This window comes from Diadema antillarum, unplaced genomic scaffold (genome assembly GCF_040938485.1).
Source record: "Diadema antillarum isolate AM-2024a unplaced genomic scaffold, OU_Dant_1.0 seq00000172_RagTag, whole genome shotgun sequence".
In the NCBI taxonomy this organism is placed as follows: Eukaryota; Metazoa; Echinodermata; class Echinoidea; order Diadematoida; family Diadematidae; genus Diadema; species Diadema antillarum.
This window is the reverse complement of record NW_027271241.1, coordinates 619,579-679,779: the sequence shown is the minus strand read 5'-3', so window position 1 is coordinate 679,779 and position 60,201 is coordinate 619,579. Positions and strand designations below refer to the sequence as shown.

Genomic DNA, 60,201 nt, shown 5'->3' with positions numbered 1-60,201 from the left:
TGCTTTCGTTTCAACTTCTTTTCCTTCTTCATATCCTCCTGTTTCTTCTCCTTCTCCTCCTCCTTCTTCAAGGTCTTTTCCTTCTTTATCTGCTGTTCCTCCGTCTTCACCTGGTATTCAAGCATCGCGACATTTGATTAATACTATCAGAAACGATGTTTAGTCTTCGCAAGACATAGTTATTATGCCAAAGGACATTGCAACATATTCACATGATTCAAATACGGATCTTGACGGGCAGGTTTCTATGTAAAGACGTCGCTGCCTGACAAAAGATCTCAAACTGATTTAGGTCAATATTACCGTTGTGTTAATTAGGATTGCATTATTATTAACTCGTTGTTATTGTTGTTTGTACTGTATTTTGCTGTGATTTTTTTTTTCTAATCCGGCGTATTAGACTATGCAAAACAGGTGTGTTTTGATTGGATTTCTGTTTATTTTATTTTTTTCCAAATCGCATTGAACTTTTGACTTAAGTGGCGTTTCGCAATCTCCAAATTGGGGTAAAATCTCCTTAACTTTTTGTAAGCTCATGAATGGCAATACACATACGTCCTATCGCCTTCACATAAGAACGTACATTCACATTATTAAAGCGATGCATTGCGTTGATGCGTGTTTTAGTCTATAGTCTTGGGAGCAGCGTGTATTCCAAAGAATTTCTGAACGATTTTTTTTTTTTTTTTTTTTTTTTAACACGCAAAAACAGGAAGCCTGGTCGAAATAATAATTTTGCGTTGATGCGTGTTTTAGTCTATAGTCTTGGGAGCAGCGTGTATTCCAAAGAATTTCTGAACGATTTTTTTTTTTTTTTTTTTTTTTTTTTTTAACACGCAAAAACAGGAAGCCTGATCGAAATAATATCGCAAGCCAAATGTATGTAGGTTTAGGGTATTTTGGTGTTACAGTTGTTGCTGGTAACACGTAAAAAAAACACTGCCTTTAGATAGCAACGCCTGCTGTTCCATTCTAGGAGTACATCAAAACAGTGAATGTAGGGCGGTGAAACAGAAGTCGGCAATTGCTAACGATGAAATACTGCAGTAGACAAAAACAATTAATGCACAGATAAACCAAAACATCGTAGTTTCGGCAGTTGATTTGCACTTGGCAATGAGATTAATGATAAATAAGTTAGTAATATGTCAGACTGTGTGTAGCTAGCCAATTCTTGATTTGGCTGTGGAAACTGAACGGCTTTAATGATAATGAGGCCCGTTCAACCACGCCTACCCAAGCCTTATCCTTCGCGTTGGCAGTCATTAAGACATGTATGTCATTTCAACATATGTTTCGCAAGGGTATTGTATTTTGCAACACATTGCCAAACCCATTTGCACGTTGCGCAACTAATCCGGCCTATATAGTTTTGTACAGTCAGTCATTTCGTTTGAGCAACTACGTGACAGAGTTGTCGTTGTTGTTGGTAGGATTACACAGTACACTAGTCCTTATAGTAGTCTGTTTGATCTAAACGATGGGCATTCGAAGCGTCGAGTTTTGTTGCCTTTTTTTTGTGGTACAATTAGTGTGTATGTTGCTATGTTTATACTTTTTCTTTTCTTTTCGCGTGTCTTATTAGCGTAGAGCAAAATCAGAACAGTTGTATATACATTGAAATATTCTTCTTGGTATTCATTGCATACCAAAAAAGAAAAAGAACGAAAGAAAAAGGGCATTACTTTTGTATACATGTATTAAAAAAGTAGAAAATGTAAAAGCCGAGAGTCGGCAGCTTTTTGCTCTAAGCACGATGTCTTGGTGTAAATTGCACAATAATTACATGAACTTCAGAATGTTATGAAATGTTTTAAAGTTATCGCACGTAGTACTACAGTCGGAAGACGCGTTGATAACTTACACATTCTTCCTTTATAAGGACCTCGAATTGTAAGAAAAAATCAGTGTACACTGTACATATGGAATTTTGATTCGCAAATAAATTTAAAGGTTAAACGGACACATGTATTTGACATTTGTGTTGCATGTTTAGTCCCGTAGCCACTGACGTGTGTGCGTGTGTGTGTGTGTGTGTGTCAATTTATTGCGTTGTTGAAACGTGTATTATTCAATGTATAGATTCTCCCACCTGTCGGTAGTTACAGAGAGGGAGATTGATGGACGTGGCCCAGAATGAGAGCGATGAGAGGAAAACAAACTAACAAAAGAAAGGTAATACAATATTTGTAGTATAGCTACGATATCATAATAAAGACGTGGGGGAGTTAAACGTAACACTGTGAAATGGTGTAAGTTTTGATTCATCCAGGTAACGTTCAATAAAGGTACAAAATTAAATCAATTTATCTGGACTTACTGTTTTAATTCCGAGAACGGTTTCACGTCCGATCCTGGACGCTTCATCAGCTCTGTGTTATCGGACGTGAAGCCGTTCTCGGAATTAAAACAGTAAGTCCAGATGAATTGATTTAATTTTGTACCTTTATATAACACTGTGAGCATTTCGGCGGAATACGAGTAACACATGTCCATGGACATATAGGCTACTACTAATAAAGTGAGTACCAATCGTATGCATGTGCACTTGAAGTTGGAGTAACAGCAGCGTGTTCGCCCAGCCCTTTACTGATGGGAGTTTACTACGTCTTCAGTGGCGGATCCAGAGGGGGCGCAAGAGGCGCACGCCCCCCTTTATTTATCATTAACAACAAAAGAAATAAAAAGAAAAAAAATGAAATGAAACCTGGAAGTGGCACCAAAATAATAGTTACGCCCCCCCCCCCCCCTCCCCCTTTACAGAATTCCTGGATCCGCTCCTGGTCTTAAGTGTTTCATTGGTGGCAATGTAATAAATAGAATTAAATCAAAACCAACCCACGCCAACGCAGAAGTGATGATGCAATATGTACAAGCATCATCGCGGTGGCGATGGTATATAAGCCACATAATTTGTATGTGTTATCTCTCTATCCTTCTACAGGTATAATTGTTACTGTATAATCCTTAGCTTTCTCCTTTCTCTATCCCCCCCCCCCCCCCACCCCTCTCTGTTCACTTCACGTACTGAGTAAACTACCGTGTACAGAGAAAGAGAGCGAGGCTGCGACTTATGTATTCGTGCACACGCAGGAGTCTTTTTGATGATTCCCACAAGCCATAGACTATAGTATACAGTGTGGGAGCATCAGCTAAACTACGTGTACATGTATTAACCATTACGGCGTACACTTCAGGCATAGTCATGGTAAAGATATCACTTTATTTCATATTTCAAGGCAAAGACACTTCCTAGAAGTTTTTATGTTGAATATAACAAGGACGTGTAGTCATACACATGGATGTGACATTTCTCCTTCTTCTTCTTCTTCTTCTTTTCTTCGACTGAACCTAAATCACCCCTACAGATAAATTAAACGATTCTTTAAATTTCTGGGTCATACAAGATAAACAGTGTAGAAAGTCTGCTCAACCTTCCGCTCATATCCAAGAACTGAATACTAGTAGTGTGGAATGTTACAGTTTCGGTTGAGATAGGGTTTGATGTTTTCAATGTTTTTTCATGATTATTTTTTGAGATATTAAGGAGTAACCTCTTATGAAATATGAAAGAGCATACCACATTAATTCAAAGAGAAATTCAAAGTTCATGAAAATTGGGTTTGAAATGATTGAGATATCCAACACAAAGCAACCCTAATAGAAGGTGGGACCCACCTTAATACAAGGATCGCTTTGTTTTTGGATATCGCAACCATTTCAAAACCGATTTCCATCGAATAAACTTTGAATTCTGCTTAGAATTGTAGACTTATTATCAAAGTACAGTATCTTGCAAAATGTTAAAGGCTAAATTCTCACCTCAACCATAGCTTTCACTTTGTGGGTGTTTTGCCTAGGTGTGATGGGACACGTTAATCTGAACAAATAAGTTTGTCCTAATACAGCTGTAGTGAGATATATCATTAAGACACCCAACTCAAGGCGCATTACAGTATTCACGGCAACATTAGTATCCTACATGTACCAAATGATGTATGAATTTAATTGTAAGTGAAGTTGGTTCTTACTGGCTCGGTTGAATGTGTGGTAGAAAGATAATCAGAAAGTCATTCACAGTACACCGTACACGTACGATACTGTATGTACACATACTGCCATCTCAAGGTAGGGTACCAGCCACACCACCATAATATATTATGTATATCTGTGATTGAGTTAGCACACCGTGTGGTAAATAGACTCCTATACATGTACTCCTACTTTAGTCCATCTGCTGCAGGTGGAGAAATATTGATGACTGGAGCTAATACCAAACCAAACCCAGTCACATTATTAGCAGACGGCATATGGAGCACTGTTGGCAGGAGTAGAACTTGACTGCAGCTCTCAAATGACAAATTCAACGGTGACAAGCAAAATGCCATTCTAGCCTCAAGTTCACTTTGATAGATCAAATTACATTTTATGTTCTTAGGTGTCATTGTCTGGGAAAACACATGGAGCACTAAACTAACGTACATGGACATGTAAGTTTCCTACGCTAAATCCAATATGTATGGGATCTCTGCTATTCTGCTCTAGGAATTACAGGTACAGTTTGAACACTGAGTCATATCTAATCTTTAAACCCTATCTCTTGTAACTCTGTCAAATAAAATCAACTCAATTTCTGTTCATGCAGAGAAAGCTTCTGGCATAGACATACATGTATAATATCACAATTCTGTGTTCCTACAAATTTGCAGGAATCACAGCTGAGGCTAAGAGACTCCACTTCTGCAAAACATGGAGATTAGATGTACATTGTACAGTATAACCAATATTTGCCTGTTACCACAATGTTCAGAATGAACAGGTGGATTTCTCATTCACATGTCCTCAAAACGTACCACATGTAGTGTACACAATTGTATAGCATTCCAGATTGGGTGAAATCTGAGCAGGGGAGAACTATTATGATACCCACTTCTTCTCCTCTTACAGTGACAGCACTATACCCCCTCCCACACACACACACACACACACACACAAACACACACACACGTCATTACTCTATCCTTCCTTCAAAAGTTAGCTCAATTAACCTCATATACGTCCTAAATCATCTAAACACAACGCATTAAAAAGGACTAATATTTCTGCAGGAAAACAACAAACACAGTGTATATTAAAGCAGAAATAACATACAACGGTGTACATACAATTCATTTCAATGTATTTAACATGACACTGGCAATTATCTTACAATCATATACTGTATAGCACAGAAGACCAAAGGGAAAATAAAACAGAACAAAAAATCATAAGGCATATTTCCTGTCATTTTTTTTTTCACATGTATTTGATTTAAACAAAAATGAACTCTACAACACATGTACAATCAAACAGAAATTCCATAGACAGGTACTGAATTCTGAAGAAAGTTGTAAAGTTACAATCAAGGCATGAAATATCAATGTAAAAGTGGATCACATGAAATGTACATCGTAACTATAAAATTCCTGCTCATGTCTGGAGGCTAGTGTCAGATCCTGGCTGTGATGTCACAAGACTCATTTGAGCCAGGATCGTCATTAGGGTAGGGCGAAAGAAGAGATTTGGGCCAAAAATCAAGGAATGTGAAAACTATGCACTTGTACAGTAGGATGGAAGAGGCTGCGGAATGTGTACACCCCTGCCTGTCATACAAATACATGTAATGCATGCACTATTTGAGCAAAGCAGGGTGATGAAATGAATCGGAGATGATCATACCCGCCAAGCTTCATAATGGCCATCATGTCTTGATATATAACTGGCTCATTTGTAATCTAGATAAAAATGGGCAATTTACACATAGACAGTTTATTGTAGATTGTCGATTTCAGATATCACTTGAAAAAGTCTCATCAAAGCCCAAATCTCTCCTTTGTAATCCTACCACCAACTGACATGGCAGCTGTCTATTTTTGCAGTGGGTGTTTCACAGGTCATCCTCATACATTAATTTCCTTGGATTTCATTGATGTATCCTCTATCGCTAAATCTTCTCTACGAAAAATGTTACTGCAAAGATTCAAAACAATGTTTTGCAGTGTGCACTATCACCTCTCAAAAAGACAACCTTACTGGTACTGCGTGAGCATGGTTGGGGTCCTGATTACATAAGAAGACTTCATATGACAACTTTCATAATGTATTGTACCAGAGCACACACATTGCCTGCATGTGAAATATTGTAGTCCATCTTCACCCAAGCTGTGCTGGGAAAACATGCATCTAATATCATATAAACTGAGATGCACAGAGACTTTTCCAAACTTGTAAACGTATGGTACCAGGTTACAACAAAATATTTTTCTGTCTTAGAATAAAAATATATTATTTCAGGGCAGCATGTCAGGATTTATTAATTCTATTTTTTTTCCTCTCTAAATCACTTACAAGTATCCAAAATGAGATTTTCTACTTTGCGACAGACCCTTTGGCTAATTAATTACGAGTGCTGCATACAATTTTGCAATGTAAATACTTATATGCACACAAATAATCATAATCATGCTGTTCTTGCTTTTACTGACTTTTTAAAAGCATCGGCATGTGCACAAAATACTCCTTTTGAGGTCAATGAAAGGTGAAAAGTTCAGTTAAAAAGCGTTCAATGATCATGCGTGCTAAACAACGTATGTAGACACCCACTGCAAAAATAGAACACATAAAAAGTTACGTACACAAGCAAGATGTCACGAGATGTCCATTCAAACTACAACAATAATGTACACAGTGCAACTCCACTGTGTATGTCGTAAGGATCAGTTTCCTCAACTCAGGTGATCAGTCCATTGTGCCACATTTTTGCGATGTTACCCATAATCAATGAGCTACCTGCCAGGGAAAGAAACTACCAATTACTGTAGTAATATTTCAAACCACAAGTTTTTGTGTGCATGAAACTTTTGCAAATTTCTCAAGGGGCCAAGTTTTGCGAAAGTAAAATGCACACAAAAGTTTTTGTCTACACAATGTACTGAATGCCAGTCACCAGTTAACGAAACTTTTATACCACCAAAAAGACCGTCCTTTTGAATTTGTAAAAGCTTAATGCTGTGAATGTTTCTGGTTTAACAGTATTAGTGCATAGAGTAGTTATCACTTTTTATAAATTCTTTCTTCAATATGCCAAATTTACAAATTTAATGAGACGATTTCCATGAGGATTGATTGATTGTTTGCATGGGACACCTATTCAAGGGATATCAGCATGGGAACGACTTTATACCTTATATAAAACATTCTTTTTACAGGGAAGTTTTCTAAAATCTCGCTGGCAGACAGTAAATGGAATAATTGAGTTTGTCAGATCACAGGCACCATGTGTTGTTAAGCAATGGCACTGATTGCACAGGACTGATCTACAATAAATAACAATAACAAAAACAAGAAACAGATATAAGGACATCACGTGACAGTCTGGCGGCTTGTGTACGACCTTTAACCTCATCCACCTCCACTGAAGCCACGGCGGGCTGGACGAAATCCTGACCCCTGACCTCCCCAGAGAGGATTGTAATCTGTGTAACAGAGAGAGAGAGAGAGAGAGAGAATGGGGATAAGGTCATTGGAGAGTGAGTACGACATGATAAATCATGTAATGCACTTAACCCGTTGAGGACGGGCTGAATTTGCTACATCACACATTTCCCATAGACACCTGCCCGAGCATACTCAGGACTCATCCTCAACAGGTTAAGAAGGCTTTGAAACTGTCCTGTTTGGGGAAGGCTTTGGCTGAGAAGTTGTGAATCTATCCACTCACATGTTATGTCATGTGTTTATTCTTCAGGGCATACAGTCTGAAGTAATATGCATTGCATTTCGGTTGTATCAACGCGTATCATCACTATCACTGCTTTTTATTATTATGATGGAGAACTGTTGTGATTATGAGACATGCAGAAAGTCATGCACTGTCAAATGTTATGGAACGTAGCCATTGCCACGACAGAGACGCGACTTCATTGATTAGGAGTTCCTAATGACTAAAGCAATTAAGCAACAGTGAAATGTTAAAAGCTAGAATACAACTTGACATTAATTCTTAAGTACATGAAAGACATTGTCATTTTAATTGTTTTAACCAAGTCCTCTAGCAGGGTGCACAATGGCCATGAAAAGAAGGACTATGATGATTATCTGTATAAATAGAATTGCCAAGCTAAATGACGATTTTTTTTTTTTAATACTAACACTGCACTATCAAGAGGAATGTTCAAGATATCATAAAATTACTTTCAGAGCAAGTTGCTTGTGTAAACATATTAGGGCTGATCTGTGTAACAGGAATAGTTTACTTCATATCAAAATTTTTCATTCCTGTGAGTCATAAAGACAACGCGAAATATTAACAGATGGCCAAATATCCAATCTTACGCAGTAATTCCAAAGCATTTTGAATGCTGGTAAACGAACAGAACAAACTTTCATATAAGTTACAAATCATGAGTCTTCGATGAGAATTTGTTGTCTTTTTCAGGACATTCCTATCATCTCAGAAAATACTGCATGTACACAGTATGTTCCTGACAGTAACTTTCTGCCTCAATGGGCCTAACAGCCTTGGCAAGTATGATAATTGTGAGTCATAATTACCTCTGCCAAGGAGGTTACATGTATGATTTTGCCCACGTTGGTTTGATTGTTTGTCTGTTTGTCTGTGTGAAAAAAAAAAAAAAAAATCTGTGAAGAGATTTGGATGGAACTTGCAGGAAAAGTTGATGATGACACCAGAAATAGATCATTTTGGTAGTGGCCCCTAAAACAAAAGGCTTCTATATTGGGAAATTGGGCAATTTTCTGCATGCCTGTATGGACAGAAGTGGGTTGCTTGGCGGAGGTCTGCGCTCTCTGAGTGCTTTTCTAGTTTTGGTTGCCATGGTAATGCAGATGATTCAGAATGACTTTTCTCACCATCTCTTATCCTCTTTTTGGGTTTGTCTTGTTTCACTCTCTGTGCAGCAGCTCCTTCATCCTGTCACAAAGAAATCAGAGTGAATAGTGCATACAGTGTAAACATCAATGCTTTCATTACAGTACAGAGTCATACAATATACAAAAATGAAACTACAATTGTATGAATTGGTGAGTAGGCTCAGTCGGTAGCGCGTCTGCCTCCGACCCAAGCGACCCGGGTTCGAACCCGAGTCTGGACTGAGCAATGTTGTGTGTTATCACACCATTCCCTTTAGCAAGAGGCAAAACACTCTGTCCCTCCGATAGGACATAAAATGGAGAGTCACAACTCATGCACGTAAAAGATTCCGCTTCATTTATTCATCGCAGAGAGCAGGGTGTTTAACCCGGTGAAGTTGTCCCGCCTCACATCCAACTGGATCCCATGGAAGACCAGCTTATCGTAGCTCAATATGGGCTATCCATCAATGTTACAAATATTCTCTCATTGCCTGTCATTGTGGGGTTCAAATGACACTTGCTTTACATGTCTATTCAAACATGCTTGGTACAAATAAAGACAGTTTTCAGTATCTTCTTAAATCCACAAGTTCTTTCATGCAACATACATAAACTATTCACACTCCCAATACACATGTGAACCCTCTTGATATGAAACTACACATTGTGACATAGAACGAATATATGCATGGATGTAATGCCATGCACATAATCTGGTACAGTACATTATAACATCATACCTGTAACAAGGGGGGGGGGGGAGAGAAAGAGAAAGAAAAAAGAAAATGTAATGGCTGAAGAAAGTATCGATTCACAGGTTGGAAGATGGGTTTAAAGATGCGTACACCCAGACTGGAAATGGGTCTAAGCGTAAGTGCAAAAGAGGAGTCGATAGCATACGTGTAGGTGTCTGTAGGAAATTTGCGCCGTCCGCCCCCGTCCGCATTCTACTAAACCACCGGGTCTACAATGTATCAATGTGCCTTTAACTGAGTTACCTCTGTAACTTTTTTCTTGGACTTGTAGCCTAATCCTTTCTGATGCCTCTCCCAGTCTTCAATCTCCTCCTTGGATTTCTGCTCAGCTTTCTGTGTCAAAAGATTCCAGAAGATATGTCACATTGCATCAATTGCATATCTCACCATACAGCAAATAAAATATGTGACCCACTACAACAAAAGGATCCTAAAGTCGCTGACGGCTGAGCCGAAAAAAATCGAGTTTGAAGTCGCATCATCAAAATTGGTCAAAACAATCAGATTTCTGTTGTTGGCATAATTTTGTAGTGTAATGTCTTGTCTATCGTTTGCCGGCATTTCGAAGCTACTGTAAATGATCAAAGGAAAGACATAAAATCGGCGTTTTTCTGGGCCATGATTTTCCGACTTTCAACGTAAGAGAAATGTGTCCGAAGATTTGGATTTAGCGCCGCAGCTAGACTCCGCCCTAGCAACGAGGGAGTGATCTCATTGGTCAGTGTGTGGCATCCTGATTACTGATTGGTCGTGCGTAGACCGCTGGCGCTAAGCTTGAATGAACATCGCAGAGGTTGCTAGGAGCATGCCTTCTATTGTCAAGCGGTGAAAACTCTCTTGCCTCCCCTTGATCATGATAGCGTCGGAAGGAAAACTTTGAAGGCGTTTTTCTCGAAACTATGATTTCCTCAACCACTTGATATGCGCTAATAAAATCATCGGTATCTCCGCAACCGAGTACTTTTATGAGTTGTGCTATATATGAAATTAAAGTAGAATAGTAAGGGAATAATGTCATGCCATTATCAGAAAATTGTCCTCCTCCGACTTTCGGACCCTTTTGTTGTAGCGGGTCACATATGTTTGTACAGCATCATTTCCACAGAAAGTAATATGTCATGGCAGAAATATATGACAAAACTAGGTCTGACAAATTATACAACTAGGTTTGACAAATCATAAGATGTGCAAAACAATAGGCATGAGTGGATGGCTCCTAAACCAAAAATTGAATACATTTACTATCTATCAATTAATGTCACCTTTTAGGAAAAGCAATATCACTTGTGTCTCATGGCAAATTACAGAACTCCAGCGAAAAAGGAAATAAAGATGTAGAAGGACAAATGGCATTCATTGATGTACATACATTCAATTAATATCTGTGATTTACAGTATACAAAACATTCTTCTTTCTCTCTCTCTCATGACACTAAAAATGAGCACTTCTTACAAAATCTATTATCTGAAATATTTCTGAAAACACAAGGCCCTATTATGCCTACAATTTATACATGCTAATTTTTTTTTTTATTATTATCATTTTTCGTTTGTTACATCAATGTAAAAGATATCAGTTTTGAGTAGACACGTTGTATGTGCATTGCAGACATGCAAAAACTAGAGCATACATCTTTGCACAGGCATAGTGCTATAGCTGTATTTCAGTGATAATCTACTTCACCAACTTTACCTCTTTTTGTTTCTTTGCATACTCTTCAGCCTGTGCATCATACTGTGCTTGCAATCTTTCTCTCGCCCTCTCCATAGCCTCCTGCCGCCTCAGCACTTCATCTGCATCTGGAGGGAAATCATTACAAAAATACATCATATGATTTCTATCATTATCATCATCCATATTTACCACTTCATAAGGAGGTTTGATGTTTTATTTGTCCTTTTCTTTTATCAAAAAAGCTTTTTCTGGGTTCTAGGTTTGTGACACTCGCTTGGGTTAGTTGTGAGATTGCAATTACAATGTACAGTTGTATGTGAAGTGTTTCACTCTTGATTTCAGAAGGTGTTGATCCACACTGACAAAGCATTTAGTCTTTTGTAGCCAAATGGTGGTTTTCACAGGTCCTGCCCCATGCATGACCACACCATCTCAGGCTCTTGTATCAGCCCCTATCTCTTCCATTTTGAAATAATAAGCTGTAGGGGCTCGAGTGTGAAAGGTCTTCAGGTCCATCACCATCCTAAAATGAAGACTCTGTAACCCAGGAAGATTGGGAAAGAGGTTTGCTTTCATTTGCTTTAAAGAATTTCACAGAAAGTGAGACTTACCGTATCTTGAGTATTCATCCTCCTGTTTCCGTTGCTTTCTCCATCCTTGCAGTCTGGTATCCAGCCAGCTGTTGAGGTACACCAGACCGATTACTCCAAACAGAATGTACCAACCATAGCTGGCTACAAAATCTGAGGCTGCGGGAAGAGATATACATTTTTAAACAGTCACACATTGTGTATGATTCACTAGAGTATAGCCATAAAACCATACTCAGCCCTGTACACATTTATTCATTTATTTATTTATTTTTTATTTATTTATTTATTTATTTATCGTTATTATTATTATTATTTTTTTTTTGGGGGGGGGGTCACTCCACTTAACCCGTTCCTTCCGCAATTCTCTAAAATTTTAATACCTTTTAATGTTCCCAAACGAGATTCTTTTTACCCGCTGACAGAGAATGGACAGGTTGGCAATCCACCTGTGCGAAAGCAGTCAAGTGGTACAGTATGCATTCCCTCCCCACGGTCAACTACATGTACATGTGCCCTTGAGCAATAGAAATATCGATCGGGTGTGATGTATGAATAGAGCGTGCGCTTATGGACTCACAGAGTCTTTTGTTCTACACAAATCAGGCACCAGAATGCGATAACTGGGGTCAGCGAACCCAGATATCTACATTTAAAGGTGATCAGCTTTGATCGCTAATGTGTATGTTCATACTAGTTTTGTAGCTGAGCAAGGGCAAACTAAATCAGAACAAAGGTTAAAATACTACGAATTCATCAAACAGAAAGAGAACAAGTGTTGATAGGATAAACTCTAACCTTTTTATCAAACCCATTTTGGGGGACTTTATATTCAAGACAAAGAAGCATGAATTTAGGCCACGAAAGCAGGATCTCTTGTCTTCACTTTGGGAACCTGGTATACCAGGTTCCCGGTAATTCCCGCATATCAGTTGCTCCCACGGGAACCTGGTATACCAGGTTCCCGTAAGGAATGGGTTAAGGTATACAATGGTCACCACAATTAAGTCAATACAATTCTAGGCATGAGAGCTGATAATATTACAGCTTTTCTAGCCACTATCATCAGGCCATTCAGTTGAAAATATCAACAAATTTTCAATTAACATTTTTGCTGACCACTGTTTGTACACAGATGACAGTCCAGTGTTACGTACGGTGATGTTCGCCCCAAAATTTTCATGTTGGCACTCCTGCACAGACTCTAGATTTTTCAAATTCATAAAGTTCTTCCGTCAAGATGTTTTCATTGCAACTGATTGCAACTAATGTACATAATGTTACCATTTTACCAATGTCTGAGCATCTACACTCGACATCTACTATAGAGCTATTTTGTTACAATGTTCTACTGTACTAATCTAGTAAATTACAAGTGCATGCAGTGGCACACATGTTTGTAACTGCGACCAGCCCGTTCGGGATCCCACAGACAGACACAGTACACCTGTATCATGTGTGATACGGAGTGCCCCGGCCGGGTTAGCAGTGCCAGTGCAGTGCCCCAGTGGCAGTTCAGTGATGATCGATACAGCATACCTATACACTCTACATGTATGGAGGTGTATCCTATTACCGAACGATTTTTGTTTTATTGCTCCAAACGGGCAACGTTATGCAATAATTCAGCCAAAAATATCCTTAAATAGATAATCGAAATGCTGATGACTTTAGCTGTAACGAAAATACTTGAAAAATAAGCCAACTTCTAGAAAAAATCCGTATTTCAAATAACCCTTCCACAAAAGTTGTCTCTTTTTACCGACGCAAATCGTATTGTAATTACCGAACGTGCGCCCTCTCTCTGTATGGGGAAATTTGTACATTGTATTTTCGGTCAATGTTTATTAACGCAGGACAACGAACATCGAAATTTTAGCAATTATTACGTAAATTTGAGGTAAATTGCGTTTTTGTTTTTGTTTTTTTTGCTGCAGTTTAGCAATTTTCGGCACTGGCTTCCCCCGTGAGATAACAGCGCGTAGAGCGCGTAGTGCAATGAATGCGTATTCGAGTTGTTGTACGCGCTCCATTGACAAATTACACGTTCGGTAATAGGATACCTGACTATACAGCTTACTTTTATCAGAAAGTAAACCCTGTAGCTCCATTGTACACAGTTGTTAGCCAACGCAAGCAAGTTATCAATTATTCCAGGGCCCCATGCCTTTCATAAACAAATGATAAAAGTGTGTTAGAGTTGTATAGATCTGCATTTATTTAGTACTAGTGTGATTGGGGTGGCTGTCTCAAAAGGAAGTCTTTCCTTTTATGAAATGGGGCCCAGATACTGTATTACATGAGACGACTCACTAATTTTGGCCTAGTCTACTCAGTCAGCTCAGCTGCTAACGTTAAACCGTTACCTGCTGCAAAGCCGTAGGACACACTCTCTGGAGTTGTGTTTCCTTCCTCCTCATTCAGCTCTCGATGCTCAAAGATTCCCGACATATTTGCGAAGAAAGTTCAGATTTGACTCGCTAGAACTGCATCTTAATCTTTAGACTGTAAATCTGTCACATGGGACCATCGGGATCGGATAAGTGTGACCTCTAAATTGCTTTACGGATGAGTTGTTGTCACAAGTCGCATGCACTTTATTACGTAGACAGCTGTACTGCAATACGTGTAGAATGTTCCTTGTTTACAAACGGTTCGTTGCACGCTCATTCGCTCCGCGAGAAAAGCTTGCTGACCCCATTCGTTTCTGTTCAAAGTCCCAAGCATGACGTGTTGTTGTTCAGTATAGTGGCAACCTCATTTCCAAAAACAATATCGGTCCTCATTGGGGATTACAGTCATGTACTGTACACTGTACCACCATTATTCCCCAGGTAAATTCCAATAGTCTACCCAGGCCTCCTCCTCCTCCTTCTCCTCCTCCTCCTCCTCCTCCTCCTCCTCCTCCTCCTCCTCCTCCTCCTCCTCCTCCTCCTCCTCCTCCTCCTCCTCCTCCTCCTCCTCCTCCTCCTCCTCCTCCTCCTCCTCCTCCTCCTCCTCCTCCTCCTCCTCCTCCTCCTCCTCCTCCTCTTCTTCTTCATCTTCTTCTTCTTCTTCTTCTATTTCTTCCTTCTTCCTCCTCCTTCTTCTTCTTCCGCTTCGTCTTCTCCTCTTCAACACAGTATTATTATGCAAGTTTACTGCAAGTGAGAGTCAATATAAGTAATACTTATTTTTTGTTTATTTTACTTTTTTAGATTCCAGACAGCAGGGCCTTGTTGGTTGATTTGCACTTGAATAGCTAGATCATATTTACCCGGTACGCTTAAATGTATTGTAAATTCTAAGCTCTTCCTATTTTCAAAGTCAAATCTGTATTTAGTTGATCAAGAAGGTCCATTGGTTGCCTTTGTACAATTTAATGTATTAAAGGACGACTCCACTTTCCCGTGTTGATTGAGAAAATGCAGCATTATTATTCGAACAAATCCGAAGTTTTAGGAATTTTCGTTCAAAGGTTATGAATTTCTAAAATAGTCATCCCTGCGCAGTCCCTGCTGGGTGTGAGAAGACTATGTCCCATGCGTATAGAACGACAAAAGGAAATTAGAGAGAATTTCACAAAATGTTACTTTTTGAAAAAAAAAAGTGCACATTTCCTCGACTTTTCACAGGCGTGTGAGATTAATATTATTCCTCCTTCTTTCTGAAAGAGACAAGCTTAGTATAAATTTTTATTCCATTATGGGAGAAAAGTAAAAATATATTGAATCTTCTTTATATTTCTTTTAAAAAATGTATGGTTCTTCAGATGTGTCATTGACCTATTTCGGCGAGACGACTGTGTCGTTCTAGGCCTACACATGTGATATTACAAGCTGTATACTCTCTAAAAAAAAATCGAGTAAAATATTCACTCTTTCAAGAGTGAATACAAAAAAGAGTGAATTTCGAGTGAAATTGGAGTGAATTTTGAGTGAAAATGTTCATTTTCACTCATTTTGGAGTGACGTCAGGGATCACTCCAAAATCTTCGAGTGATCCCTGACGTCACTCCAAAATGAGTGAAAATGAGCATTTTCACTCAAAATTCACTCCAATTTCACTCGAAATTCACTCTTTTTTGTATTCACTCTTTTTAGAGTGAAAATTTTCACTCGATTTTTTTAAGAGAGAGGTATAGTATTATCTTCTCATCCAGCTGTAACTGAGCAGAAAGACCAATAATAATATTCATAACTTTTGACGGCGGATTGTGCGATTTTCCTGGAAACTTTCACTGATGCATTCTAGGCCTACTATTATTGCTGCACTCACTCATTCCACAACTCTATGAAGGTGAACTTCTTCTTATAAATGTATATTCAGCTTCAACAGTCATGTTTTGTATAATTGTTATTCTTAACTTGCATGTGTACATAATTATAGAATTATTAGATATTCCCATATGTACACATTCAAGTAAAGAATAATAATTATACAAAACATGACTGTTGAAGCTGAATATATACTTGGTTGTATGGTGCATTTTTTCTTCTTGACTTTAGAAATATTTTCCTGCCAGCTTGTAGGGCCGTTCAAGTGTTATATCGTTATTGCATTCGCTATTATCCCAGGATAGTGACTGGGTATCATGAGGAGGTATAAGAAATGCATAAATTTCTGAGTTCGGGAATTGGTCAGTGAATGACTTCGCGGCTTTGGCGCAAAACGAACTCTATTCTTGTTACGCATGATATTTGCGATTGATTGTGATATGCCAAGCAAACAAACAAACAAGCAAAACAAATAGAAGAAAATGCAGGATTTATGTTATCATAATTTCAGGAATATTCCTTATGTTCCAAGTGATGATCACTGTCAGGTTTTATTCCAGTTTCTTAATAAAATAGGCCCTTTGATACTCTAACTTGTAATGGAGTCACTTTAAAAATAGGTTCCAAAATGGCACTATAGATGGCGCTAGCCCATCTAATTGCGATGAATCTCTGTTCATAAATTATTAACTCTAATCAAGAGTTCCCAGCAAGCACATCTATTTTAGACAAAGCGACACCCTCTGACTGCGTCAGTATAGTTGTTCCACTGTTTACGGTGTATTGATGATACAGGAAAAAATGATGAAAGTATAATGAAAAGATAGTAGATAGAAAAATGGGTAAAGATTTTTTAGTTTCTATCCCTATTCGCTGATAAATAAGCAAATGGATATATGGAATATCACTTTACTTTGAGATAAATTATTCTGCGAATTTAGAAATTTCGGAACATTCTTTATACAAATCTAATATTTTGAGATTAAATCTGCTAACAAAATATAAAAGAAATTTTGGGATATTTCTTTATCACAGCTTTTAGAATAGTCCCTGTTAGACCTCTGTATCAAATTCCTGAGGTATCACTAAAAAGGATTTATTTTCCTTTGTTATTGTGATGATGGACTGGATAAAAAAAAAAAAATGTTTAAAGATGACGCTTAACCCGTGTATAGAGTCGACATCCAACTTCATATTTACATACCATTCTCATAACTTGAATTGTGTAATTGACTGACTGCGTCAGTACAATGTTCCACTGTTTACAGTGTATTGATACAGGAAAAAAATAATGAAAGTAATGAAAAAAAAAAGAGTAGAATAGAAAAATGGGTAAAGATTTTATAGCTTCTATCCCTATTATGCGCTGATAAATAAGCAAATGGATATATGGTATCACTTTATTTTGAGATTAATTATTGTTCGAAAAGAAAAAAAAAAGAATAATTTAGAAATTTCGGAACATTCTTTATCAAATGTATTATTTTGAGATTAAATCTGCCAACAAAATATAAAATAAATTTTGGGATATTTTTTTTTTTATCATAGCTTTTAGAATAGTCCCTGTTAGACCTTTGCATCAACTTCTTGAGGTATCACTGAAAAGGATTTATTTTGCTTTATTATTGTGATGAGGGACTGGATTTTCTGAAATGTAAAAAAAAAATGGCGTTTAACTCGTGTTGCGATCCAACTCCATATTAAATTTTACATACCATTCTCATTAACTTGAATTGTGCGATTGTGTGTGTGTGTGTATGTGTGTGTGTGTGTGTGTGTGGTGTGTGTGTGTGTGTGTATTGTGTGTGTGTTTTGTTTGCGTGTCTGCGTGGAACGGCATGCCTTTTTGTGTGTGATGTGCTATGTGAGCTTGTGTCATTATACACCTCACTGATGAGTCGCCGACGTCTTTTCGTTGGGCTTTTATAAAACGCAACGACACTCCTGAAATGGACGAATGCGAGTGCTTTTTCGCGCCATAATACGAATATTATTGTTCTCTTTGCCAGCTATAGGATGCCTACACATAATGACTGTTATATGTGGTATAGTCCATGATAGCATTTCTATACTGATCTCTCTCTCTCTCTCTCTCTCTCTCTCCCTCTCTCTCCCTATACACCGTTGAACTGCCTTGTAGGCCACTTTTCTCCAAATACCATTATTCACCTTCATTCAATGACAAAAAAAACCAATTTGGTATAACTGCACATCGTAGCAAAACATTTTATAAGCTATTCTGGTACATAACATCGATTCTGCATTTTTGGAAAAGAAAATTTAACAGCGGCAATGAATGAAACATGCATTATAATGAAATCAATATATAGCACAGCAAAATTACCAGTAAAAATGAAATGGAAGTACACCCTATAAAATATATACATGTGCATCATAGGGTCCTATCCAACATAAAACTAATATCTCATCTATAAACAGTTTCCCCAACTGTCTTTCTGAACAACATTATGCATGTATCTTTTCAACCATCCCCAACAATTAATGTGATTAAACTGTCTGAACGCATATATTTCAGGGTCTGAAACGTAACATCTTACCAGTACTATTATATAGAAATGAGTTACAGTGTATTTTGAAGAACACCGCATTCAATCTCGTTAAGTGGTCACACAGAAATAAGGATCGTTGTGAAAAACCTAATGTCATATATATAAAACCTAGGTCTGTTTCTCCCAAGTTTAGAACTTCGATGCTTGTGTGTGTGTGTGTGTGTGTGTGTGTGACAAGGCTGAACACAATCTATAGACAGAACGTGGAGGGGATTGAGGACCGGTCTGACATGCTCTATACAAAGATCCTCATTCTCTTCGACCACTGAAGCAAAATGGATTGTGTTTTTTCTGTAATACGTGAGTAATAAGCTGTAGTTTCGTACCCTTAAATATTGTATTTGGATTTATTCACTATATAGTTTTATAGTTATCATTGTGGAGGTCCCCACTGTTAATTTTTGGGACATACCTTCTCGTCGAGGTATAGTTTCTAATTTATGCCCATTGACTGCAACATGGGAATTAAAGACACTGCGTTCGTCCCATCATTGTTGCTTGCTAATACATGTACAAACATTAAAGTGTCTGCAACTGATATGTTTTATCAGTTATAAAGCATCATCATCAAACATATCAATGTCACTCAATTCTATCAATATTGTGCACTGAGATGCATTGAAATCTTAACAGTCATTGAAACACGAATTAAACCAATGAAACACGCAATGTCAAGTTCCTTCCACCGAAGAAAGTTAATTCAAACAAACGTTTTATTTTCACTACAGTATGATGAAAAGTTAGCGAAGTTTTACTGCTTCAGAAGAAGAGTGATAGCCATTATTGTTCACAAACACTCTAATGTAAATCAAGTGAGACAATCACTTCACTGATTCAAAACTAGATCTGTCCACTGGGTTCTACATTAGTGACAATGGTTGATTATTCTATCATTCAGATGTACAACATGTCCTTTAGAAAAATTTTCAATCAGTGTTTTTTTTTTTCTCAACACGGTCACTACCAATTAATAATAAAAAAAAAAAAAACTCCGCTCAAATCTTCAGTGGAAAATATACAGAAGAATGCAGACTTTACATAGTACAGATTCTCAAAATTGTTCTTTGAAAATTAACCTGTTGGATATCATAACCCTATGTTATTCACAATAATAAATTATGATCCTGAACATTATGAATTACAATTGTATAAGTTTGAAACTGCGCGGTAGAAGTTACTTTGTAAGATATAAATTGGCAAATGAAAAATAGATGCCTATCAATACAGTACAATGATTGACGGTATAATGCCAACAAGCCATGCATATTATAAAACATGGGCCCTATTGTATGGTCATCTTAACTGATTGAAAAGAGGTGTAATCTCCACGTAAGTATGACTGGCAAATTTGGACCGTTTACCGACAACATTGACCTGATTTCTGTAGCTATCATATAAAATAATCATATTTGGGTAAATTTTACAAGTTGATACTCATGATTTAGCAGGTTAATGTTCTTGTCAGCGAGAAGAAAATAACCGGAAGAGACACAATAACTGTCTTGATATAGAGCTTAGATTATTTGAATAATCTTAAAATGGAAAGATGCATAGAATTTGTCCTATATGACGAACTATTTCCGTGAAAGATGTAACTCTGTTGGTCTTATGGTTGTAACTGTCTTGGCCTTGGCTGTTAACTTCTCAGCATAACATCTTTAACCTACATGTAAATCAGTGCAAGAAGAGATGCAGCTAAGATGGCAAACACCGTGTGAGCTGCCAGATATAGGCTTGTGCCCTTGTTGACAAAGAAGGGATAGCAGGAGATTCGGACGATCTCTTGGTTCGAGCAGTTGCCTCTACCCCAATCGTCGTGCTCGCACTCCGAGAGATCCGTCCCGTAGCTCCAGGGGCAGTCCACGTTGGTGAGGTGGATGGGCCCAGTGTCGAGTCCCGCCACGCTGATCGGCTCCGAAGCGTTGACGCCGGCGAAGTCGAGCTGCCTGCAGACCGTGCTCATCTCGTAGTAATGCCACTCGTCGTCATAGCAGATCGAGCCCCACTCGTTGTCATGCAAGATTTCGACGCGGCCTTCGTAGATCGTTTGACCGCCCACAAGACGCAGTGATCCTTTGCAATTAAAGTAACGAGAAAGGCCGAGATATTCAACAGAGCCTACACATTCTGATTTCATTTATTTCCATTTTTTATTGCATATTCGTGCGATTTTGTTAATTTACTTTCTTGATATTTCTTGAGGTGACAATTGAAAGTGGGTTTACTCTCTTAAAAAAATCGAGTGAAAATTTTCACTCTAAAAAGAGTGAATACAAAAAAGAGTGAATTTCGAGTGAAATTGGAGTGAACTTTGAGTGAAAATGCTCATTTTCACTTATTTTGGAGTGACGTCAGGGATCACTCGAAGATTTTGGAGTGATCCCTGACGTCACTCCAAAATGAGTGAAAATGAGCATTTTCACTCAAAATTCACTCCAATTTCACTCGAAATTCACTCTTTTTTGTATTCACTCTTTTTAGAGTGAAAATTTTCACTCGATTTTTTTTAGAGAGTACATGATGTATCACATAGGCCTATACAATGTTATTAATAATGCTGCAGATAATTACAGTAAGTCACTGACAAATTTCTTGTCATCCGGCGCCGACCCGATGCCTAAATTTGATATCTTTGAGTTACGTTGTATATTTTTGACAAGTTATTTTTGTTAACCCGTTCCATCCGGGAAATTGGTAACCCGTGTATTAAGTCTGTGAGGATTTTAGAATCCAGTATTGAACGGGTTACGTGATTAATTATGGCATAGATCTATCGCACTGAGAATGTCATTTTTTTTTTGCTAAAAACTAGTGTGTCTTGTAACAATAATGATAATGATAATGATAATAATAGTAATAAGAACACACAAAAAATGTATTATATGCCAAAGTTTTATACTCATTGTAACGTGTTTAGGTGGAACAAACATGCAAGAAGCATTTTCTTGGCTGTCAGCTTATACCAATTAGCATAAGACAGTTATAGACATTCAAACTTCATCTTATTAAATAATCATTCAAAGAATATCATTCAGTCTTAGTTCTGTTTTAGCTAGAGCTTTTATATTTATTGTCTGAAGTAATTATTTTGGGAAATGCAACAATTACCTTTAAAACACTTTTTTAAAAAAAGAAGAACACTTTGAAAACTTTCAAGAAATACCGGTACTCAGATAATGATTTCGAACCCAGAATTTTTTTAAGTGTGTGTGTTGGGGGGGGGGGGGGGGGGCGACGATGAGAAAGAAAAATAGAATACCTTCGTGATAGCACTCGACAGCTGCAGGCCCCTCCCACTCGCATTCATACCCCTCCTCTTCATGACGGCACTCAGACAGCTCTGTTTCAAAACCAAAGCACTGCACCCGCGAGTAGTGGACAGGACTGCCCAACTCATCCAGGTGGTCGTACTCCCACCAGCGAGCCACCCGATAGGCGCCAGCTGAGTACCCCAACTGTTGGCAGACCACCGAAGCATCAACCTCGTCCCACAAATAGTCTGCGCACACCGTGCCCCACGTGGAGTTCAAGAAAATTTGCACTATTCCTTCGTAGTCATTCTTAGATTCGACAAGGCGAACTGAACCTTTTTGGGGGAAATATGCAAACGAATGGAAAGAAACAGAACAAATTATAGTGAATGAACAAATAAAGTCACGTGTTAGAATAATAAGGATTGAATTATTATCGCAATATAGGTGTTATTATAGCATTCATAAGCATAAATTAAGAAGGTAAATGAATGAAAAGAATAGAACAGAAAAAAAAGAAAAGAAAAGAAAGGAGAAGAATAGAATAGAATAGAATAGAGGAAAGTAGACTATTGCAGACCAGTATAAGAATACGCTGGACTATAGAATGCAAAACAAAAGAAAAGAATAGAATAGAATAGAATAGAATATAGAACAGAATAGCTAACATTCAACGGAAATACCAAAAAAAAAAATGATCACGAACTATGATTAATAGAATGCAATCATATTGCATGATATAAGAATGATACACATCAATAAAAGTTTACAACTATAGCCATAAAGCTATCATGAAGATACATTTATGCGTTCTGACACTCTGACACAGCACGCGAGTACATTTTTTTAGATAGGTGTGTGTGTATGTGTGTGTGTGCATATTATACAAATTTGTGTGTCGAGATCGAGAGAAAGAGAGAGAGAGAGAGAGAGAGAGAGGGAGGAGAATGTGTTTATCAAAATAGCTTTAAAAGAGACTAAATTAGCAGCGAAGACAGATAAGGTGACACTATACACAACCACTGGAAATCTATAATTCGCGTACTACTGCAGTTAGTATGCAATATGTGCTCAACAGAAAACAAACAAACAAACAAACCAGAAAAGGAAGCTCATGGAATGTCAAAGTTAGCGCACCAGCTCTGTATTTTTCCAGACCAGCCCACCCCACCCAACACCTTTGATAATAATGTCACCAAAAATGTGCATAGCTGTATACAGGTATATATGGGGCTATAAATAGGGGATGATGTAATGGTATCACGAGACTCCAATTCGCTTGCACGCATATTTAAATTTCGTTTATTCTCCACTGTTGCAAACACAAACAGGAAATATTGATATCATAAACTGCAGCAATTTCTTCTTGATTTTCAACAATAATAGTAATAAAAAAAAAATCATTTCAAGATGTTACGGGGGAATATAGTTGATAACGTATTTACGTATAATATCCTAGCTCGAATTATGACAATATATACAGGGGACGTTTGTATCTATAAAGGTGATGACACATCATGCCGGCCTTTTGCGTGCTTGAGTGTCTTGAAATTTGCGACACTTCTGAATCTGAATATCTTTATGTTTATCTTTTTTGACGAGTAGATACAGACTATTATATTTTATCTATATAATTTATTGATTTAAAGAATTGGAGAAACTTAATCATTTATAATTATTCTTTAAATGAATAACTCAAGTAAGAAAAGCAAAATTTGAGAGAAAAGAAAGAAATGATACAAAACGTTCATTTAGATATTAAATTCACTTGTCATTTATGTCAAATCTTTAACAATTATCTTACTCAATATGGCAGAAATTGGAGGTGGTTCAGCAAATTCACAAACATACAAAATACAGAACGTCGGACATCTACTTCAAACTGAGCGCTTGAAACTTTATTCCTACCTGATAGAACATCCTCAGGTACTGTGCGTGTAGTGTTGTCTGCCTTGGCGTTTTCGAAAAGGACGACGACCAGCAGGACGACAATCGCCTTCGACATTGTTCCTGCCATCCTGTTAGAAAAGGTTCTGAATCGCTCTTTCAGTTACAGTGTGTGTAGTCTGTTCGAGTCCAGGCAAGTGCAATGATGAATTTCGGCTTCTCTACATCAAGAGTGCTCGGTATTGTTTGATTACAGAGGGGAAAAAAAATGAAAAGAAAATAATAGATGATGACGTACTAACTTGAACAAAGGAGGGACGGAAACGCTAGTCATGGTCTTCTCTTTTCTTCAGCATATTGATAATGTACGTGATGTATATAGGTCTGAGCAAACATAGAGGAATTTCACATATAATGAAGCAAAGTTAGGGGCAAACATTAACAACAGATTTGATTTAATGTGAAAAAGTTTGATAATGCAATATCGAAAGGAGAAGTTTTTTAATTTTTTTTTTTCATGCAAAGCCTTATTAACAGCATCAATAGCCTTGCTGTCATAACAAATTATGCTATAAAGAGAAAATTACAACAATTATATAGTTTTTGTGATAGAAACGATAATGATAACAGCAACAATAAAAAAATGAAATGAAAATAGGGACATTTTAAATCAATTCTTGTCTTTCAGCGTGTAAATGGAAAAATAATCAAAGTGTAATAAAACTTGTAGAATTGATATTTCATATTGACATCAAGGATATGCGTTGTTTAGCTGCATCATGGTATTTGCTCATGGAAATTGAAATTTTACCAAACAAAATTAGGTCTTGCCTACACAGCAAAGAAAAGAAAAGAAGAGATTAAAAAAAAAAGATAAGATGGTTCTGGTACAGAAACACAGCAAGAAAGATCAAAGACTCATCAAAATGACCAAGGCACTATCATACGTACCACTTTATTGCTTGCCAGCAAATTGACGAAATGCAGACCACGTATGGTGGTCAAACGACAGGTAGTAACTGTGACTACAGCTCATTATACCAGTCTACAGTTCAGCATTTGACCTTGTACGAAGTTTGACAAAAGGGTGGAATAACAAAAAGTAAACTTTGCCTTTTTGAAAGTTCAATAACGCTGTTGAAATACGTTCAGTGTCAATAATAGGCTATTTTACGTGAACTTCTCAATTCTCATTCAATTTCTTTCTCCCTCCGTTGCCCTTTCTCTATTGGCAGTATGTCCCCCCCTCTCTCTCTCTCTCTCTCTCTCTCTCTCTCTCTCTCTATATATATATATATATATATATATATATATATATATATAAATATATACTGTAGTATATAGATATATATAATGTATACGTATAACATACATAATTATATATTGTATGTGTGCCGTGTATACTTGTATGATTATCTGTATAGATATATGAAGAGTTTTATTGCAAAATGCATGAGCTAAATATAAAAGCGTCATTTTTAAACATTTCAAAGTAAGTCCATCATCAAATAGAGCAAACTTAACTCTTACCAGATATACAGTAATACCTCGCTTGTGACATGACAAGAAATATTCTTGAAGTTATGAGTAAAAATCCTGTTATTTTCTTTGTTTCTTAGCAGCTTTAATCACAAATATCTCAACTTATCAAGAATGGAGTTAGCTCGTTTTGCAATGAAACTCATACTTTCATTATAATTATCTTATGAGTAGAATAAACTCGTTCTTTATTGGCAAAAACGCATTACCAGTTTATTTCTTCATTATTTTCTTCGTGGAGCCAATGCGTGAACTCTCAACATTAAACGCGTATATTTATGTACATATATATATATATATATATATATATATATGTGTGTGTGTGTGTGTGTGTGTGTGTGTGTGTGTGCGTGCGTGTGTTTATATATATATATCCATATATATATAAATATATATATATATATATATATATATATATATATATATAATTATTATATGAATGAATATCTTGCTTCCAAAAGGCGCTGAATCCATTGAAAATGATGGATTTATCGCGGCCTTTTGAAAGCAAGCTCTAAGCAGTATGAAATACTGTCTTATGGCATGAATTGCTTTGCTATTATACCACAGTCATTATGTAAAGACACTCCTACATTATTGTGCTTATATCTTCTGTATTATGTGGTGTGTTTCTTTCCCCCCCTCTCTACACCCCTCATACACACACACACACACACACTACACACACACACACACACACACACACACACACACACATGTTTCTCAATTTGGTTGTTAGAGTCTTGATTACACATTTTCAAATGTAGATTCTGGTTTAAAAAAAACAACATATTTTTAAGATATACGGGTACGACTCTTTCTCACACATTTTCTCATCAGGTGGACAAATTTCACTTTACACGAAAGGTGAAGATATCTAAGAAATATCACCTCCAACATGAAAACATATTCTTATATTTCATGTAGTATCTAGTCAACATACTGGCTGTAGTAGGCCCTACATACCTTTTTTTTAAAATGAATCTTCGATTCCGATTATTGAGACGTGCATTCACTATAATTTTTGCTATGCTGCCCCGGCAGTTAGTTAGTTAGTTTGTTTTTAAGATGCTCGTGTGTTGCGCTCGTATACATGGATCTTGGCTCATTGTGAAATTCTGCTTTATATCGATATACCTCAGTTCCGTTGCCCGACAGCTAAATATCTGTAATTAGGTAGGACGCGTTAAAAATATAATTTTATCCTCTTGCTCTTTTCATTAACTATCTGCCCTCGGTGATTTCTTTGAACTTCTATACACCGAAATGAAGTCGAGAGGCAAAACACTGTGAGAAATCATCCCTGGCCCGGAAAATACACTCTAGATCATAAAGATCAAATATTTTTCGACAAAGTTCCTTCTGTTTCTATTTTTCAATCTGAAGCATTTTATGTAACCGTGCACTGATATACGTTATTAGAATGTCCCTGACGCACGTTTGACATTGACTCTTAGTTATGAGCCGTAATAAACTAAGTGGCTGGTGTCTTTAGCATAAAACGATAACTACAAAAATAGACCTCAATGTAAATTAGGAATCATAAAGAAATTCTTTTTAATTTCCGTCATTTTTTCGGATGATGTTTTCTGATGATATCGTGGCTAAGTTTGCTTCACAGTCAGGCAGTGTTATCATTCAGTGACTGAAAAGCGGGTATATGTCCACCATGACATCTCATAAAGGACCTGCAGACGTCGTGGTGTACTGTATTAAATAGAGTGTTGACACAGTCAATGGCATGATCAGCATCCTATTCTTCCATCCGACTAAAGTGTCGGTCCACTGATACAAAGTTTATATAAGGATTTATCTTGTTGATATGGCTCGACAATGGTCACCCTATATAATCCTGCATGCCAAAATGATAGTGGGCCCATTAATACCCTCATTATACTAATGTGTATACTAAGCATGAGCTTTCCTTTCATATTATCTAAACAACGAACATTGTTCGTCTGAATTTCAAAGGGAAGCATATTATCATTTAAAAAGAAAATTAGATAACGTTAGGTTGAAATAAATGAGCACACAATTATCAATAACAACCAAGAACAAACCAAAAAATGTATAAGCGAGGTCAAAGACAATGTTGGTTAGGCATAGCTACCGTTGATTCAATTTACATTGTTAAAAGTTGTACATTATAGAAACATTATTTTGACAAGAAAAGATCCCCTGAGTAGTCGCTATGTGCCTGTAAAGGCTTCGATGTCCATGGACATAATCAACTGTCTCTCATTGTAGAGGAAAAACTCGGAAAGAAAGGAAAATAAAACAAGAAAAACTTTGCAAGGAGGAAAGTGTACTCGCTTATTAATATCAATAATTATCTTGCCAGCCTTGAAAGTAGGTTAATCTATGTCCTTCCACACAAAGTACTAGTAACCCATTGCAATGAAGATAAAATTGGTGGTGAATTTCACTACCTTTTTCAGTGTAGCCTCTTTAATGAACAACGAAAGAAAAAACATATTACTGGGTATACCCAAATACTATGAAGATGGCCGGATCAATTATTAATTGTCAAAAGAGAAAAGTTCTTTCCAATTTAACCAAGTTTTGTAGTTATATAATGACACATGTTTAGATTGCTGGTATTTTTTGTCCTTTTCGTAAATACTATACATATAAGCCTTTTTACAGGCTGTACCTTCTTTACAATTAATTTATAAATTATTTGTCTTCTCACTCTCCCCTTCCTTTTTTCTTCTTCTCGTTCTCGTCTCCATTATTATTTCCTTCATTCTTTGTTCACTTAGCGTATGAATATATATTTCTTTATATATCTTTGCGCTTTTTCTATTTTCTGTTTTTTTTTAATGTTTTTTCCGAACTATATATGCCACTCGTGTTTCTTTTGTTTATTTGTATAGGTACTTTGAATTGTCACCAGTTTTGTGTCCTACTCTCTCTTCCCTCTTCACCTCCATTTCTCTTCTCTCTCCTCTCTCTCTCTCTCTCTCTCTCCTTCTCTCTCGTCATATTTTCCTTTCTTTGTTTCTTTTTTTACCATATCATGCGTATATGGTATATTTCTGCACATTTCTTTTTCCGTTTCATCAATCGTATTTCATTCTTATCTACTTTGTCATAGTTGTTTTGTACACTTTTTAAAATTATTTGCAATTGTGTATTATTGAATTAATAATGTGATGCATTGTATAAGTTTTTACATTGGACTCCGATAGTACCCAGGGTATGGGTTGTTGAGCAAAATAAACTTTCAACTTTCAACTTTCAGCTTTCAAGTACAGTAGGCTCAAATAATCAGTATGCCTCTTTAAGTGAGTGACGCGCCTCAAACACAACAACAAACATGGACGAATGAATGAATGAACGAATGAATGGGAATACTGCACAGCGGAACTGCTCGTTGCGCTGCTTGCATAAATCTTCCCACTGCATGCTAACAACAAGATTACGTGGCAAGCACAGCACCACGGCCACCTGTACCGCGATATCTGCACAAACGAGAGTCGTATCTAGACTGAACAATGTTAGTATAATAGTAGAGCCTACACTTGTACTGTACGTGTTTTGTGACTTACGCTGTTTTACGCTAGGAAGATTTCCTTGCTAGATTATGCAAAAGGAACATAACAAGAGAAGTTGTAACCCCGATTATTGAATTTCCAGAGGGTTACGACAGGACCGACGGACGAACAGACGTAGATTTACGTGTAGTTTCTGCAGAGTATGCAAGATCGACAGGTGTGTATGCCCATAGTACGCTCCCGCTGCACAGCCCTGCTGCTGCTGTTCATAGTAGCCGAGGCTTCCGGCCAGCTAATTGGCCTGTGTTGTGCCATGTGGCTGTGTGGTGGTGCTCCCTGATTCTAGCCTGGCCTGGCTACTCAAACTGAAATGGCTATAGCTAGAACCAATCCATCACAACTAACATTAGGGCCCTTGCGGTTCACAAAGTCGTGAAAGTCTTACTTCCATTATCGACGTGAGAAAAGCCAGATGGAATCTATGTGTATGTTTGTTTGAGAGAGGGGAAAGAGTGATGCCAGCCATAAAGACTAGTAAATTTATAGGCTGAATAGCCAGTGCAATGCAATATGGCCAATGCCTGGTGGTTGTGAAATGTGATAAGCTTTAGATGGCAGTAACGTTACTGTCGTTAGATTTATTGAGATAGTTCAGCTGTCTATCACAGTATCAGGTTTTAAAGATGTAATCACAGTTTATAATTTGGTTTTACACTGTTTGTAATCTACTGAAGTTATTTAAGTGGATTGTCTTGTTTGTATACACACAATATCATAGCCATAGGACTGCTTGCTTTTATGACATAATTGTATTACATTGTACGGTACCGTAAAACGGGGTGAATAGGGACAAATTTAAAGTTCTTATGATTGTATTTTTTTTCATGCAGCCCAGAGACTCAATCTTATGTGGGGATTTTATGTCCACCTAAAATACCTTTAATTTGGTATTGTGAAAAAAAATAAATATTTGGGGGAAAAGTATGTTTTTTGATAAAATGACGCTGTCCCTATTGACCCCAAATTTGGGGTCAACAGGGACAACACTATTTTTCATCCAAAAAAAGCTGTTTGGAGGCATTTTTTTTTTCAATCCATCCAATGAATTGGATTAAGGGAACAACTACAGAGTTTAAAAATGATATACAAACATTTAAGAGTAATCTATTCCATTGATAAATCAATCTTTAACAAAAATTGCAACAGCCCAACAAAATGAGCTGATATAAAAAAATGTGACCCATCAGGTCAGAGGTTAAGATTGAAAAGTAAGTCAAAACTTTACTAATCCATTGAATTGCACTCAAATATTAACCCACTTCTTCTTCTAGTGGCAAATCATGATGTACAATCTTATTCATACACTCTAAATTCAGTGTAACTTGACTCTTATGATGTCGGGGATATTTTGGGAGTTCTTACAGCAATTATAAGCTGGCACCTATAGTATGGGTCTGACCCAAACAGATGTGTTATTGGCATTAAAACATGCAGAAGACAGAGAAAAGGGTCATGAAATACAAGTGGAAAAGTCCTAGCCTGTCTTAGGCAGTGAAAAACATTCCCAAGAGGGTGGGTGGGGCCGGAGTTCCCAGACCCTTCCTCCCCAAGTTAGGGTTAAGACAGCAAAGTTCACTCTCATCTATGTATACGAAAGTGAAGCCACATATCCAAAGATCTTATTGCTCTCTTGTCAAGAGATTTAGAATAAAAATTCACACTTTTGGAAATAGCTGGACATAACAAACATTTCAGAGCAATTCATGACATTGTAATAGTTAATCACACAAAAAATTTAAAGGGCCAATCAAACGACACCATGGTGTCCCTATTCACCCCAGTCTAACTGATTTTTTGCCCAAGAGAAGAAAAAATGTGCTGTCACAAATTCCTGTAGGAATTATTATTTCATATTTAAAGGTGTGTTGTAGGACCTAATAGGCTAGATTCATGAACATTTTCAGCGAATTTCATTAATCAATGGCCACAGGAGCAGAAAAGTTTTGACCGCCCTGATTTTTTTGTGATTTTTTGAAAACTTTTTATTTGGACCTCCTGTACCCTTTAAAAAATTTTTCACATCAGGAGGACCACTTTCTGGACACTGTTGGATGGTCCTTCCATCCTGTGATAAAAGTAAGAAAAAAAGTTCAAGCAAATATGAAACATGCACATTCTAAAAACTTTTCTCGGTTTTGTCCCTATTCACCTCGCCGTCCCTATTCACCCCGTTTTACGGTATTTAATTTCTGAGTCGAGTTGACCTTTCTGTGTCTTTTGAGTCAAACACACCCTTGGCCTTGTCACTAAACTGTCCATTGGTAAATGTTGATATTATGAAAACTGTGTCCTGCTCAATAATATTTTAGGTTTTAAATCACCCAAATAAATATATTGAATATATCCTCGCTGTGATTCATGTTGGAGTTTGAAATACGTATGCTGTAAGACTACGATTTATATGAATAATAATGGTAATGTAATTGTCTATTGGCTGTGAGCCATTTCACACAAAACAAATTTATGAGGCATGGAGCAGTCCTAACTGCGACCAGCCCAACTGCTTCGCAGTCGGGCTGCATACATTGTAGTTGCAGCAGGATCCCTCTCCCCCCCCCCCCCCCCCCCCACCCGGGGTTTAATAGGAGTAGGAGCCTAGTCCCTGCCCTGTTTGATAACTGTGAAAGCATGAGGTTTGAACTGAACTATTATCGACTTGTATAAATAGTGCATAAGACGCAAGATGCATATACAATGTATGTACACAAAGTATTAAGATCAAGAAATCAAACTGATGCTGAAGGCAAGCCTGTTGTGCTTTTGTTTTTCAATATTTTTCCTTGCTGTTGTACCTGCATTTAATACAGAAAGGACTGGAAGCAAAAATGGACTTTGACGATGCTCTGAAGAAAGTTGGAGAGTTTGGTCGTGCACAAGTCGTTCATCAGGTGGGTTGGGAATTGATGGAGAAGAATGAGTGGAAACTGATTTCTTGATGCTTACAAACTGTTCACGCAGCTCTGCTGCATTGAACATCAATCTGTGCTGCTACACAGGCTAATGTGAATGTTTTTCCAACCATGCAGATCGTATGAGTAGCAGGAAATACTGTAAAACATGATATATTCGCGGCTCGAAATTTTCGCGAATTGTAGCCGACGGCCTTTTTCGTGGCAAGAAATTTTCGCGAATTGGCTCTTGCGTTCAATGCATATACTGTAGATAAGACATTTCGCGTGCATTTTAATTTCGCGAATCTTGGCGCTCGCGAAATTCGCGAAATTAAAATGCACGCGAACATTTCTCGTTTTACAGAATTGAAAAACCCTCGGGTTTACATGCCATCTATAATCCTGTTTCCTTGATGCTATGTCACTCTACAATATATGTATAATTGCCAGGTCCTTCCGAATAATTTTTGATGACCTTGTGAAGTCGAACCTTGAAGATATCCTGTAATTCGGATAGCAGTTTGTCCATGAAGCTAGTAAAACTCTGATGGTTGCGCAATGTAACTGTCCAGGAGAAGGCAGTGTTGAAAATAAAAGAAATGGTAAGGAAATACAGTTGTACAATACAAGTATGTGTACAGTAAAAAGATGAGTTTACAAGTGAAATCTTGGGCTGGGTTTAGAGTAGACTGGAGCTGAGTCTACAGCAAGCTGCATCCCTCTGAAGACAGGATGGGGCAGCCTCCTGGATACAATTGTACAGTAGCAGCAGTTGATAGCACTATGACAGGATTCCGAGAAAGAGAGTGTATACCCAGTAGGTACACTGTACGTACAATCAATGTAGTTCCAGATTATGATAGTCTGGGGACAAAAAGAGTACATTCCAACCTAAACAGAAAGATCCATCCAATCTGTCCAGAGGAGTCTTTCATTTTTTGACGTTATCACTCAGAGGGGATTCCCTGAAGCCAGACACAGTCTCTGTGGAACATACAATGTACATGTATCCCTGACAACCAGAAACAGATCAATCTTTCGGTCAAATTCAAACCTGTCTACAGTATACTGGCCACCCAAGGGAGACAAAATAAAGTGGCCATTATAGACACTTGGCCACTAGACAGGGTCTTAAACATAATTTTTCTCTGGAAGGGAATTGTTTACAATGGTCTATATGGCAGGTGGCCGCTATAGACAGGTGGCCCCTAAGACAGGTTTGACTGTAATTATGTCACTGATGGTTGGATGACTGCCATACTATTGTAGGTGATCATGTCTGCGCAAATATTTAGTTGGAGTTATAAATGTAGACTGGAAGTGGGATATTGTCATGACCTTTGCTCTTTGCCCTTTCCCCACCAGGTCATTCTTTGCACCCTACAGTTCTTCTCCGCCTTTCAGATGCTATCCCTGGCGTTTGTTGGCAAGGCACCCACAGTGTACTGTGAAGGCAAGCCGCCTGTGTACGATGATGTTTGTGACATGGATCCTCCTTGCCAAGAGTACAGATATGGAACAGAATTCACTTCAATTGTTTCTGAGGTACCATGTTTTCATGATTTTTGTCTTGCTCAGACTGTTGGAAGTTTGACGTTTTGGTTTAATAAGCTCATTCCTGGTACCACAATATTGCCTATTATTGTACAATATAAAAACATTATAATTTGTTTCTAGATGCTTTGATCTTTGCAATGTCGATTGTAGGAATTAAGATTGTAAGATACCGAGGTACATACAGTATAGTCTGCTGTAATGTGCTCAGTGTTAGAGATAATTGAAAAGATGGGGCTGTCATGCTTTTTACTGTAAAAAATACAGTATTTTTTTTCCTTTACTGAGTATTTCAATTCTTTTTTTTTTTTTTATGGACAGCAAAGCGAAGTACTGTATACTATCCAGTGCTGTAGAATGGTACAAATGTGTATGTCTATCTGTTGGAGTTCAAGCTCGACAAATATTTCCTTTTTCACTCTTTGCTTTGAATAATATGTCTTTTATTTCTTCAGTGGCATGATATTCATTCATTGTATTGTGCAGCTCTTATGCCTAATGTTTTGAGTACAGTCTACACTTTCCATCTGATCAACAGATTTTGTTTTTAATATCATGCACTGAATTATTGTGAAAAATTTACCATCTTTCCAGTCTGAATAGAGACACTACTCATTATGGCGTACATGTATATGTTGGAAAAAAAAGTTACCGGTACTTTTTCAACAGTCTTTTCTACTGAATATTGCCAAAATGACGACAGGTTTTTGTGGACAATACTGCATTTCCCAGACTTTATGGCTACACATGTCAGTAAAGGTGGAAATACTCTTTTCTGCCAGAATAAACCTTTTCAGCCCTCAGAATAGAGCAATTTTGTTTACAAGGTTGCCGTCATTTGTGCACCACAAGTCTTGGGTGAACCATACAATTGTACTCTCTTACAATGGAAATTATCAGGTATACCTCTGGAGCCAACAACCACTGTATGAATTTTTGTGAAAATCCAAGAATTCTTCTTATCTTTTCCTCTGTCTGTCTTTCTGTCCATCTGTCTGTCTACCTGACTGTTTGTTTGACTGTGATCTGTCTTTATCAATTTTCCCCACAGTGGGATTTGGTCTGTGACAAGAGCCACTATGTTGGTTACGCCCAGAGCATGTACATGGCAGGAGTGTTGGTGGGCAATCTTCACTTCGGCACACTCTCTGACCGCTACGGCCGTCTGAAGATGACCCTCATCTCACTCTGCCTGCTGACCTCACTGGGCACACTCAGCGCCGTCCTCTGGTCCTTCAAACTCTTCTTTATATTTAGGTGGGTCCAAAAATTGACCGTAATACTCCCAAGTTCTCTGTGTTCTCTCTACAATTGTAGCATTTGTTTTCTCTACCATTTTCAATTATTTGTCAATGAATTTATTACTCTTTTTCTTGTGACAAGCCAACAGATATTTGAATTTTAATTTCATCTAAGTTGTACCTTGTACAGCTGCTAGGTTTGTGATGACCACAGTGGAGAAAACTGTAATAAGATACAACAATGCCATACATGTATCCATTGCTTTTTGAATTTATACATGTAGTTGTACATACTCAGGGAAATTGATAAGCCAGCTTTACTATGCTGTTAACTTTTTTGTAAAATTTTGTTGTCTGCAAAGCAATTTTCATTGCACCGATACAGTTGACTTCCCTTATAACGAAGTTCTCGGGACTGGCAGTTTTCTTTCATTAAATTTATATCAGAATATCGTTCTAATGGAACAAATAGAAAAAACAAAAAACAAAACAAAAACAAAAACAAAAACAAAAAACAAAAAAAAAATACATAAAGAGGATAATGTTGCGGCCTGAATTGTTATTTCGTTGTAACCGTAATTTTGTTATAACTGTGTTCGTTATAACGGGAGTGCACTGTAGTCGCAATCACAATCTCCATCCATGCTTTTTTTGTCCTAATTATATACATTAATCAGTATTATTCCTCACACCTCATAGAAGATTATCAAGCTCAGTGTGTTCTCACTGTTTGCTTCTGTCAGAACTTGTAATTGGTATAACCTTTCAAACAGTGTCTATAAGGCTACAGAAAACATTTGCAGTATGTGTGCTGGTCATGGGGATTATCCAGCTGCTCGTATTTTTCCACAAAGTAGTATAGATGCTGCAAATTACTGGCAACTGAGTAAATGGTAGTTGATTGATGGCTTTTGACCGAGGACCATATGTGACCCGCTACAACAAAAAGGTCCTAAAGTCGTGCACGGTCGAAGCCGGGAAAATCGAGTTTGAAGTCAGAGCATTAAAATTGGTCAAAACTTACGATTTTCTGATTTTGACATGTGTATTATTGGAGTCTAACATGTCTTCTATCATCTGTCGAAATTTTGAAGCAAAATGATCAAAGGAAAGATAAAAAATAGCGTTTTTCTGAGCCATGTTTTTTGGCGTTTCAACTGAGCAGAAACTGGTTCGAAAATTTGGATTGAGCGCCACAGATAGGCTCCGCCCCTAACAACGACCATAGTGATCTCATTGGTCAGTTTGCTGCTTGCTGCTAACCGAAGCGTGAGCTCGCACACTGCCCAGTAGACTGGTGCGTGCGGGCGGGGTGCGCTATGCTCAGCCGCTTCTCACATCCTGGTCACTGATTGGTTGGTGAGGAGACCGCCGACGCTGATGTGCTTGAATGAACTCTTCGGGGGTTGCTAGGGCTCACCTTCTATTGTCCAGAGGTGAAAAATGACTTCGTGTCCTTTGATTGCGATTGTGTCGCAAGGAAGACTTTTAGGGCGCTTTTCTCTAAACAGTGATTTTCCAGACGTCTCGACATGCTCTCTTTAAAACATCGATATCTCCGCAGCCGATTATTTTCATAAAATGTTTTATATATCGATTTAAAGCAGAAAGATTAGGGGATTATATCAAGTAATTTTCAAATAATCGACCTCGCCCGACTTTAGGATCATTTTGTTGTAGCCGGTCACATATTATGTAGTGTGCTGTAAAAAAACAATATTAAACTGGATATTACTCCTTTAGAACTTCTGCAACTTGACATTAGCTTTAGGAGCTTGTTATGTTTATTTGAAAGTGAGACTCAGTTTTGACTGCCTCTCATATATAGGAAGTGTGGGCAACATACAACTATAAGAATTCAGTTTTTGGTGAGCTTTGGTACAGTGTGATAACCCCCAACCCTGTCCCTTTCTTTTGACTCTTAACACCTGACAATGTGTCATTTATTTGTTTGAAGTTCAGACCCTTTTAAGAAAATTAAACAAAGTATGATATTTCATGTCAGTTGTCCAATTTCAGGTTCTAGGAATGGCCATAACTTTTCCCGTAGCTTTATCGCTGGTGAATAAGGTTGAAAGTTTGGGAAAGTAATTCCACTTTGATATTGCTGAAGAATACAGTAATGACAGGCAATTAATAAGTATACTGTATAGGTAGAATGAGCCTGTAAGCCTTGGACCATATTGGATTATCACATGGAACGTGGAAGTTTTCGTTGTAAGGATTTGACTGCTTCTTATTGAGGGTAAATTCAGTTTTAATCATTCCTTTCCCAAATTAATCTACCTTTCAGAAAGACTAAAAACTAACCTCCATTAACAGCACTCAAATGCCAAATACTATCATTCATTGAGCTGATTTGTGTGAAGGCAAATGATTAGCCTATCATTAGCCAATCATCTTGCTAGACAGATGTATAATGCCTTTCTCGCAGATTTTTAGTTGGCTATGGGGCAGGAGGGGTCATTCTGACATCCTTCGTCCTGCAGACGGAGAACCTGACGTCCAGCTACCGCACCAAGGTAGCGTCGTGCATTCCCGCATGCTTTGCCGGCGGAGTGATGGTATGTCGGGTGTGGCTTCTCGGGTGTGGCTTCTGTAATGTGGTACGGTTGGTGTGAGTGCCTCATGCTGTCCTAACCTGTGGTCACATTTGAATAGCGCATGTGTTTCATATAAGAGCTGATTAAAGCCAGTTTGGAGTTCCATTTTGCACATGAGCAAAAAATAAGAACAAAACAAAAACAAAGCATAAAAAAACCAAAACAATGTCACTTATGCCTTGGACATTGTACCAAGAGGGCGTGTTGGTCTTTAAATTCACTGAGATCAGCATCTGAGATGTAATTATTATTCAAGTAGTTGTGATAGGTGGCACTTGCTGACACATCCATCTGATCACCAAAAGGCATTTGGCAATACTTAATAGAAAAAAGATTTTTATAACATTGAGTGATGCAAAATAATTAGATACAATGTAGATGCTTTGCCAAGTGTAAATTGATGGACCGTTTGGTCACTTGGTCTACACAAGTTCATCATTGTTTTTAACATGGCTGATAATTCCATGAATTGTTAGTTATCCATGCTGATACATTTTGTCACTTTGAAATGAATGAAGGGCCTTCAAGACCAGGTGAGAAAAAGAAAAAAATCATTTGCACTCATGTAGACATGAGCTAATCTCCAAACTGGCTTATTCTACGCTAGTCCCTCCACCACCTGTCTCAATCACTGTCCGTTTCTGCCAAGTCCTTCTCCTCCTCCTTGTTCTTCATAGCAACCACATATCAAACACCACATTTTGCTTGGACCTGCTGGGATATCATGGGAAGCCAAAGCACTTTAATGCAGTAGTTTTGCACATCACGAGAGCAGTGTGTGGTCCACAGGAATTGCGTAACTTGCATAAAATGGAACGGGCAATGAAGCAGAAACATACTAGGCGTTTTCGCATCAGCCCGATGTTTCGAAATAGCGTGCTATTTTCTGACTTGGGAGATTAACGCAATCACGAAGTAGCGCGCTATTTGATAATGTGAATACAAATTAGCACGCTAATTTTACCACTCTGATCGAGAAAATTTCTCGTGTCCAACTAGAAAAATTTCTGAAATAGCGGGATAATTTGCGAACTAGTGCGCTGTTTGATAATGTGAAATTGCCTAACGAAATTAGCGTGATGCATCCCATCATGCCTAGAGTGTGTGATGGGGATCACCAAGTAATTTTTTTGAAATCGCGCGCTTTACTGGTATACCCGACACTGTTTGTGCATGCTCAGCTGTCGAATTAGCTCGAAAAAAAATCGGGCTATTTCTCTTCGGGCTGATGTGAATAGGAAATGAAATAGCGCGCTAATTTGCGATCGCAAAAAATATCTCCAGCTTGGATTTTTATTGGGCTGATGTGAAAACGCCTAGTGAAACCTGCTAACAATCTAACACCTCAAATGCACAATAACATCAGTAAGAGAACAGGAAAAACAGCAATAAAGAGACTGCACTAACTTTTAAAGAAAGAGCAATTAAAGTACCAAGGTCATAAGATGTAAGATAACAGTCATAGCAGAACCCAAATATTCATTGTGTTTCTTTTAATTTCAGAATTGTTTTTTCTAATTTGCCTGCATTCAGAATAAGAATAATTTTAGGGATTGGAAGGTAGAAAAGAAAAAGAGAAAGAAAGAGAGAGAATATTGGCTATAGTTATTATGCAGTGAAGCGAAATGCATGAGGGAAACGCCTTGATATAGAATCTATTGTCACGATGGCATGCTCCAATGTACAATGCATTGTGCTTCATGGTTGTACAGTGATTGAAGTCCCATCTCTGTAGTCCCATGTGTGTATATCCTTGTAGCCATATCATGTTATCCAGCAAGCATCATATTGTACATGTATCTACATGTCTTTCCAGAATCTATTACATCAAAGAAATGTCATGTCTTGGCAAACAAAGTCATGATTTTCAGCATTCAATTGCAGAAATGAGCATTATATCTTTTCTAGGACAGGGATTGTGGCTTTGTGTATTCACTCTTATAAGACACTTGAGATTGTTACTCAAGTACGTAGGTCTGCACTGTCTGAATCACATTAATAGGTTATTGCATGGTAAATATTTGTATTTTATAAATCATTTCATAAGTTTGCTTTCCTTGAAGTGCAAGGTACATTTAGCTGTGATATTACCATTAGCTTGTGATGTACAGTAGCTCCATGTTACGAATAAGGCCCATGGATGATACTGGCCTTTAGTTTACTGGTATAGTGTTTGACAAATCTTCAAATCAGACATTCCTGAGCAAGTTAAAGGGAAAATGTATTGCTCACTTTCACACTGATTTTATGATATCATCCATGAGTGGGTTGGTTTGAATTGTTAGCAAACCATTTTGCACTGAATCAATGTACAAGATTTATGATTTGATCAGGAATCCGATGAATTGAAATGACTCTTGTGCCATGGGTCAGCATGTGTACAGATGTAGCTGTGGTCTGTTGGACCGCGCCAAATTAATTACATGAAATGTTTGACTGAACTTCCATGCCCAATATTGTGAGCAAACAAGGCCCAAAAACAAAGAAACAGCATACAACTTTAGGGGAAAAAAAGGCAAGAGGGGCAAAAATGTGGATGATGCAGTGGTTCAGACAACAGGCTCTCAGAAGTCTCTGGTTCAAGTCCACCTGCAACAACACTTGTGCCTTTAGGCCCTACATCATCCTCATTACATAGTTCATTGCAGGGACTGCCTTGGTGTCCATATTGATGTAGAATAAATCCCAACTTGATTTAATCTTCAGAGAGTTACACTGCAAAAAAACAAATTATTGGAAAAAAAGAAATTAAACAAGAAACATCAACACAAAATTTGTCTGCATTTTATACTTTTTATAGCATAGAAATGTGGACAATGCAGTGAAGGTTGCATGTCTGCCTAACAATGAAATCAAATAGATACAGTTGTATCCCACCTCTTTGTTGTTGTTCTTGTTGCAGTGTTTTATCCCATAATGTGTTTCTTCACATTCCTTGTACTTGATGGATAGAATATCATGTCTGCACTCGAAACACAAATACTGTACCTGTAACTGAATTTCATTATTGGACTAATATTTCTGACAGTTGGAGTGCATGTTTAAGAGCAGTTGAAATTCACACCAGAACATCCACTTGTGTGATATTGACACTGTTGCTGGTACCATCTGCCATCTGCCAGCCTTGGCTGGCATTATGATACATTATTGCCACCAACGATGCTGAAGTATTCAAATATGTAGAAATGTTGTTAAAACCATGATATTTGTTTGTATTTTCTTACTTTATTGCATTAGGCATTTGCATGTTTGGTGTTCAATGACGTCAGACATATTTGTATATTTTATTTTTATTAAATAAAATAGTTGAAAGATGCCAAGAGAAAAGAAAGAAAGACAAAAGATACAGTGTACTTATGAATTTGTGCAAATGAAAGAGATAGTGTGCTTTCTGACTATTTTTTGAGACATTCCAAGGCTTAAAGCTAATAGCAGTTTGATTTTCACAGTGTTACATTAGTTCATAATTATTTCTTGTCATTTACAAACACATGGATCCCAACCACTAAGATAGGTATAATTTGACCATGAGATGTAACATGCCAGCATTGATAATTCTCTCTTAGGAATGATGTGAAGGAATGACATTGGGTAGTGAATCAAGTGTTTCTAAAGAAACAAACAATCAAACAGATAGACAAACAAACAAGCAAACAAGCAAAGAATTCCAACTATAGATCACAGAAAGTCACCTGCAGTGGTTTAATTGATTTAATTGCTCTTTAAGGGGACACCATACTATAGATGAGAATAGACACATTTAACTCTTTGTATGACCAGACACTCAATAGATTAGCTTGCCAAGCTTTCTTTTGTTAGTATTCAATAACCCACCAAAACTGTCCCATGTAGTTATAAGGTTAGCAGACCCACTCAAGTGTAATAATGGCATGTGCCTCAGTCCATCAGGAAGAACATGATGATACAATGGAGATTAGGGAGATTAGGTAATCTCTATTCATTAGCATTTAGTTTTCTGACTTCATGCCAGTTCGGGGCGGGGGGGGGGGGGGGGGGTGGTGGACAGAGCACATTAAGGAATAGAGTAGAATGATACAAAGAAAACAGTCATTAAAAAAAACAAGCAAACACTATTAAAGGAAACAAGACAGAGTGAGAAGAAAGTGGGGCTGGTCTGTTAATCATAGTAAAAAGAAAGAAAACCTACAATATATATACTAGGTGTTTCAAAAAACATTTCCCACTTTTGATCATAAATATTTCAAAAACTATTCATTTGATAAAACTGTCATTGATATGAGTAATAGCTGGATAGTGTACAATTTGGTTGAAGGTAATTTGCATGTGAAAGCATAAATCAGTTACATTGAATCTAAGATTGATTTTGAAGTAAGGTTTCAGATTTTGGTCAAATTTTAACCCTCTGTACAAAAATTGAACTTCGCACAGGAACCAATGATGTGTATGTGAGTGTGTGCTGACAATGGCCCTGAACAATGGACATGCCTGAACCACCTGTTGACTAGGCGTCAGTCTAGCGCTCCCTGTCACATGAATGCTTAATCAATAATTCATGTGGATTGCCCTGGGCACTGCTAGTCTGAATTCATGCACGGTAAAATGCTTGCAAACACCACATTTCATTCCAGCTGGCAATCACTTTCAAATTTTGCTTCACATATCACTAAATTTGGGATATAAATAAGCATAAATGATCTAAAGTTCCTCACTTTAATACAACTATCTACTAATTAAATAGTCTGACATATTTTTCGCTTTTTCGATAAAAGGAGATCATTTTTGGTAAAGAGTTCAGCAGCATTTATCATTGGGGCGATTTGTTTCAGAGTAGATTTATTTAAGGCTCCATATACACAAGTGTATACGTATGATTGTATACTCTAATTGATTTTCTTTACTTCCTGTCACCACGCTTACGATAGAAGAGAAGGTATTCATTGTAATTTTGTTTTTCAGAAGTAGGGAGAGCACTGACGCGACTCAACGACAGTATCGACAGGCGTTTGACTTTACACAGATAGTACCAGAGGCTGAATAAAGACTAGCTGTGATAGTGGAATTTTTCATGAATGACTAATGAAGCATTCAAACCCTGGCCATTGTTCAGGACCATTGTCTGGGTGTTAACCACACACTCCCATACACACCCATTGATCCCTGTGCAAAGTGAAATTTTGTACAGAGGGTTGAAAATAGAGCAACGTCTGGAACCTAACTGTGAAATTAATCATGGATTTCATGAAACTTATTTATGCTTTCATATTTAAACCACCTTCAACCAAATTGTACACTATTCAGCTATTACTCATATCAATGACAGTGTTATCTGATATATAGTTTTTGAATTATCAAGAATCAAAAGTGGGAAATGTTTTTTGAAACACCTAGTATAATGGAAGGGGTTTGTATGATAGCATGTACCCTCCAAATACCCCAGGAATGATAGTAATCTAGTACATCGTGTGTATTAAAGTATGATACTACATGTAACAAAGTATGCAACACCTCACCTTTAATATACAGCCCTAGGAAATTATGAATACAGTGTACATGGTTTGTGTTTGAAAGACAATCTGGTTTGTGAAAGGTTACTGTTGTGATGATCAAGGAAAATCCCTTCTTCACAAAGATCTACGTAACTTGGATTTCAGTCAGAAATGGGGAGAAATACATACAAATTGAATAAATTTTTTTCTGGCACTTAAGTGTAGAGAAAAATTATCTGTATTACCTGAGCAGATGTCTCTGTGCATGAAATACAAATGTACATTGTATGACTAATTAGAGACAATTTAGAGGCAGGTGGTTGCTATATATAGTTCTGTAAAAGTGGATATTTTTGTGCGACTAATTTTTCGCGCTTGGCCCGGTAAGAGGAGTTTCGCATGTTTTTAATTCCGCGGAATCAAGACAGCAAGTACAGGAACGTATGGCGAGCAAAAATGTTCGCGTGCTTTTATTTTCGCGCTAGTTTCTGGTTGCACGAAATGCGCGAAAATTTCCACTTTGACAGTAATTAGAGACAATTTATTTAGAGGCAGGTGGTTGCTATAGTAGTGTGCTAAAGCATGACCCTCCCCTGGTACCTCACAGCCATTCCTTTACCTCTCCTCCTGCATGTCTTCTTGTGTATGCACCGTAGATTGTTTATGGGCTATACGTGTGGCGGGATGGTAACCACGTTTATCTTGCAAACGGAGAACCTGACGGGCAGACGACGCATTCTCATCGCCTGCCTCAGCCAACTCTCCTTCTCAGTTGGAGTCATGGTAATGCAAGGCTGCCAGCCATTATGACTTTCTCGTTAACGATGTAATCCGTTGAGGACGGGCTGATTTTGCTACAACACACATTTCCCGTAGACCCCTGGCCGAGTATGTACTTTGGACTTGTCCTCAACGAGTTAAAGGCATGGTACAATGTTTTGGTTGAGATGGGACTTGAGCTTCCCAACGTTTTTTGATGATTATTTTTTTTGAGATAGTGAGAAACCTCTCATGAAATATGAAAGAACATATAATTCCAAGAGAGATTCAAAGATTATTTGATGAAAATTGGTATTGAAATGGCTGAGATATCCAAAACAAAGCTATCCTAATCAAAAGTAGGGCCCACCTTTTAGACAAATTGGGATTGCTTTGTTTTACTTTGTTTTGGGATATCTCGGCCATTTAAAAAGCCATTTCTTCCTCAAATAAACATTGAATTCTATGGAGAATTGTATGCTTTTTAACATTCTAGAAGGGGGTTTCTAAGTATATCGCCAAAAAATAAACATTGAATTCTCATCACAACCAATACTATATCATCCCTTTAAGAACTATTCAGAAAATACGTTTTCAAAAGATGAAAAATGTGTTTTACATGTATTTTGAAATCAGTGTTAGCATGTGTAATGCAATTCTTTCATAATTCTCATGTCTTTTTCTTTTTTCATTATAATCTAAAAAAGCATATGTACCAAGATTTGAATTTTGAATTTAATTTTTCTTTTTATCACTTTGCATCAGTCTGAGAATGTTTATACATTGTAGTTGATGTGTTAAGGTTGGCAGCCATGGTAGTGCCTGACATCTCCCTCATGTAGCTTTGACATGCACCTTGTACACTGTATACCCCTGTGGAAATGGCCTGGGAAGGGGATGAAATAAAGCTAGGGAGAATAATGTATAATTCTATTTTGTGTTTTCATGGGTTCCATGATTTTTTCAGTGTTTTCTGGTCTTGTGCCATTTAAAATTGGAATCTGCTGCATATTCAATCCCAGATTCCAGATGGAATAGGCAACCTCAAAGCTTGAATCCAAAATTTTGACTCGCAGACCTCAGGTGGTGATTGCTTCAAATGTGGTTAAAACAATGAAAAAAAAAATCTTATCAATGTTGTGGCTCAAAATACATGTTTCTCATCAACCTGCTACCATACCAAATAAAGTGATAGTGTTCCATTTTTTTTTCTTCAAAATTTGTCATCAATTACATTGTAGGAAGCACAGTGGGGAATAGCTGTTTAATACCCTGCTAAAACTTGCCATATAAATGCCATGTCCCTTCACTGACCAGTGAATGGTAAACTTTTTCTTTCATTTTGGCACATTTTGTCAGATCCTTACTTCACTTGCCATTTTCCATTCAGCCTGTTACTGTATTCATTGCACAAACTTTCAATGTTTCTTTCAAATTATGGTCACATGCCCACATTGCTATTGAAGTGTTGAAAAAAAGAATAGTATGAAGAAAAAAACAAACCCACTGAATATTGCAATTCCTCCAAAAAACCATGTGGTACCATCTGCTACATTTCGTCCTAAAACTGTCATTTTCCTGCACAATTCCTTTACTTTCATCTGTACGTGCACTAAATCTATAATCAATATTTGTCTGTCTTGCTCACTTAGTTAGTATTATTCACGTTACTATGATATGCAAGCTGTTAACTGGCAGATCGAATACTAATGTAACAGAAGACTATTCGGCTAAACCACAGGTGAAGAAACACTAGAAATTCCAGTGAATTATTCATATAAAATATGTCCAAATTATGATTTAATGGACCCCGTTTACAGTGCGGGGCTGGGCCGAGACGCGGCCGTGCCCCACAATTTTGTCAGTTTACACTGCCGGACTTGGCCGCGCTTTTAATTCAAACCTTTCAATATTTTGTCGTAGTGGCGCTTTGCTTGTAAACAAGCGCAAAACCACCTTAAAGTATACTAGTTTTCGACATTGAGGGGGTTAATATCCTGAATAGCGAAATAGAACGGGCAGAGGGTTTGGAAGCCAAACTAAAATTGGCTGCGCATTTTGCCCAGTTTTCGTTTACACTGAGAAAAGGCCGGGCTTGGCCGTGGCCGCCACCTCCAGAGCGTGGCCAAATGCGCGGCCAATTTTGACCCCGCATTTGGCCTTTTGTGTGTTGACACTGAAATGAAGGCGGCCGAGCCTCGCACTGTAAACAGGGTCCTAGTGGAGATTTCTGAGATACATACTAACTTTGCATTAAGCGACGACGCATGGATAGATGTATTATCATATTTTCTACTTCTCTATTCAGTAGGATTATGTGTATATTGTGAGGTCTTTCCTGACTTGATTTTCTGTTTTTATTTTGTCCACTTCTTGTTCAAAGTATAATACATCAAAGTTTGTAGCAGTGAAAAAGCAACAAAAGCACACACACAGATAACCCCTGTATTTAATAGTCAAGTCACTTGACTCATAATCTATTGAAAAAAGGACAATTTTGTTAAACATGAAGAGACCAGTATATGCATAGCTGATTTTTCTTCCCTTATGACAGTTGTAGCATGCAGAATATTTTCCCTCATTGTTGGGTTTTCATATGCATGTCTCACTTCTCTACCAAGATCTTTGCTGCTATGGCATACTTCATACGTCACTGGCGAAATCTACTTTTGGCAGCCGCACTTCCTGTGTCAGCGTATCTACTGATGTATTTGTGAGCATCAAAGTTTTCTATGTTTCTGATTTTGTTTTAAAGAGTCCCGGATCAGTTTTGTTACAGGATTTCCTACTTTTCTCAACACAAAAAAGGTGGTGGCAAAGAAGAAAGACCAATGTTGAATCCATTGCCATGATTTGAATAGCTAACAAACACAGTCAAATAGTGCCTTATAACTGTGAAGTTCTGCCAAGGCTTGCCTGGTGTACAGTGTGTAGCAATGACAATGACTAATTCATGCATAGTTGAGTCTCAGATATGAAAATTGTGGACCCTGGATTATATCTTTTATTTTTTTAAAATTCCTTTATGGTTTATTTCTTATCTCTTTAGTTCCCAAGAACACATAAGTTAAAAAATTAAACAACCATATGGTTGCAACTGACAGACAAATTGCCCTACATTTGTCAATCAGTTGCAATTAAAACAACTGGATGTAAGAATTTCATCGATTTGAATCATATGGCTGCATATCAGAAAACCTTGTTTAATCCAATGTACTTTATGGATACTCCATACCAAAGTTGTACTGAATATACTTGTCATGTGTCTCATTATTTGTTTTTGTAGCGTCATCCCTGAATCTCCACGATGGCTAATGACCCGGGGTCGAGTCTCTGAGGCGGAGGAGGTACTCTACAAGCTTGGCCTCCAGAACGGGAGATCTGTCCCCCGATCAGCCATCAAACTCTCCGACACGAAGAAGGAGAAGGCGGAGCCAAGCAGCCAGAATGCCAGTCTCCTCGACTGCTTCCGGACACCGGTCCTTAGGATGCGGATGCTCATCCTCATTTGCTCCTGGTGAATACATTATTTTCAACCCTTCGAGGATGAGCTGATTTTGCTGTAACACACATTTCTCGTAGACAACTGCCCAAGTACATTGGGGACTGCCATGGCCTGTTTCATAAGCTGTTTGTAAAATTGCTCATGACTTTATGAACGACTGTTATATGAAGTACCAATATGTGTGCCCATATTTTTTTTTTTTTTTTTTTTACATTTTAGCAAAGTACGACTGTGTGCCAATATTTCATTCACATTGGGGCAAAAAATACACTTTCAACTAAAAACGTGTAAGAATAATTATTAGGATCTACAAATGTTAGTTATCAAAATTAACAATGGTTTCGAAACCCACTTGGCTTGCCATAGTTAAGTTGTTCGTAAAGTCGTGTGTAACTTTGCGGACAGCTTTAAGGTACAGTGCCGGTAGTTTCCAATGGGTTAAATTGTCACATTTACAACTATAAGCCTCCCTTGAATATTCAAAAACTTAATTACTTTTTAACCCTAACTAGGCCGGGCTGTTTAGGTAGATGATAGAGCTGGGGGGGCCTCCCAGGCCCCCCAACCCCCCCCTCCAGATCTCGGCCGTCGACTGCGCGATTGCGACGAAAATTGGCATACACATTGCCTATAATGTAATCTAAATTACCATAAAGTTGATTTTTTCAAAAATTATCATTTACACTAAATTATGCTAATTTATGCATAATGATGCATGAAATCAGACAATTTGGTATAAATCACTAAATAATGCTCAAAACAGGCTCATTTTTTGTGTAATTACTCTTTTTAGTGTCCTTAGCAAATGTAAGAGAAAAAAATTGTGCAATCAGAAAAAATTTCCTAAGTATTTTATTGTTTTTTTAATTTCTTATGTATTTCTTAGTTTTTTTGACTTTATGTTTTTCATTGTTTTTTTGGATGAAATATGTCCATGACATTGTTCCGAACAAGAAAATATGTTATTAATTGATTTTAATCAATAAAACCCCCAAATAATCATGCTTTTCTGAAATTTACCTGTAAACACAGTTTGCATTGAAATTGTACACGAATTCACGTTTTTAAGCAATTTCTGGTCTGACATGCACGTGCATATTTATGCGCAACTTCGGAACCGCACGCCCGGGCATCGCAAATTTGGTGTCAAAAGATGCGGGAGACTCGAAAGAAAGAAGTCATGAAACGTCGTGGCGATAGCTTCTCGCGATAGCGATACATCGCGCGAAACGTCAACGGGGGGGAGGGAGGGGGAGGGGGGAGGGGGGTCCCTCCCCCTCCCCCCCGGCCTAGTTAGGGTTAACTTTCCAGCATTAATGACACAATAGTGTTAAATGGGTCCTATTCATTGGCAATTTCCTAATGTCTGAACCAATATTGACAAAGAAAGCGCCCCAGCATCCTTGCCAATGGGTGAACATAATGGCACTAATTTAATGTCTGCAAAACTTTGCTGCAAACATTGATTAGATGACATAATTTCAGATTTGACTGGGTCCAGGGGCCTGTTTCATAAAACTTGTCATCAGTGACAAGTTGTCATAGATGTGACAAGCTACTGAAATCCTTGCATCTGATTGGCTGAGAGCAAATTTGTCATAGAAATGTGGCAGTTGTCACTGATGACAAGTTTTATAAAACGGACCCCTGGTATCACTGACATTCTTGTGTTAAAAGGATGCGTCTCTTGTACTCTGAAGAAAGCCGCTTGATATGATTATTCATTTAAATCCCATGCTCCCTTCAGGTTTACCAGCAGTTTAGTGTACTACGGCCTTACAATGAATGCAAGCAACCTTGGGAGCAACATGTACGTCAGTTTTGCCTTGTCCGGGTTGGTGGAAATCCCTGCATACGTCTTCGGCTTCTTCCTATTAAACAGGTAAGCTTTATGTCGTCATCAAACATGATGATTAGTCTCAGATGGTTCTTTTATTTGTACACTGCCAATCTCTTCTGCAGCTTTGAGTCACCTGTACACTCCACTCTCACAGAAATCTTGCAGTGAAGAGAAAGTTGTTCTAGGGAGAGCAGTGAATTAGAGATGCCAGTTTGTTGATGTCCCTGCAGGATACAATTGAGTATATGAATAAAAGAACGACCCAAGTCCATGGAAGACCATTTCGAGTAAACTAAAAAAAAATTCATATCTTTTTTGTTTGTCCAATAATATTCTATTTAACTGTGATGGGAAGGCAACATTGTATATACAAATTAGAACATATATTATTATGACAATTAACATTAACATTAATTGTGGAGAGGCCATTTTGTGTGATGGACTTGGGTCGTTCTTTGATTCATATGGACTTGGGTCGTTCTTTGATTCATATACATGATATTCTTCTATAGAGATGAGAGAAGGACGAGAGAGGGCGCTATAATATGAATGTAAGAATGACCCAAGTCCTTCATTCTTACGTTCATATAAGATTTAACTCATTTATTTCAGGCACTTCCGGGGATAATTGGGATTTATCATTTATACACAAGATGAGTCCATGCATAAGCTACAATTTCCCATGTCAAACTGAATTTGGCCAAAAATTGGACTTGGATCGTTCTTATATTCATATACTCAAATGTATGTAGAGAAGAAATATGTTACCATAGAATGCCAGTCCTGTAATCATGATGGTAAATGACACTTTGTATGAAAGTGATATCATGGCCTTGTCGTGGATGCTCACAATTAGCACATTTTGTGTGCATTATTAACCCGTTGAGGACGAGTCCCGAGTATACTCGGGCAGGTGTCTACGGGAAATGGGTGTTGTAGCAAAATCAGTCCGTCCTCAACGGGTTAAAGAGGAGTCATAGATTTTCTGACCTCTCAAATCAAATCTCACTGAACATGCAGGAAGACCTGATAGGACACAGTGTCTTTGCATATCTTCCCGGCAAAAATTCCAATATCCTTTGGTAATTTTGGTGTAATCTTTGGTAATTGTGTCTTGGTGGAAAGAGTCAATACCTTCAATATAACCCCTATAAAGTACAGTCAACCTTCCCTATGCAAGTTTACCTCACACAAGTTGAAGAAAATGGTTTAAGCTGAAGAAAATTGCCTGGATGAATATAAACATGTTAAATCAATGTTAAATCACTGTAAGTTGAAATTGATGTAAGTTGGAGGATTGTCCCATATCCCTTTGGCTTTGACTTTGATAAGCATCTTTGACTGCATTTGAGGTCTGTTGCATACGAGATTACCTGGTCATAAAAATAAATATGGTTATAGAAAGTGAAATATGAAATATCAAAGTTCCATGAATCACACTACCATACTAGCCAGTTTCTTTCCCTCACTCAGTAAGGGGCATGGGAAAAAAAATGATGGCTTTAGCTGCACTAATATAGAGTATCTAGTGAAACATATTCTCAGTTGCCAGTGTAGTAAAACAGCTAGCTCTTTATTCTCTTGCCAAGTAGCCATTGAAATCCATCTGCTGCAAAGCTTTGGATTCTGTTTTGTACTAAACCCAACTGACAAAGCATACATTGTACTTTGTGTATATTCTCACTTTTTTCATCCTCTCTTGATTCTGTAGAACTGGTCGAAAGAAAGCGATGTGTGCTTCCATGTTCATCGGTGGTGCAGCCTGTCTTAGTATGCTCATTATTCCTGCCACTGGTAAGTTGTATACAAATATATAGAGATACTGTATTACTTCATGGATGTATGTCTCCATGTGTGTAGGAATGTATGTATGCATGTGTGTATGCATCAGATCCACCAAGTCTTATGTAACGAATGCATCAGACCCACCAATAAGTGCCATGCCTAATGCATGAGACTCACACTTTAAAGGGCATTTCACAAGCTCATGCCTGACTCTCATGCCTGATGCGTGAGACTTGCGCTTTAAAGGTCATTTCACAAGCTCATATGCCTGACAAAAATGTTCTCATGCCCAACAAAACAGAACAAACAAAGAGAACAAACAAACAAACAATCAATCAAACAAACAGAAACTGCATTAAACCATGTACAGTATTTCCAACCAGTAAAAGGTCACATTTTCATGTGATTCATAATTGTACAGTTGTACGTTGTATATGTGACCCTGCATCACAAAACCAACAAAAAGTCACCATGCATGGATTTTTAGTTAGGGGCAGATCCTGAAAGAGCAGACTTTAAGCTTTAAAATGATGTATAACTCAATTCAAATGGACTCCCCTAACCCATCTAAATAAATACTAGAAAGAAAACACACACTCTGGAAAGTGTGAACTGAGAAAAGAGGCTCTGAAGTACAGGGTCTATTCAAGCACTTAATCTTTACCAAGCCATGCTAGCTTTGTGTTGAATGGAACAAAAAACAGGATGTCAACCACCACAGCAACAACAATGAAGGGATTACGAGATTACCCGTAAGCTGAAATTAGGCATTCTTTACACATTCTGTAGGTGATTAATGCCAACTTTCAATGCAGTAGCATTATTCTTTCCAAAGCAATTGGAGTTGATAGTGAAGAGTATGGATAGGGTTTTTAAGAAATGAAAAAAGGTCTCTATGAGCGTGTTTCTACTGAGAGCACCTCACATCCCTGGCATCGCCACGAATTTTGTCCAACGCAGCACCTCGTATCTTACGACCACTCGAGCTGTTTCTACTGAGCGATAAATACGAGGTGATGCAAAGGTGACGTGCAAATGCGGCGATATCCGGAAGTCAGGTATTTTTTAGTCACAGATTGGGTCAGGCGCGCACTGCCTGTTAATACCACTGATCAGTGGTTAATAAATACGATCCGAACCCTGCCTGCTTTGCTACTGCGTCGGCTATTTTTTGATAAGCCATTTCTCTTCATCTCCCCATCCAATAAATGCCCGAACTAACATACTGATATCCTGCCACTGACTGATGAGAAATCTTTGGAAATTGAGGGTCCAGTTGAGATTTTCTCAAGGCTGCGACAAAGTAATGTAGTACTCTCGCGATTCGAGACAATATAAAATGAAATAACGCGGTGTAAAATCAAAGTAAGTGATGAGGGCTTAGTAATGCAATAAGTTGGGCTGTTAATCACGCGAACAATAGACGATGAATGCCACAATTCACATGTAACGTAACGTATAGGGTAACAAGTACACAAGCGAGTTGGTACTGACAAAGCATGATGCGAACACGGTCGCTGTGTGTCCTAACGTATTTTGTACACATGTTTCGAAGGAGTGTGTGCGATTGAAAAGCGCGGGGAGAAACTGTAGATGTCCAATACACCACGAATTTCGCTACCCGGTGTGTTTCTACTGAGAATCGTCCTTCGCGTCACCACGCATCGACCACCTCAATAGGTGGACGACGGAGCACCTCGCATCACCCGGCATCGGCCACTACCCAATCTGTTTCTACTGAGGAAAAATTTGAGGTGTCACCACGCATCGGCCGGTATCGGCCGGCATCGGCCGGTATCACCACACATCGGCTGGCATCACCTCGAATGTTCGTCGCTCAGTAGAAACACGCTCTATGAGAAACACCTAATCACACTATTCCACCAAAAAGTGTTTAAGAAAATCTGCTAAAAACACCAGTTCCTGTTCGTTTTATGATCCCAAACTTTAGTATAATGTAGAAGAGTTGCTCTTTCAGAAAATATGAAAAACTCAGGATTGGTTGGTTAACCCATTTCAACTTTTTTGAGTCCTAACACAAAATCAGTGAGTGTGACTTTTTGTTTGTTTTGTGATGCATGGTCACATAAAGAAATATTTTTTTCTTCATTAGAATTGATACATCAGATTGCAGGATTCTGAGTGTAAAATATAAAGCTTCTAAATGTTGGTGATTCGGGACACTCCCTTCCATGTCCTTCAACCCCCCTCCCCATATTGCAAAATTGCATAAAGTATAACAAGGTGGAAGCTCTGTATTTTCATGCTTACGCTAAAGTCATTTTGTGACTGCTAGCCACACTGGACTTAACTGATGGAGAAGTGAAAAAAGAGAGAATTTATGTTTTCCTTTCTAGAATTCATGATTGATATTGTTAATCTAGATTTTATACTACTATGTGTTTCACTTTCTGTAAGTATACTTCACTTAGTAGATATATGTGATATGATAACCATTTTTATCTGTTCAATTTGAGGGTAGTGCTGAATATAGAAAGAAATAAAAAATAAGTATGTTTACATGATATACATTTAAGCGTGTTTAGCAAACAAATTATCTGTGTCTGTGTGTTGGGCAGTTGCTTCATGTGTAGGTGACAGAAAAATGTCTTTTGTACCATCTATGATGTAGCATTGTGTATCCTCTTTCTGCTGCCAGCACGCAAAGAAAAAAAAAAAATATTAATAGGAAAAATGTCTTAGAGCAGTTCAATTCTCAGTCTTTTTGGTTTATTCAAAGATCACTGAGATCCCGCAGAACTGTTTATGCCTTTCCTTTTTGACAGGATGTTAAAACGTTCAACTTTTTCTTTGTGCATATAGATGAAACAATGGTAAATATAAGAACTGGTATGGCTCTTGTCGGTAAGATGGGAATTTCGTCTGCATTCAACATCGTTTACATCTACACAGCGGAGTTGCTTCCCACAGTATTGAGGTAAGTTTTATGTGAACACAGAACAACTATGAAATATGTTTACATCCATCTATATGTATTATATTGATCATGTGCAGTTTGATGCATGGGTTCAACAAATGACATGTGAGGCTTGTTTTCCATAGGGAAAGCAAGCAAATGAATCTTTTTTCTTAAAGTAGATGATTTATTGTTCTTAGGATAAAATGTAGTTTCCATATGAGACATTATCGGACAACATTCTTATATTTTAGCAGAGTTGGTTCTAATCAAAACAAATTCTTAATTGAGGGTATTTCATTTTCTGTTTGAATTTTTTATAAGATATTTTGCCTTTTAAAGGGGATGGCTAGTAACTGATCAGTGGGAATTAGTGAGAATGCTGGTTGATGATTGTTCCAATTCTTGTGGGATTCATTTAAGAGTACATTATATATCTCTTGTTGTGTGAAAATTATTTGCTTCAGATCGGTCTCATATTTAAGTAATGTGCAATTTAATGCCCCGTCACTGTACAGGCATGCTAGCCTGGAAACATTAAACTGCACATTACTTGAATATGAGACCATTCTCAAGCATATAATTTTCACACAACAGTAGATATGTAATGTACTCTATAAATGAATCCCACAAGGATGGGAACAATCACCCCCCAGCATTCCCACTGATTCCCACTGATCAGTTACCAGCCATCCCCTTTATAAGGAAGGAAGGGTACTATATTTTTGGGATCATAATTTCATCTTCATTGTCGGAGAAAACAGTTTTGTAGTAGGAACACTGCAAGTACTGGAAATAAGTTACACTGAAACTACATCTTTAGGTATACCTCATGGTGCTTTGTAATGGAGGATTATTAGTTTACATGTGAGGATATGGTGTCTTCTCTCTTCCTCTACAGAAATAGTGGTATGGGAATTTGCTCCATGGCCTCCAGAATAGGGGGAATAGTTGCACCTCAGGTACTCCCCATGGTAAGTTGGAATCAATTTATGCATCCTCACCTCTTACATTTTTGTTTATAATCATTTGAAAGTTATAAGACATTCATAGATGCAATACAAGTTTTGGGAAGGTTTATCTTTAAAGGTCCTGAATACCTTTGGGAACACGAATTAAAAAAAAAAAAAGATACAACATTTAATGCATATGTGTAGGTCTGTTGTACCACAAAACATATAAGATTTTCATGATAAAGCCTATATTATAAGGAGATATCTTCATTTTTCTCAATAAACTGTAACTGTATAAATACGGTTTACTCTGGCCACATTTTTTTTTTTATAACTATTGTTCGCATTTTGTATATTTAACAATACTTAACATCAATTCTACGGATTCAAATATTTACAGTGGTTGTTTCTATCCTTAACTCACTGTAGAACTATTTCGAAACACAAAAGCTGAGTTTTTGTTTCATCTACAAATGGGAAATTATGGCTGTCATGTTTATTTTCATTGATGCAATAACATATCTCCTAATATGTCAGAAATAAGTGGAAGGGGATGGGTATGAGTGAAGGATTTGGGTGATCAAGCTCTTTGAGAGAATGTCGAAAATGACTCGGGGTTTTGTACAAGGGCCAGGCAGTGTCTGGAATTACAGTGGTTTAAGCACTTACAATGTACATGTACCTCCTACTTGTCATTAACCACCAGGGGAAATTCTTTATTTGTTATTTTTTTATTTTTTCACATCACATCATATTGGCAGAGGCAGACAGTTGGAGAAGAGTATAGTATCTCAGATGGGTTTTAAAATAACTACTACTGACAGGTATTGTCATCTTGCCATGTGATATGAATGAGAAACAAAACGGCTTCAAGAACTATCTGATACATTTGTAGTGTTCATGTCACAGTTGTCACTGATTAATTCATTGAGGTTTAATTGTTGTAAATTAAAAAAAATCCTTTATCTTAGTTCTGTTTAGTCATCAGATTAGCAAAGCTCTGTGTAATTATTTTGCAGGGAGAAGCAACGACTTATCTTGTCTTTGGAACCACCGGCCTGATCTGCTCTGTGCTAGACCTGAAACTGCCGGAGACCTTGAACAAAGCTCTCCCGGAGACCATCGCAGATGTAGAGGGCTCGGTCAAGGTACCAACACCAGAGGAAGAGGAACTCATGAATTACAGAAAAAGTGATGAGGACTAGCCGGGCATGGGCCAGCAATCACAGACATTGGTTCATTATCATTGACTCTTTGCAATATCAACGTGAGAAAAAGTAAAATAAGCCAACCACCTCATATTGTAAAGCACACTAAAAAAAAAAACAATAATGAACATCTCATGCGTGTATAGTAGAATACTTTTCAATTACAAGGACTGCAAAATGATGTGGGACGCACACCATATTCTTGCTTCGTTTTTGACATGACAGAGTATTTTAATTTTGTGTAAGTCAAATTCGAGTTAAACATAATACAGTGTCTTAAAAACAACAAAGTGTGCTGATAGATCCACCTTGGAAACTATTATGGTTGTATTTCATCTCTAACTACTAGCATTATTTCAGTGTTGCACATTGGCTGAAAACCTGTATGTCTGCGTGTCTTGTAGAGAGATACAAGATTATGTTTTATAAGATGCAGTAAACCTTGTGTAAGAGGGCATAAAAAGGACCAAAGAAGAGCCATCTACTTACGCACATGGCATTGGATGCTTACATGTGTACACAAAGTTATAGGACCATCTTCCTTCACCTTGAGTTGAAGAGTTTGATCGCAAAAGGAGCTAACTCCATTCTTTTTAATGAAGTTGAGATATTTGCAGTGAAATTTGTTAGAAAAGCAACTTATAAGAAGATATGGAATATCTTCGATGAAACCTTCAAGATTATGCCATGAAATTTTACAAGTGCAGTATCACTTAAAAAGGTTTTATTTTGGTCTATGCGATGATGGAGCTACTTTGAAATACATACGGTACGTCGGGAGTTCACGTGATCGGAGCTGCACTTAAGTGCAGCTCCGATCACGTGAACTCCCGATTATTCAAAATGGTTGTCAGTGAAAGACGATATACCATTCACACCCGCTACATAATCTTCGTTTTCAGTAAGTTGTAAATTGTGTACATGTCATTATTGAAAACATAGACATGAAGTATGATTAATGAAGATTGTCTTTAATGAGTTTGAGGTGACAAAAATGATGTTAAATACCAAAACTTAAAGCAATCGGCATGTTTGCTTTGTGTTCGCTTTGTTGTTGTTTACCATCTTGGTACAGCCCTGTCGCGTTTTTACAGCGACTGGGCTGTGTATACGTGTAGTTAGGTTGTGGGATGATATCTTTTTGACTGGTGATGCTGTTAACACTTGGAAGTTACCGACCTTTGAACTTTATACCATTTATAATATCCTGTGATAGAAACCTTTGAAATGATCTCCATGGCAAGCTCAGCCACGAGTCTTGTCATTTCACGTAGACACAAGCCCAGAAGTAAATTCAGCTTTAATGTTACAATCCTTTCCCAACAACCTGATCGTCTGAACACGCATTCACTGTCAAATCACATCAACCACAAACTCCCTCTTTGTCAAAAATTGCTTGATGGAATGATTTGTGGGAATTTACCCCACAGTAGAGTTTTACTGAATGCCTTTGAGTGGCGAGTAACAGGTGACCATGCACCTGTCACAGACCATTAGACACTCACACACACACACACTTTTTAGTTTTATGATATTTTTCATTTGAATTTTGTTCAATAGCAGACCAATGTTTACAATGAAATTAATCAATATTTGCTTCAATACATACACATATAAACTGTGCCCTTGAGAATACAGCATACACACACATACGCATCTATGGTGAAAAGCGAGGACCTGTTTTACCCATAAGAATTTTACCACATAACCGAGAACCTGTGTGTCAGTAGGACTCTTGTCCGAGGACTTATTCATATACGTGTATTACCATCCAACCGAGTACTTATTATAATAATAATAATCGAGGACCTACAAACGTGTACCCCTACCTGCAAAAGCATGCAAAAGCAGACTGCTTGGAGTGGTCTGTGTACCGAGGACGTCCTCGGTTCTCTGTGTGTCCTCGGTTTAAATGTAATGTTCGTATGTGTGTCCTCGTTTTACACCATGGGTATTAGTGAACACACACATACTGTATGCAAGCATTTCACACCATCACCACATACTTACAGCATGCCACCTGCATGCAACTTTTGGATACATGGGGATCAAGTCAGTATCACAGAGAATTTGCCTATGATGTAGCATGCTGTTTGTCATATTGTTCCTTTTTTTTTATCAAAGTCATAATACCTGTTGACTTTACTGCACTTGACAATATTTCCTATACACAGACTTTCCCCATTTAGGACCAAAAAGGAACTACAGTCAAAGCTGTCTTCAAACAGGCGACCACCTGTCTATAGTGGCCACCTGTATATAATGGCCACTTTTGTCATCTTCCTTGGGTGGCCACTATAGACAGGTTTGACTGTATTAGTGGTTGGTTATATTATGTCTCTTCATTGATATTCACTCAGATTTCCACTGTGTGGATATTATTTTGCAATGTGTCAATTTCTGCAATGTGTACTGTTATAAAGTGTCCAATCAGAAATCAAAAATGCATTATATTCATATGTTTTGTGGCCTGAAAAAGGAGGGCTCATTTGGTCTTTGCAATGTACAGAAAATGTTATTAGGGATGTCTCTTCTGACCATTGCAATATGTGCAGGAAATATTACTCAGAATGGCTGTTGTACCTGAAAGAGAGCCTTTTTTGAACATTTTGACATATGGGTGTGGTAGCAACAAAGTCAAATATAGCATGAATGGAGTATCATAATGTTGTAGTGCTACTAAACAAGTGTTCTTGTGCCTTTGCCAACAATGCACAAAGTAGTGCTTGAAGGAACAATTTGTAGGAATTTACCCCACAGTAGCACTTTACTGAAGACCTTGATATGGGCAGTCTTTATTACATAAGTCATATGATGATGATGATCCGCACCATAATCTGTTTTAAAACATTTAAAGGTGCAGACTCCTCCAAGGGAGTAAGCAATTGAATGCCTGGTGAAAAATGTTAGTCTTGAGTGAGGCTGAACTTGTTCATCTGAGCAGCATCTCATTATCATAGTAATTAGAGAACCATGAGAAGTATATCAAAGAAAGAAAGAGTTTTGTAGAAGTTAGTGTCATGAATGTAGGTGGGATATTATTCATCTATAGGCTTATCAAAAGTGTGGGCTATGTCCTTCGATTTGACATTGCCATTATGATAGTATTATGTGTGCATATTAATAAACCAGGTGACCATCTCTATAAACCATGGTCAGAGAAAGCAGTGTGCTGTTCAACACTTTGCACAAAGATGTCTTCACTGGAGAGGAATCAAACTCGGCGTTTGCTGCTCACAAGTACATAGGAACCTAGTTATAAACAGGTCTGATATATTAACCAAAAATTCTTATAACAAGGTGATTTAGAAGAACCAACTCTCAGAAATGCCAACTGTTACCTTTTTTTTTTCTTCTTCTTCTTCTTTTTTTTTTTTTTTGGGGGGGGGGCGGTATTTCGAAAAGTTTTTTTTTTATTCTTGCCTAAAATATCAAAGGTTTCATGAAAAATACTTTTCCCCAAAAAACTGTGATACATGTATGACACGTCTATTGCAGGGAAGTTAAAAATACAGTGCACTCCCTTTGTAACGAACACGGTTATGATGAAATGCGGTAACAAAGAGTAAAGATTCAGGTCACCATATTATCCGTTCTATGTATTTTTTGTTTTGTTGTTGTTGTTTATTTCTTTGGTTATAACAAAATTTTGATACAAGGAAAGAAAAGGACTTCATTATAACGGAAGTCCACTTTAATGTTCACCAAAAATTACACCTCTTCAGCCCTCAGAATACTTTAGTGCCGTTTACAAGGTTAGCATCCCTGCAAGTCTTTATTTAATTGCTTTTGTATCGTTATCAGGGCTGGCGCAGTGTTTTCAAAAGTGTGGGAGCCCACTTCCGGGTTTCAAGAGCTAACAAGCAAAAAAAAAAAAAAAAGGTCCTCAGCTCATCTCTCCCCGTCCACTTTTGGGTTTCTTCAGCTGACAAGCAAAAAAAAAAACAACAAGACAAAACAAAAAAAGAGCCTCAGCTCATTCTCTCCCCTCCCATTTCCCGGTGTTATAAAAAAAAAGGTCTTCAGAGAAAACACATAGCGTTACCGCCGCCATACTTCAAGATCTCTATCTATTTCTATTGTAGTGCCACTTTACGTACTTCCGGGTTGAAAAAAGTGTGGGGGCCCAAAGTGATGCCACCTTATGTATTCCTTTGTATGGTGCACAAAAAGTGTGGGGGCCCGAGCCCCCACGGCCCCCACGGCTGCGCTGGCCCTGCTTATATAGCGAGAAACCATATATAACACAGTAAATGTTATGGTGTGTATATCTTTGTCACAACAAGGTTCCTCTGTACATGAGTTCACTGCTGTATCATCTTCTTTATCATTGTGCATCGACAGGTTTCAGGTTAGCAGGGTCTTTGTCAGAGAAAACTAGTATTCATGTTTGAAGCTAAGACTTCATAATTATTTGCACTGGACGGTCTTCAGTAAATCTTAAAACCAAGAAAGCTTATCATTTTGTATTAAGCAACTCACTG

General features: G+C 37.7%; 3 protein-coding genes across 3 annotated transcripts; 1 reads left to right on the top strand and 2 right to left on the bottom strand.

Moving 5' to 3' along the window:
- Nucleotides 1–6,949: 6,949 nt before the first annotated feature.
- On the bottom strand, nucleotides 6,950–14,483 carry LOC139728293 (selenoprotein S-like). Its single transcript, XM_071639243.1, has 6 exons — nucleotides 14,300–14,483; nucleotides 11,955–12,092; nucleotides 11,362–11,468; nucleotides 9,912–10,001; nucleotides 8,911–8,971; nucleotides 6,950–7,514 (listed from the first exon to the last, which is right to left on the bottom strand). Exons 1-6 carry the CDS (start codon nucleotides 14,382–14,384, stop codon nucleotides 7,441–7,443), a joined length of 555 nt encoding a protein of 184 aa, XP_071495344.1. The 5' UTR covers nucleotides 14,385–14,483; the 3' UTR covers nucleotides 6,950–7,440.
- A 5,918-nt stretch (nucleotides 14,484–20,401) lies between these two features.
- LOC139728292 (neurotrypsin-like) lies at nucleotides 20,402–24,124 on the bottom strand. Its single transcript, XM_071639241.1, has 3 exons — nucleotides 23,919–24,124; nucleotides 22,019–22,345; nucleotides 20,402–20,832 (listed from the first exon to the last, which is right to left on the bottom strand). The coding sequence occupies exons 1-3, from the start codon at nucleotides 24,025–24,027 to the stop codon at nucleotides 20,423–20,425; spliced, it is 846 nt and encodes a 281-aa protein (XP_071495342.1). The 5' UTR covers nucleotides 24,028–24,124; the 3' UTR covers nucleotides 20,402–20,422.
- Nucleotides 24,125–28,965: 4,841 nt separating this feature from the next.
- On the top strand, nucleotides 28,966–55,714 carry LOC139728301 (solute carrier family 22 member 15-like). The gene is made up of 12 exons (XM_071639250.1): nucleotides 28,966–29,150; nucleotides 31,801–31,881; nucleotides 33,250–33,429; nucleotides 34,490–34,695; nucleotides 37,114–37,243; nucleotides 46,131–46,222; nucleotides 46,796–47,026; nucleotides 48,762–48,896; nucleotides 50,566–50,648; nucleotides 53,463–53,577; nucleotides 54,458–54,530; nucleotides 55,529–55,714. The coding sequence occupies exons 1-12, from the start codon at nucleotides 29,136–29,138 to the stop codon at nucleotides 55,712–55,714; spliced, it is 1,527 nt and encodes a 508-aa protein (XP_071495351.1). The 5' UTR covers nucleotides 28,966–29,135.
- Nucleotides 55,715–60,201: the final 4,487 nt, after the last annotated feature.

Bases quoted from the DNA above. Each gene is read 5' to 3' on its own strand.
- LOC139728293 (XM_071639243.1), bottom strand. From the start codon at position 14,384: ATGTCGGGAATCTTTGAGCATCGAGAGCTGAATGAGGAGGAAGGAAAC. The intron at 12,093-14,299 runs GTAACGGTTTAA...CTCTTCCCGCAG, and splicing joins GTCCTACGGCTTTGCAGCAG to CCTCAGATTTTGTAGCCAGC. The intron at 10,002-11,361 runs GTAAAGTTGGTG...CTTTTGACACAG, and splicing joins ATGCAAAGAAACAAAAAGAG to AAAGCTGAGCAGAAATCCAA.
- LOC139728292 (XM_071639241.1), bottom strand. From the start codon at position 24,027: ATGGCAGGAACAATGTCGAAGGCGATTGTCGTCCTGCTGGTCGTCGTC. The intron at 22,346-23,918 runs GTAGGAATAAAG...TCCCCCAAAAAG, and splicing joins ACCTGAGGATGTTCTATCAG to GTTCAGTTCGCCTTGTCGAA. The intron at 20,833-22,018 runs GTATTCTATTTT...TTAATTGCAAAG, and splicing joins TGTCGAGTGCTATCACGAAG to GATCACTGCGTCTTGTGGGC.
- LOC139728301 (XM_071639250.1), top strand. The intron at 31,882-33,249 runs GTGGGTTGGGAA...TTTCCCCACCAG, and splicing joins GTGCACAAGTCGTTCATCAG to GTCATTCTTTGCACCCTACA. The intron at 37,244-46,130 runs GTATGTCGGGTG...TTCTCTACCAAG, and splicing joins GCTTTGCCGGCGGAGTGATG to ATCTTTGCTGCTATGGCATA.